This window comes from Setaria italica, chromosome V, assembly GCF_000263155.2.
Source record: "Setaria italica strain Yugu1 chromosome V, Setaria_italica_v2.0, whole genome shotgun sequence".
Lineage (NCBI taxonomy): Eukaryota > Viridiplantae > Streptophyta > Magnoliopsida > Poales > Poaceae > Setaria > Setaria italica.
Genome location: NC_028454.1, coordinates 25,858,099 through 25,926,438, shown reverse-complemented (window position 1 = coordinate 25,926,438; position 68,340 = coordinate 25,858,099). Strand labels below are relative to the sequence as shown.

Below are 68,340 nucleotides of genomic sequence, written 5' to 3'. Positions count from 1 at the left end.
GCCACACCCACACCTCAGGTATAGTTTGGCAAAGAGTCATGATGTTGTATAAACATCTACCAAACGCGCCCTGTAATTTCCTATCTGAGGTTGTACCGAGTCCAAATATTCAGTTAAGGATGACATGGACATGCCAATGCCATGTTCAAGCCAGAGCAAGTTTCTTGAATTCAGTCTGTTTCGTTCTCGTTGGCTTCCACTGCCGCGAGCAAAAGAGTGGCATGCATGAATAAACTTGCAGACTGGGGAGGCTACATACTACTCTACTTTTTATTGCATGATTGCGCTGCATGTGCGAGCCAAAGAGAAGGGGATCAAAAGCAGTAGCACTGGCACTACAGCCTGCACGGAGCTCTGGCTGGAACTGTGTGGTCGGCACTGTCTTGCTTTGCCCTGGCAATGGCCTACACGGAGCCCTGGCCGAAACCATCTCCTACCCTCCGTCCGTTTCGTAGCGCGGCCGTTGGTACTTGCAATGGAATCATCAACTAATTGCTCTTACGGTAAACAAAAACTGCAGTGGTACGGCTGCTGGATTACTCAATCGTTCTGGGTTGACAGCACAACACATTCGTACATGAAAATCGAGGTTCTGTCTGACAGACTTGCGTTGCTTTGGAGTTGACAGATGGGTTCCTTGAGGTTGCAGACATTCTGGTTGGTTCAGCAACTCTGTTGGGCAGCCTGGAAATTCCTGCCATGGAATCTCAAGACAATCGTGTCTCTGTTTAAACTTCGATGGACATTTAAGCCAGGCAGTCACACCAGAATTCAGAAACGCAAGAGGTGGTTCAGACATGTAGCAGTTACTTGGCCTAAGGGCATCGAAAATAAAATGTGGCGACTAGATCCATTGAGGTCTTCTTTGAATATATAAAACTGATGTGCAAAGATTTTACGTCTCCTGCTAAATCTCAAACATGAGAGCAGAGAGAGATTAAGTACCAATCGACATTAGAGTAAACAAGGGCACAACTTCCTGCGAGTTGTACAGTCCTACACTCCTATGCAGCAATGCTTCCCAGTCCTAGCATACTTTGCGAGGAAATGGTAACCATTTCCAGCTCAATGGTAATACTGGAATTCCCTTTCATCAATACCTCTGCAGTCTGCACATGTGCGCTACTCCGTATTTTATAAGCAGACGAGCATGAAGGCATGTTACTGAAAACAATGCAACAGAGGGATGCAAACTAATGAAACGACCCTTTGCTGAAATCACACTGGATGGCCCTGATGTCTTCATGCTTTAAGCAGGTATCACTAGGTACAAGCCTACAGCTGAAAATGTGCCCAACTTACAACAGAAGATGAATAAACAGTTCAACTCGATCTGATGAAAGATAACTCAGCAGGTATTGTTTCTTTGAACGCAAGAATTTCACAATAAATGGTCCACTTCCCTGTAAGAGTCAAGAACAAATTCCCATGCCATGGACAAAGCTTGAATTTTAGATGATGACATAAAAATAGCATCAATGCCTTCTTCATTAATGGAAGTACAAACTATACACATCTGCTAACAAGCTATAGGGAATATATGTACATCGACAAATTGTATTGCCAAATAACTTTCTGACTATGTATGTACACCGGAAATCGGGCATAACTATGGCAATATGGTACGGTGGAACAGCTGAAATAATGGCATAAGTCTGCTTCACCTATGGTTCAAGCACTAACGCCCTTGAGGACTGTTATATAATTTGGTATGATGGAGCGGTTGAAATATTCCGCGTCACCTATGGTTCAAGCACTAACACACCTGAGGATTGTAATGGAGTTTGGTATGGTGGAGCAGCTGAAATATTTCACTTCACCTGTGCATCACTTAGGCACTAAAACCCATGTGGATGGAGCTCCAGGGGTTGGAAGGAATGCTGGTGCAAGCCTGAGCAGCAACCTTTGACACTGCATCAGGAAGGATGCCAGCATTGCATATGTTTGCAAAGGACCTCATGTGCTTCATTCCATACTGAGACAACGACCCACATTGCGCCTCAAAAGCACGAACCTGAAGAAAATACAGAGGTTTGTTAGGCATGCAACTATGCAAGAAGAGGAAGAGTTGTTTCATGATGTAGCTGCAACCATAGTCAATAAGAGGCTTACCATGGACTTGAGGCAGCTCCAGTCATCAACCAAAGGTTCACCAGCTGCACGAACAGCCTTCAGAACCCTTGGACCATCCTCTGAGCCAAAGAGAAGGCTTCCAATCAGCTCAACACTGTTGTCAACATGAGATCTGTGGGCCATCACTTCAAGCAATTCCTTCCGGGCGTCGTTTTTCCCAGGTGAGCCCTCAGCCACTTTCCGATACTTCACAAGAGATAAAGAAGCCAATCAGTTGGTTTATTCATCAAAATGAATGCTTAAGTTGGGGAAAAGACATGAATGAAGTAAAGAGATCTTCTGAAAACAATAATTGCTTTCTCACGATATACAGACCTTCTGCCAGAAGTAAACAAGATCAGCATCACGCTGATTAACAGCTCTTGTGAATGATGGCAATGAATTGCCTTCCACAAACTTGTTGTCATCATTAGCAGGGTTTGTGCCAATGTACGAAAACAAATGCTGCACATTCAGGTTCAGTGAACCATATTGCATCACATGGGAACCATAGGTGAATGTGTTGTGAACCGATGTCCTATCCTTGACCTGATCAACCAATAAGTTTAATTGTTAGACATACTGAAACGAGCTTATAAGATGATTTTATCAAATCAAGTTTGAAAGTCTCACCAAATTGTATTGCTGCTTGAGAGACTCAGTTCGCAGATTGTGGAAATCACTGTCAAGATTGAGAAATTTCAAATAAGCTAAATGGAGAAAGGTTATAACTCACTTCAAAGTTTGAACATATGAACATGCATGATATTATATGCGCAGCTAATCTCCTCTGACTTGCCGAAATGTTTCAGAATGATAAAACACGAAAGAACTACAAAAGAATAAAATGAGTCTAGATCCATGGTTATCAGGTTATCAGGTTTGTAGTCTACAAAAAGGTTAGAGCTGGCCTAGTCGAATGCATAATTTTGCAGTTGAGCTGCAGCATTTGAACTTGGTCTGATATAGAGTTTGGCCAAGCTCACAAGTAGACTCAGCTGAGAATGAAAGCAGAATAGCTGGTGATGACTCATGGTACTAGTATTTGATTTCTTCTCTATCTTATTTAAGGGAATTGTGCAAATTGACATGTTCAGCCTATTCTTTCAGTAAAGAGCACATGGTCCAAACCAACTGCTGTAAGATATCATATCGTGGGGCAAATCTATAATTTTTTTGTCAAGCATATGCACCTAAAAGTAGTGCAGTGCAACATATGCATATCCTCTGCGTCTGACTGTATTTAACAAAGACAGCGAGGTGTAGTCATGTTATCAGGTACTAGTATCATTCCCAAATCGCAAATCCGTACAGTACTATGTGTCTATGTTAGCTAACCCATTGGTTTATCAAGTACCATGTTAACTACCTGATGTGAGTGAAACCAAAACAGACTCAGTTCCATGGCCCAACATGTGAATTGGTCTGACAAGATCTCACAATAGGAAAACGCAGTAAAAAAAGATATTTAAAAAATCAAGTACCTGTCTTCCATCCAAGCAACACTATACAAGTCTCCCAAGCAGGTGTCATACTCTGGCGGAGGGCTTGGGGACTCGCCGGGGCAGTACGTCCCCCAGCTGCTCTCGTCTGCATTTGAAGCAGTGGTCGCATACACATTGATGTCGTTCGGCAGGAGGCCCTCAAAGATGCTCCCAGATTCACATGCTTCAAGGTAAAAGACCTGCAAAAGGTGAGAGAATCAGAGAATCCGCATACAGATCAAGTGAATTCTTCACGCATCACAACATTACAAAAGCAGAAGTGAGCAAACAACTGATCTGTTACCAGGCTTTTGTACGTCCCGGCAGCGTGCTTCTTCTTCAGGACATTTACGAGGTCATCACCGTAGAGGTACGGATAGGTAGGCATCCCTGAAAGTTTTTGACATAGTAAACAGCTGTTCAGTTTTTGGTTCGACAAACATGTACGTACTGATACCTTATCTGATTGAAGTGAAAAACTAACTAATCTGAATGAAGTCCTAGAATGATTAGTTGTGACTTGTGAGCACTGACCAAGGACACCAGGACCCCCATGGTCACTGTAGAAAACGAAAATGTGATCATTGGGGCCACTGTCCACAACCTTGCCGCTCCCACCACTGACAGCGGTTTTGTTGCCAAGCAGAACAGCAAAGAAATTGTTGACATTGACCTCCCTCCCAGTGTAATCCTGCAGTGCAAATCAGAGTAATTTTAGCCAAATGGATGGAAAAGTAAGACTAAAGATGCGTAACCAGTAGTACTAAAGATGTTGACATTAGTATGTAGAAAATTTCAATTATAATTAAGTCGTCCTAGCTTTATCTCCACCAAATCACAGCCTTTCTTGTTCAGAACAAATTGGCCAAAGATGTCAGTATGATGGAAATTTAGGCATTCTGTCATTTTCAATGCAGTACTTGATGGTGTTCATATTTTTGGGGGTTAAATACTTAAACTATAATACTGTCACGATGTAACTTTTCTTTTTTCACAACTACTCCACTTAGTAGAAAGGTAATTCTGAACATCCCTAACTAGCGTAAACTTTACTGGAGGAATAAATATGAGTTACCTTTGGAACCCCAGCATAGACATCGCCACCCTGGGGATGGTTGATGATGACACCAGGCCTCGGATTCTCTGGGCTGTGTGCGATGTCGTCATACATGAACACGATGATGTTCTCGTCCTTGAGTCCCCCCTTCTTCAGTATCTGGTAGGCATGGCAGATGTCCGCCTGCAAGTTTGATTTCCCAGAAGAACTTGTCTTAGGTTCCAATAAAAGCTAAGTAGATAACCTTTCTTTGTCATAAAAAATACAGCACTTCTTATGGTCCATGTCTTTTTTCCATTAAGCACAAAGTTGGAAGTAATTTTGAAAAGAAAAATCATGTTAACGATAATTTGGAACACAACCGTAAGGCAGACGTATGATGCTTGTACAATCAGACATCCAGCACCTAGTAAAAACAAACATATTCAAGTCTTGTTTGTCCAATTAATATGAATATTCAAATCGTCATGTTTGTGGACTCCTAGAAATATATGGTTTTGTACAGATTTGGCCTTATTAGGATGGTTGCTGATCCCTGCAGCACTGATGGTGACATGTAGGCCCCCCTAAAGTCAGCAAAATTTCATCACCTACGGCCGAGGGGACTTGCCAATTTCTCATTCTGAGAAAACAGAAAAGCTGAACAAGAGGAACCGGAATCCAGTTCATACGGCAAATGAGCTGGACCAAAACATGAAATCTTCCTAGGATATTACTACTAACGGGTGGTGCAGACAGCAGACGGGACGGGGGAAACTCTAATTTTTTGCTTTCTTAAATTCGTGGGGCCTGCTTTCAAAGTGATACGGCAGTGCTCATCACCGAATGGGCAGCGGGGAAAAAAATCTTTCTAGCTTTAACTATGGATGATCATCTGTCAAATCAAACCGTATAAAATCAAATGGGGATGACACGAATCGGGTTCTACATGCTGCGCAAGAATGATTAAAAAGCTAAATCGTCACCAAGGAAATCAAATTACGCGCAGCCGAGCCGACGATCGGAGCTCGCGGCGCGCATCTCCTGGTAGGCGTCGGGGCGCGTACCTGGTGGCGGTAGTTGTAGTAGCCGTTGGAGCCGGCGATGAGCACGGCCCACCGGGTCCCGACGGCGTCGTCCGTCCCCTCGCCCGCCGCCGCCGCGCGCTCCGACGGGAGGCGGATGGCCGGCTCGAGGCCGGGACGCGCCCACGCGGCGCACATGAACACGTAGAGCAGCAGCGCGAGGCGGAGGCGAGCGGCGGCCATCATGGCGTCGGAGGGAAGGCGGCGAGTGGAATTGGGAGTTGGTTCGGAAGAGGGGGGGTTTTGGTTGGGTTCCGGGGGAAGGAAGCCTCCAACGTCTCCTTTTATCGTGCGCCGTAGGCTTCGTTCCTGTGGGTCCACGGACGCGCAGTGGAGCCCAGCGGTGGTCACATTTTCAGCGAAACTACACACCTCTACCCCACAGTTTAGTCACCATGACTATATGTCGCATACACGACAAATATCGCATATGCGGGATCCACCTATCAGTTCTCTCTTCCTCCTCTCCCTTCGTCCGACAGCCTCCCGCCTTTCTCCTGTCCCCTATCTTCCTCCTCTCATGTTAGAGTTTCGAGCCGCCACCGCTGGATTCGGGCTTCGGGTTTAGGACTGCCGGGGGAGCGGCACCGACCTTAGAAAGGGGGTGGGGGCCGCAGCTAGGCCTAGCGGCGGAGGCGGGTTGCGGAGCGATGCGGCACGGCGTGGCGGTGGGGACACCACCGGCCGGGGTCGGCAGCTAGACAACCAGTGGGTCAGGGACAGGCGGGGGTGGGGGTTGGAGGTGAGCTCCCCAACGGAGCCAGGTTAGGGCGGCGGAGGGTGCTGGCGGCAGCGCGGGGGCAAGCAAAGGGGAGGAAGGAGTTGGAGGAGGAAGGCGACATAGGAGTCAGTGGCGGAGCTGGGTTAGTGCGCGGGGGAGGGTCGCTGGTGACGGGAGTTGCCAAAGATGATGCAGGAGAGCGGCGCTAGGGCATACGGGGAGGAAGGTAGTGACGACGTGGGCCGGTAGTGGTCTTAGGCCGCATGCTCGCTGAGGCGGGTCGCGTCGCGTCGGGTCTACGAATTTTAGACAAAATGAATGAAGAAAAAATAAAAATAAATAAAAACATGGGAGGACATCCTGTTATTGCAACCATAATTTTTTTTTAAAACGAACCAACAGGAGAGCTACCTATTATAATTCTTACCTATTATAATTCTCGCCTCTGCTGCAAAATGTCTTCTCATCACCGATCCATTGTTATCGTGATCTACTGGAATCCAACTTTTGAGTATGGTATCCTCATTTTGTGGCTAGTAGAGGCAGAGTCAGAAGCTTGACTGACCTAGTGCTAATGCGGGTATAGCTGTATTTTGAGACGGATGTAGAACTGATATTGTCTTAATGGAAAAAAAAATCAGTTAATCTGTAAGGACCATTTAAAGGCCATTAGCTTGCAGGAATATTCCGCTTCTTCATGAAGCCAAACAAGAAAGAAATGGCGTAAGAAGAGTCGGTACGCGAAACTACCAAATTTCCTGAATGATGATGATGCTGAACAGACCTGATCGAGCTGTGCCCTCTGATTGCACAACCACTCGGTTTGTTCGTCCTAGATTTCTCGTCCCTACCACGGGCCTACCGCCTATGTCCCCTAGTCCCTACCCTGCGCGAACGGCCGGCCAATCACCAGCTGGAGGAGCTCGATATTTTCGCTCGCAACAGACCCTCCCTGAGACAGCTGTCTCTCTTCGTGGCCGCACCCGCCACACCGAGGGTTGCCTACCGTGTCTTTTTATTAATTAGATGGAAGGATTGGGAGCCTCTTGGCTTGTTATGGACGTGTTATGAAGTCGTGTACGTGGTAAAACATCTCGGTTAAGTGGAGCAAACAGCAGTGACCATCTGTGATCGGAACTTTTACTTGTTTATTAGTATGACTGTATGAGTCATCACTGTTTGGTGTTCACTAATGCAAGTGGGACGAGAAATTTAGGTAGAGTGTGAGGGACGTTTGGCATGTGCATACGTGCACGCTTTCTGGATGCTCACTGATTAAAAAGCACCGGAAAAAGTACACGGATGCAATTTGCCTTAATTAATCAAGTGTATAATTTTGTAAAGCTATACATATAATGGACTAGCTTTTGTTACAAACATTGCGAAATCCTTTTAAGAACCATCCTCAAATCAATGACTAGGCTTTTTATTGGCACCCTTCTTTGCAAATTCACTCTTTTCGGAATGGACTTCGTAATATTTTCTTTTTACCTTTGTTACTTCCTCAAAAAAATATTTTACTTCTGTCGTATCACAAACTCAAATACATAGTTAATCTTGTAAATTGCAAACGGCATGAATCCTTCAAACCATAAAACCTTGTATGTATGTAAGTGTGAAACTTTAGAAAATCTGATGGGTCTCTGTACCTCTCAAAACAGCTGCACGTACGAGTGTATCTCTCTACCTTAAATGTTGGTTGTCAGTGTGGAATGAATCTTATTTCTCCGAGGCAAATGCGGGGAAAGTGAGCCAAATACGAATCGTATGCACGTTCACCCGTGCTTGTTAGTAGTATCAAGGCATTAAATTTTATGTCACATCAGCAATTTTGCTGATTTGGTAGAAGTTTGTGAGCGGAAATGCTAAGCTCAGGTCCGGTGCTTGCTAAATAAATCGGACGCGGGTCCACCACTCAACCTGCCAACTAGTAGCTTCTCGAGTTGATTTTTGCAACCGCTATTTTTCTTCATGTTCTTTCTCTCCTTATCCGTTTGGCCCGCCGGCTCCTTCGCTAGGCGCAGCTATCCATGGCCTACCACTCTACCCCAACTCTACCCCAAGAGCAGCAAGCAGCGAGGTCATGGTGGCAGGCCAGGCGCTAGGGGCTTAGCGCCAGCTGCTACTCTTGCGACGGGGGAAGGGCGCCGGACGCGGGCCGTGGGGAAGCGGCTAGGGGCGGCGGGCTGCCGCTCTCCCGGTGCCGCTCCCTCACGCGGTGAGGAGGAGGGTTAGCGGGAGGAGGCCCGCGGCTGCTCAGGCCAAGAGCGGGTGGAGCGCGAGGAGCGGCAGGCGGCTGCTGCGCAGGGACGTCGCGAGGTGGAGCGCCGAGCGGCAGCCAAGAGGACGGCCTGGAAGGCGAAGACGGTGAGCTACCGCTGGCCCACGGCGTCGCTGCAAGCGTACGTTTCAAGTGTTTCAGATGTTTCAAAAGGATATTGCAAGTGTTTCATGTGGATGTTGCAAAATAGATCTAGATGTTGCATATGTTTTTTGATGTTGCAAACGGTGATTTTCTATGTTCCAAACGTTTATTTTCTATCTTGCAGATATTATTTTTTGATGTTGCGATGGACCAATAGAGCATCCGATGGGAAATTTTTCCATCAGATGTCCGGGCGCTAGCAACGCCCTTTTATGAGAAGAGAGAAGAGGAGTTTCATCATGTGTGAGAAGAATTTATTTCCAATAACGCTCAACAAGCACAGTTACCTAGTTTTTAGTCTTATAACAGTGCAGTAAAACTGTATACTAAGACTGGATTTCTTGAATTTTTGCATCTTTAGGCCAGTCTCGGTGCATAGTTTCCTCACACTGTTACCAAGATTGTCATGTCATCTTTTCAATGAAATGAAACTATCACTCAATGTATAGTTTCATTGCACAGTTTTATAGACAACCTGTAGCATTTAATTTTTGTGTGGAGGTATGATCAAATGTGTTTTGCGATGAAACTATAACATCCTCAATGCAATTTTTATTGGATTTCATAGGACCAGGTAATTGTGCCAGGTGGGTTTCATGAGGATGAAGCTTCCCTCTCCTCTCTCCTCATAATTAGGTTGCCATATTAGCAAAACTACTGATGTGGCTATGATTTAATGATCATAAAACCCTTAGTAACACCCCACGGCTTACAAGACGCATAAAGGGAAGGTTTATTTCTTTAGCTCCCAGCAGAAAGCAATTAATCCAATGCACTTCAACTAATTTTTGATTCTTGAACGAATAGAGTAGGCCAATGTACTTTATTACTTTTGCTTTCCTTGTACTTTTTCTTGCATTATTGATTATAATTTGCTAATTCAATTGAGCTTAGCTTTCTCTCTCCCCGTATATGGATCATGCGCTTACACACAACAACGTACGTATGCACCTACCAGCTAGAGGAGGTGAATTTAGAAGGAACCGATTTTAGAGAAATTTAACTTTAAAAAAATTAAAATGACCTAAATTTTAAAACATAATAGCAGTTTGTTTGATTTATCTTTTTCCAAAACATAGGGATCGTGATCATTCCATATTTCCATCCAGGCTGCAGGAGTAGTGAAAGGGAAGCGTCCCTGTGACCTTTTTGCGCACCGACGATCAAGCAGTCTATGGAGGTGTTTAGAGGCCACCCGCTAAAGTTTAGCACATGTCGCATCGGATGTTTGATACTAATTAGGAGTATTAAATATAAGCTAATTACAAAACTAATTGCACATATGGAGTCTAATTCGCGAGACGAATCTATTAAACCTAATTAGTTCATGATTTGACAATGTGGTGCTACAGTAATCATTTGATAATGATGGATTAATTAGGCTTAATGATGGATTAATTAGGTTTAATAGATTCGTCTCGCGAATTAGTCTAGGGTTCTGCAATTAGTTTTATAATTAGTTCATATTTAGTCCTCCTAATTAGCACCCGAATATCGACGTGATACTGCTAAAATTAATTTAATGGTAGTACACTCCATACGTAGCCGATTAAATTTATAGTGACGGTGCAGGACGGATTTGGTTCACACGCAGCCTGAAGAAGAACGGGTCCACGGAATCTCCAGGCGCCAAGGCCGCTGCCACGTGGCGCGCGGATCGCCGCTGGTTTAGCGACGGGGCGGGCGAGTCGGCGACCGTACATCCGACCCGAATCCGAGGTGTCCGACGACGGGCCAGCAGATCGCCAAGACGGCCGCTCCAGATATTTCCTCACACCTCACCGTGCGGCGGTTGACGTGTGGGCCCAGACCCGCAATGGGCCCCGCTGACGGCGCCAGCGTACTCCCGCCGCCGGCCCACGACGGGCGTCGGTATCACGGAAGGGTGCGGGTGCGGCCCAGGTTACCCCTGCTCGCCTTTTATTGCCGCGTCGCTATCCACGCCGCCGGGAGCCGGGAGCCGGGAGCTCTCTCAGTTGAAACGTCAGCCGCTGCATCGCTGCAATCCTTAGAGCACGTTCCTCAGTTTAGCCGGTTAGCAATACAGATAACTTATATAATAGGTTATCTGCAAGCTAATTAATTCTTATATAAACTCATAAATTAAGATGATTAAATATGGTTTGGGAGCACGAGCCCCCGTCATCCCTTTACGAGGAGACGGCGCACCCGTCTCTCGGCTGAGTTGAGAGATTTTTTCGTAAAAATGGTACGTGCTCTTACCAGTTTGGACGACGGCGACACGCCGAGGTCTGATGGCCAACCCCTCAGCAATCAAGAATTCCTGCTTTTGATTTGTAGTCAAGTCTAACGACTCTCGGCACCTTCTCTCTTAAAAAAAGATAATTAAAATTAAAAGAATTGTAGCATAATGTTGGTGGTTTGTGTAGTTTGTTTTTAAATTTAGGACTGTAAGATGCTCCTTCCGTTCGTTGGTGGTTTGTCTTTAGAAATTACTAGATGAGAATAACATGTTGCAAGACCACTCGTTGGTTTTGACAATAGGAAATAAATGAAGTATAAAGACACATTTTTATGGTAGATTTAATGAAACATATTTGATGTTGCAGTCTTGCAGATAATGGTGTGTTGTTTATAAAATTGGTTAAAAATTAGAGAAGTTTAACTTAGAACAAACATTTTGTAAGGGAGAAAGAGAGAGTAGCATTGCCATATGCACATGTATAGTATGTCCCAGTATTGTAATATATACTCCCTCCGTTCCAAATTGTAAGTTGTTTTAACTTTTCTAGGTTCATAGATATTATTATGTACTATCTATGTGCATAATAATATCTATGAACCTAGAAAAACTAAAACAACATGCAATTTTAAACGAAGTAGCAAATAACTCAGCTTTCATCATCATGCGTCATTGTACATCACAATGAACTTCCAGTGAGGATTATTCTCAAGAGTGAACTCATCTACGTTGGGCCCCACAAACCCGTCATCTATTCCACTTGCTACCATTTCCTTTTATTAATGGAGTTGCTTGTGAGATTGTTCCCCTCACCGCACTAAGCAGGGAGAAGACCCAATTGCAATGATAGTAGCTGATTAACGCCATTGAAGAAAGAAAGAAATGAAGGAAGGAAGAAAAAAAATAGTATCATCAGTTAGTTGTTTTGCATAGGTTGAAATTTTCTAGGACTGCAGCATGTATTGTTCGGGACTTAAGAGTAGGAACTTCTAACATCCAAAAGGAAAAAAAATTTATAAAAGAAAGAAGAGGGAACTGACAAGCTATTCACCATATAATTAGTGTTAGATGTGATTTCTGGAATTTTAATTGAGAATATAGTACGGTAAAAAGACCAAAAGTCTAAGAAACTAACAATGATTTTGTGAAATTTTAATTGAGAATATAGTACGGTAAAAAGACCAAAAGGCTAAAAAACTAACAATGATTCTCCGTCCATTTCCTCTAGTTGTATGTTGGAAATATTGCAAACAACGCACTGATTCAATAATGTATTCTCCACGGCAATCTGTTGACACACTTTCGTGAAAACTTTAAATATTTTTTTTGCATAGAAAACTATAGAAAGAATATTGACCAATTGAACGGCAAATAATTGAGAATTCCCAGTCAATTCCGTGCTTGTTGCCTCCTATTTGCCATTGGTACGGTGGAGCTCAGAGTCAGATTCGCCTATCACTGTAGACCTGCTAATGGGGCGGGTTGAAATATGTTTTATATGACGGGTTGTGACATGAGGTGTGTTTGAGTATCTAATGGGTTGGGGTAGGTTGGGTCGGATTGGAAGTGGTTCTTTTTTAGTTTGTATGGATTTAGTTCATAGGTTTAATTTCGGCTCTCGAACTGTACAAAACTAGCGGATTGTCTTTAGCAAAATTTGATCAATTTCTCTAAAATTTTAATGTGTGAAAGTGAGATTTTAGTTTTAAGGTCCGGCTCTTGACGCGGGCTCCATATATAAGCTGATTCATCTCCGGCAAATTTCAGTCGATTTCTCTAAAATTTTAAGGTGTGAACATGAAGCTTATATAAACTCATAGGTTTATATACCAAATTTATGTGTTATATTAATTAGTGGAACGGGTCGGGTTGGGTTTAGATAATAGAATTATGAAGTAGGGCGGGGTGGGTGAATAACCCCTTAGCAGGCCTACACCACTGGACGCTGCATAAGCTTGTCCGTCAGTCCGTGTAGAGCGATAGCAACAATAACTTAGCTTTCACTGCATTGCGTGTCATTGCGCTGTTGCGCACCACAATAAACCGCTAGTGAGATTCTCCCAATTGAAAGTGAACGCATCTGCACCGGGCCCACAAGTCAGTCACACAAGAAGGCGATCCCATTGGCTGGCGACCATTTCCTCCCTATGGATGGGATTGCTTGTGAGATTCCTCCACTTGACCACCGAGAATAGACCAAATGACGGCAATTGACAGTGACACGATTGAAGAAAAGAAGAAAGAAAGATGGTAACACCGGTTACTCAAGGGGGACGAAACTGAAAGTCGCCCTTCGGGGGAAAAAAATAAACACTAGAGATTAGAGAAGTGGACGAGCTGTCATGGGCCCGCGATGGATTGAGAACGAAGGCCTTGGCCTCTTCCGTCTTGTGCTGATCCTCACCTGCATACCTGCTGATTCTGTACCCCATTTTCTTTTTGGTGATTTGTACACTCTGATAAGGATGTTCTCGCGTGGTTTATCTTATCAGGGACGCAAGAGTCGCAATTGGCCGGTTAAAAACAGAGTTTTCCTTCAGTGGGTTAAGTGGACCGTGAAATAGAAAAGGTCCACAAGGAACTCAAAACATAATTTGCTCCAAAATTTTGAAGTACGGTTTTCTCAAACTAGTATCACAAAACTTTTGACTGAATGTCAGTCCTTTACCCCAAGTTTGTTGTCTCCCTCTATCTTTGTTCTTCAGATAGTGGCCTCAGCGCAAATTTATTAACTGTCCAGAGCCAAACAATAGCAAGAAAAAGGAACTGGCATGCTCCATAATATTTCAGGGAAATATTGTCAATGTTTGCTCCTGTACTTTTTGTTTGTTTGATATTCTGGTGAAACAGATCATCGTTTCAGTCAATGATAGGTGCTGCTTGATTTTTTTGAAGATAATGACTAAAGCATAGGAAATTAGATGGGAACCCAATGTGATATGCTCTGGTACCTGAAAATCTTGTTCCCTGCAACAACACAAAAAAGGATGTCCCACTCAATGAATATAGCTGAGTATGACGACTTTGTGCACTGCAATTATGTCTGGATGCAATGAACTTGTTCTTTCGGTGCTACTTGCAAGGAAGATTAAGACTGCATGTTACCAGGGATGATAAAATCATCGTTGCAAGGAGATAGAGGACAAACAAATGGGGGAAATAGTTTTGAAGCCTAGACACGCAACAAGATTCCGCAAAACTGGTCAAAACTGTACGCACAGGACAGGAATCTTATGTGCTCGAATTGTTTGGACTCGAAAACTGATTGGATGATTTTTATCCAAAAGATCCTGCAGATGGTGGTTAGTGTAAGCTCAATCATAGAGTCCCCACCATTCAGCCAACCATGAACTGAATATCTCAACTCAAGACGAAAGGGATGTGTGAATAAGAAAATATACTCTGCGGCCTCAGCCTTAGAGCAAAAATATTCACGTCACTGTTTATCAGTTCGTGCCACGGACGCATCTCTAAAAACGACATCTTATGTAACCATCAGAGAATAAATTTTGTCAAACTCAAGCACGGTTCTTTCTCCAAGTTCACCTCAACAGTGGCACCGATTCAGTGATGAGGACAAAGAACTTCGAACCTCTTGATGATGGAGATAAACCTTGCATGTCTATGCATTATTGCAATTTACCTGACCTGCAAAAGGAGAGCAGTTTAGGAGGCTATAGTTTCACATGGCAATATCCTACAAATAACAGGAAAAGATAACTAAGGATCCTCTAAGAAACTTGGTTTAGCATGACCTAGCTAGTGTCGACTTCCAGTGTGTCCACTCCATTTTTAGAAGGCATAAACTCCAGCAGGCAAATTGATTTTTTTTCCCCGTTGTGCTTGCATATGATAAAAAGCCAAATCTCAAATCAACATCTTATCTCCAATAAGCAGTTTAGTGATGGAAGGCAGCACACTGGTTACTTTCTGAAATTTGTAGTCCTTACAAAATTTTGTGGCAATACTCAACAATAATTGGCATAGATCCCATAACACGCCATATATGGAGGAACTGGTCATTGGGACAATGCGACCGCGAGTACTATTACATTTTCCTTCCCTTGGAATTTATTTGGATGTCCAATATTTTTCTTTTTCTAATGCCCTTCTCTTATATTTAAATCTACTATTCTTTTTGGGATTTTGTTTGTGCTTTTATAAAGCTTTTCATTGGGATATAATGACCCACAGAGCCAGTGCAATAACCAGATGAAATGCCATGTTCCAAATGAAGTGTCTTCAAAATCTGGATCAAAACATGCTTATCTGGTTTCATGAATCATGAGGTATTCTGATGCTCCAAATCCAATCAAAAGAAACTAAAGGATAGCGAAGTTTTTTCCCCCTGAATCTGAGTTCACGTAATACTGGTATAACAGTAGCATATGACCAAAAAATCCCATTAACTCCATTTGTATGTTTGGTTAATCCATCTTACATTCATTGCTCAGGAAACTGTCCATTCCATGTTCAGGACTGGTTACAAAATATATGTAGTTAACAAATCTAAATCTGTGCGCAGCTTTCTAGGTCCATGTACAGTGACTTCAACAAGCACAATCCGCTAAAGTCAAGCCAACATTCTCTGCTGTAGCTATAAACTGACATTCCCGATCTGCTGTGGATATAATCTGACATTCTCTGCTGTAGATATAAACCGACATTCTCTGCTGTAGCTACAAAGAAATGTTGCGGATACTTGGTAAGCTTATCAGACAATCTATAATCTAACCTACACATCATTTCAAGCATGGCCTATACTACCATCACTCCCAGGTGGATTGCTGTGGAACAAGCATGTCTCACGGGAAAGTTCCTGGCCACAGTAGACATAGCACAAGTTAAGGAGAATGAACTCAGGGTGATTCACTATGTGCAGACTTATACCACATACCATAATCTGAAATTCTAATGGAAGTCAGTTGCCGGAGCTTAGGCACATCCGCACACGACGGCGATAGCTGATACCTTGTCATCTGAACGACGACTCTGAGCACAGTAAATTGATCCTCAAACAATTGTGGCTTATTGAAGGAGGTTCTTGGGTGGATATGAACAAATTATATATACAAAATCTTTCCTTAATCATTTTTTGTGTCTTTGTCCAATGGTCCTTGATGCTGTCTGCTGCTTAGAAAGAATTTCTGCTATCAGTTGTTTTTGGCCAAAAAGCTGTGCATTCTTCAAAAGCAAGTTCCTTGATGATGAGTCTACAGAATAGCCTTGTCCAGTCATCCAGTCCAAGAGGCACAGCAGTAGATGCTTTTTATCAGGCTTCTGGATGTATCTCTGAATTGCTCTCCCAAAGATATCCTGTAAATGCAACGATTGTGTTCAGCAGCATTGAAAGGAAGACTAAATTAGCATGCTTGCTATAAATGTTCATATGTGGGGTCAGGACAGGCCTGACAAAGCACAATATTGCCCGAGGCATGTCTGAAGTATGAGAACTTGGCAGCATCAGGCCAAATTGACCAGCCAAAAACATGAATCCCAAAGCCCAAACCACAAAATTTTGCAGTGGGCAAAAAATTACAAACAACCAGCATTCTGGGAATAATCGTATTATCAAAAAATTATCACACAACAAGAGCTAAAGAAGCAATCAAATTCAAAAGAACATAGAGTAAAAGATCCATTTTATGTTCTACAGAACAGTTCATGTCAGACTTTACAGGTAATAAAAAAGTTCCCTAAAAAACTAATCAGTGCATCATCACTGTCAGGAATGCATCAGAAAAAGGAAAGAAGCATCACTAACCTCTCTTCTCCAAAAGTAAGATTGTTTAATCTATTGAAGAAAAGGAAAAAAATAAGTAGAGGACACATTTTTCTAGATTATTATACCAGAAATCAGGACAGGACAACTTTAGGCAGGAAGAAACAACTTGGGGAATGCCATTGGCCAACAAAGCGGATAGGTAATTTTGCCATCCAGAAGATGAAACGAAGATCCAATGTTGGGTATACAATGGGGAGTTGGGGAAGGTCACAAAAATATGGAAGCTTAAACTTTGGCGAGCTTTTTGCTCTACTAAAGTTAAATCATGAGCCTCACCTGAAAACTAATACATGCTATAAAACTATTCCCGACCTGGTCCTGAGGAACACACTCAGACTGGGTCCAGGAGAAGGTATAGGCTGGTCGTTGATCAGCCAATAAATGCAAGCTACCAAAAGAAACCCAGAAAAGACAAAATGTACCAAACATTGTGATGAAGTCTGAAGCAACAAACTCTTATGCATGGAATTTTAAAATCCTCGTGGTAAGAAAATGCCTACTTATCACTGTTTTCAGAAAAACCAAAAACACACCAGTTATTCCCAACCACCTAATTTCTTGAAAGTGACATGCTAATGTTTTTTATCCTGGTCCTGGGATCCTAAAACACTGATTTCTATGATCTTCATTCCCAGCAGCCATTTCAACATGTCAGTGCTAGAGCAACAATGGTATTGCTAAGCCCCATTAAGTTCAGGATGTAGGGAACCTTGTAATTACTAGTATCAGGTAGCAGAAGCTTGTAAAAGCCACACCATTTCATCATTAGTAAGAATACTAGGCGTGTATTCACTTACAAGGACGCAAATACAAGTTACTTTTTAAAAAAATAAATTGAAATTCAATGCGAATTGTCCAATACTCTAAACATTATGGTAGCATTCTTGTCCCAACCACTTCCTCAAAAAAAAAAAATCTTCAACCAAAAAGTTTCCTAGAAGTCTGATAAATAAATATTAAAAGAAGACATACTGTAAACAAGAATTCCAATTTCAGACATGAATTATAAATAAATATTGGAGCCCAAACCCAGGAGTCAAGAGTGGAAATCTGCAAGGTTTAACCAGATTGATGGACATTGGAACATATAATACCATGAGAATTGTGCCCTTGACATGTAATTGTACTTTCAGAGTATCCGATAGCATAAGCCTTTGGTTAACTAAAACATTTAGTTTTTGGGTATACTTGGACTCTCAGAGCCTCAAAACAAACCATCTAGTATAATTATACTGTTTTGAAATCTGTATTAAATTCCAAACAGGTACCAAAGGACATACTACAGGTACAGAAGCATCACCTGGCTGATACGCCACCCAGAGCGATTTAGGGCTTTCATGACATCGTTAATTAGATTTATATTTCCTGATACCATGAAAGCCCTAGCAAACTTCTCCAAGGAGGAAGGAGAAATCAGCTCAGCATTGTCCTGCTCAATTTGATATGCTTAGTGGGGACACAAGAATAAACAAAGCAGATTGCAGTAGCAAATGCCAAAAGACCGAAAAGAGTAATATTTTATTACCTTAACAACAATGTATGCATCCTTGAGAAGTTCTGATGAAACCAAGATGCCTAAAGCCTTCTCATGAAGAGATTTACGTACTGTTCTCTTACTGTACCTCAACATGTTATACACAGAAAATGCTTCAGAAGGAAAACCTGCTTTTCCTAGCTGTACCATTACATGAGAACAAAGCTCCTGGAGAAGATTTATAATTTTTTTTATCAGCTACATATAGGTTTTCTGCAATAAAAAGCTGACTTGAAGCGTGCTCTAGGAAATTGTGCAATTACTATCCCTCACTCTCTTCTGCAAGTGTGTTCACTCAAAATGATAGGTGTACTCATTTTGGTTCAACAGTTCAGTCAGCAATGGAAAATATTCAGACATACTATAATGTAGAACTATTTGACTGTGCTCCAAATACTGAGATGATAACAAGATTAACCGATCAAATAACAAAAACTTAAGCCTATCGTTGTGTATTCCCACTTGATCTCTGTAAATAAAAGAGGTAACTATATCCCCATGCAGAATACAAAACAAGCAAATGGAAATGATACAAGGAAAATAAATAAAGTTTTGATTCCAATCAAGAATGAACAGAATATCAAGGATGTGATCATGGAGCTTCAATTTGGATACAACTCAGGAATGATGCATTAAATAGATCAACAGTATGATAACAAAAATACCTCATTTAATTGATGACCCTTTGTATGCATATCTTCAACCGTCTTGTATGCTAGGTGATAAACCTTTGCATTGCAGAAGTACCTTATCAAGGTATTAAATGTAATATTATCAGGAGATATGTTCAATTCATCCATTTTCTTCAGCATCCTCATTACACTCTCCATATCATTTGTGCTGCAGTAAGTGCGCAGTGATGTATTAAGCATAACCAGATCATATGATGCATTCTCAGCCTCAAATTCTTTTGCAAGTTGTTTTGATTCTTGATGATGACCACCTCTGTGTAATGCTGAAATCATGATACTAAATGCATAACCATCTGCAGTGGCCAGAAGATAAGCAGATCAGAAAATGTCAACAAGAAACAAATAGTTGATGCTAGGACCAGTAAGATATTTGCATGCGAGTGCATGTACAAAGGTCAAGAAAATTATTATATTACCACATACTATGCCACCTAAGACTCCTCAACACAACACGAAGTGCAAAAGCTAGATTGCACTAAACAGGACTACAGGAGCATGCAATTAACACAACCATGAAGCATAACTTTCTTAGAGGAAGCTTAAAATAAAATTTGATGTGCTTATTTGCAACTAGTCAGCATATACACAGTGAACCATCTAATTCTATTGGTAGGAACAAGGCACTGGAATGAAATATTTATAGCCCAGAAAAGTATATTACGAAGAATCATATATGTACAGTTACAACGAGAAACTAGAAAAAGGAGAGAATTTAATGTGTTATCCAGCTATATACCATACCAGATTTGACCCCTTTTTCTTTCATTTCATTAAATAACATATTTGCTTCCTCTATCTTCCCACCTTTGACAAGGCCATCAATCAATATACAGTATGGCATCTGGACACAGTATAAGGATTAATGAATTAATGAATTATGATAACATGAATTGAAGCATTAACTAAAGCTGATCAATTTAAGGGACCATGCAATCATGCACGTTAAGTATTCCTGTGTGAGACCCCATGTTTTACCTCATCCTGTGCAAAACCTGAGGCTTCCAGTTCAGCTAGCAGGTCCTTAGCCTTCTCAAAGATACCACCTTTAGAATACACCTTTAACAAAGTGGTCAACATAACCTGCGAGTGTAATATAATTTAGATGGTACTAGAATGACAATATTAGCACAAACTTTTTGTTGAACGAATGATGAAAATTCCAAAATATTCAAGGTGAACTCCTCGAGTACAGGTATAGCTGTATAGGAGTTCAAAAAAGAAGCAGGTGATGATTGCAATGTGAAGAGGCTATTTAGAAACAATTGGGAGCACCAGTGCTCTCCATGCAACTTTAATGCGGGTCAGCCAAGTCCCACTCAACTGATGATGTAGCAAACAGTAAATCATGGTAGAAACTAGATGGGTTTGCAGACACTTCCCCCACTTGATGTAAGAATATCCTTCGGCATATCAGGAAGCATATACATTCTAGCTTATTAATAAAGGACCACTGAACAAGAATAAGAAAAATGACCTTATTTGGTGTTAATCCAGAGGACCTCAGATCTTTCATCAACAGCTCAGCTTTTCCATAATCAGCATTTTCTGAATATGCATTCAACAGGGAGCTGTAATGGAACAGATTAGGACTATGGCCTTCATCTTTCATTTTCTGAAAATATACTTCAGCCTCCTCACAGTAGTTATGAGATGCACATATTGCCAGAAGAGTGCCATATATTACACTATCCATCTGAAGATCTCGGGATTTCATCTCATTGATCAATCCCATTGCCTTCGTGTAACCCTGCTTCAACTTCACGCACCCTGATAGCAGCTGGACGATACAAGAGAGCTATTTCAAAAGCTATGTCCTACATATCACAATGTTGACAGATAAAGAAAAGGGTCATAGTCCCGTACAGTACTGTAGGTGAATGGATCAGGTGATAGCCCTTCGCGTATCATCTCGTCATAGAGCTTGAAGCTGCTGTCAAACCTCCCATTCTTCACCAAGCACCCGAGAACCGAATTACAGACAGAGACGTGAACCCTCATCGTGCAGTCTTGGATGGCACCATACACTTGCAGCGCCCTCGCGGGATCACGGCTCAGTCCAAGGTATTTGAAGTAACTGCTGTAAGATGCAGCGTTGGTCATCTCGCGCTCCTGCATCCACTCGAAGACCTGAAACACACAAAGTTCAGCGGCTTGCTGTTTAGCTATGGGCAACTCTCCTCGCTAGACCGAGAGCATACATTAAAAAGAGGATGTGAAGTCCCTGAACACTACCTTAGAGAGGTCATCCCAGCGCCTAGTGTCTCCGCAGTGGCGCAGGATTATGTTGCAGTCCTGTGTCTGCAGCACATCCTCGAACCTGCAAACGAGGGCGTAATATTCATGGTTCAATTACAATTAAAATCAAGCAGGAACTAGTGACTGAACCCATCCTAACATCCCATTTATCTTCTCTCTACCAATGGAAGCAGAGCCTGCGAATTTTAGTACCCACATTTAGTAGGAAAAACCAATCGCGTAGTCCACAACTGATACGGACAATTCTTGGGAGTTGAAAGTTTACAGCAACGAACGGTGCTTGGGGGTACCTGTTGAGCGCGGCTACGGGGTCGGAGGAGGCCTTGACCTCGGCGACGGCGCTGCGCCTGGGGGACGGCCGCTGGGGCTTGGGCGCCTCCGGCGCTTCTAGTGTCCGCGCGGCCGCGCGGACGAAGGGGACGGCCTGCCGGGGGCATGTCGGCGTCAGCAGCGGCGGCGGCGGAGGCGGAGGCAGGAAGCGGGAGGCGGTGAGCATCGGCAAGGACGAGGCTTCCATCGCGGCGCCGCGGCGTGCTATCTGTTCCCGTCTCGCATTCGACTCGGCCGTTGCAAGCAGAGTGGCAGGCCTGAGGGGGAGTCGGGGAGACAAAAGGGAAGACGCGTGGGCCGGATCCACGTCTCAGTGAGTACAACTACATCTACTACTGAGGAGTCTCATCGGACAAAAGATAGCCCGGCTCCAGGCTCAAATGGGCCGTCTTTTTTTTATTTTAGCCTTTTTCGCGAAATTTTTTCACAAATAGACTCATGGTGAAACTAATTTCAAAAAATGGACCCTTAGCTTGGTGCCAGGATGGCCGGTACCAAGCTACAACGTCTTGGTGCCAAGGTCGAGCCGTCACCGCTGACCGGACAGCTGACGTGGCGTAGGCTTGACGCTTGGCGCGACTGAGGCTCGGCGCTAGGCTGGCGTCAAGCCTTGGCGCCATAGACCTCGGCGGCAAGCCTCCTACATAAGCCCCGCACTCCTTCCTGGTCGAACTTTCCTCCTCCTCTTTTTCCTCCCTCTCAGGTTTTTACTCTTCCCACTTCGCCCTAGACTACGAATCGATATTTTAACCTAGGAAACTTTCATTTGATCCGTGGATCTTGAAGAGCAAGGTATCCTCTCTCCCTCGTAGCTTTTTTTTCACATCGATTCGCTATATATTAATTGTATTTTTTAACTTAGGGTTTCATGCAACTGTAGGATGCCGAGGCGTGGAAAAGAACTAGGAAACCAAGGTAACTCCAGCGCACGTAGTTATGTTATGTGCTCATTGTTGTGGATCAAATGAAAAACCTTAATTGTAGGTTTATTGTTAAGTGCGTTCGATTCTTACAACGATATAAACTAAATTGTAGTTATGGTGCCAAGCTGACCGAAAATGCCTTCGATACATTACCTCTGACTAGTGGTGTTCCAGTGCCTATGTGCTTGCGGCGATCCTTGCAAGGTAGCCAAATCCGATGAACATGACACGTATAGGCAGAGGTATTGGATGTGTTCCAACTTTACGTTTGAACCTACACTTCGTCAGCGCCGTATTAACAAGTTGGTAAGGAATTGTTGTTGTCTTATAATTATTGTTCATATTTTTTTTGTTTTCTAACAATTGCATTTGTTGTAGACCCCTCCACCGCTATGTGATTTTGAGCAATGGATCGACACTGAGATCAATCCTGAAGACAAGGAGGAGATGGAGTATATGTTGCGCTGGGATGCAGAGAGGAAGGAGATGATGGAGAAGAGGCTTAGAGAGGAGGCTCCAGAAAAGGAGCACAAGGAAGAGGAGGAAAGGAGGCGTGTTGCTGCGAATAGGGAGGAGAGGGAGAAGAAGCTTGAGCGTGCATGCCGAGCGAAAGTAGTGATTGAGGAGAATACTGATGCCTTAAGGAAGAGAAAGTGGCCTCGTTGCACTCAGTAGTCATAATTAGTTTTTAGTTCTATGGTTTATTTATGAACAATATTGTCTACTGTGAGATTTTTATTATATTGTCATGTAATGATGCACTTTAAGTATGGGCATGCAAGTCACGTCGACGACCTATGTTTATTTTGCGATGTAATGCACTTCGAAGTTGTACTCTATAGTGAAATTTCCGCAGAAAATGAAAAGGGTACTTCTTAGTGAAATTTCGGCAGAATTTCCCCTATTTTTCGATGCAATCCATACAAAATTATGAGATGAATAGTTAACATAAATACAAACATACAAGCATATGGCACATTCATAATAAAAATCCATAATAGTTTACAACGAAAGTACAGAATAGTTAACAATGAACGTCCGTTGATAATGAACATCCACAAAGTTTATAATAAAAATCCCTAATAGTTCATACACACAATAGTCAAATAATGAAAGTCCACATACACAATAGTCAAATAATGAAAGTTCATGTACACAGTAGTCCATATACACACTAGCATGTACCACAAAGTCCGCAATAAGTACCCTTACTGCCTCCTAGTCTTACCCTTACCCTTGTGACCAAGGACGTCGGTGCTTGGAGTGTAAGGAGAACGTAGGCGACGTAGTCTAGTGCCTACAATCTGTGTAGGCTGAGCCAAGGGAGTGTCGTGGAGCTGAGACGGGCCAAGCTCGTCGGGCCTCTGGTCATCGTCGTCATCGTCCTCATCCTCGGATGCAATTACTTTGGACCCTGACGGGCCTTGCCCGGACGAACCAACGCCTCCTTCGCGTGGGGATGGAACGTGCATGTCTAGCGTCGTGGCAGTCCTGCAACCACAACAAGCAGCCGCACGGCGAAGCCAACTTGACAGTCACTGTTGTGAAAAAACTAGTTAAATGAAAGAATGTAACGTATTAATAAAGTATTTGAAAGAATAATTTGATTCTTACGTCTAGAAAACTTCGTGTCTGGGGGTCCGTAACTCTAGGACGGAAATGCTCAATATCTCTAACCGAGATTTGGACTCGATTTTGGCGCACTATTGTTATTCACTATTGTCGTACATGTGTGTAACTTGATCCTGACGTACATGTATTTAATGCACTCGATTTTGTCCTCAAAATCGGGTGTGACAAAAGTGGTACCAGAGCCGTGTTGACTGTAGGACGTTAGCCTAGTTAGAAAATGGTCGTATTTAAGGATTATAATAATCTAGTAGCCATTCCTACCTTTTCTTAATTTAAATCTACTTAATTATTCCTAAACTTGATTTGTCTCATCCTTGTTGCTATTTTGATCTTTTATTATTATCTTGGTTCGTTCAAAATTTTATTCTAAAAATTTTCTTCTTTCTTTCTGTTAGATGGCTCGCACCCGGTTGACAGCACGCAAGAGCACCCGTCCCCCGCGTCATGGCATCGCATCATATCAACCCATGGAGCCTAGGGACGAGGAGGAAGAGGAAGAATACTACTTCCAGCACCCGGGGATGACACTGACGAGGACGCCGTGCCCGTGGAGCAGGAGACCGCATCGTCACCAGCACCGGCACCAGCACCGGCGCCAGCACCTGCACCAGCCCCGGCGCCCGTACCGGTCATCGACTTATCGGATGAAGAGCCCGAAGCAGATTCCGAGCTCGAGAGATGGATCAAGTGGGTGAAGGAAGACTATAGCCAAGGAGTGCACATGGCCAACATACTCAGGTGGACTTGTCATCACTTGGGGTATAGCATGAGGCCTATCTACAAGTGTGCTCGGTTCACCCACCCTCGCTATCCCACTTTTTGGGAGGTGAAGGTTGTCCTTCGTGAAGAGCACGAAAGAGGATGGGAGGTGATGGTTGTTCATCATGATGTGGCGACGAGGAGGACCATGGAGTCCGGCATCGCCGAGGCAGCTAGGAGGGTACTTGAGGTCCTTTCCCACAAGGAACGGCCACGGCTACAGTACACATATCGCCGGTTCCTTCTGTTCAGAGCTAGTGGAGAAGCAAGAACCTTCATAGCGACTCATGATGGAGTTGACATGGCCATGGATTTTCTTCGCAAGTACTTGTCGGCAACTCTCACCGCTTTGAATGAAGCAAACAACCACATCTTTGAGCTTCAACGGGAGCTTCATGAAGTTTGGTGGGAGAGAGATGTGCTAGTGGCTTCCGCAACGGGGGCACCGCCGCCACAAGAGGATGCTGATTTTCCCGCTTCGTCGCCGTCACCTAAGCGTCCCCGCTACGACTCGCCCGGCGCCGCCGCAGAAGATCTCTAGGAGTTAGGAGTGTTTAGCTTAAAATTCTTGTAATTGTTAGACGTCGCTCGAGTGTGTTAGTTAAAGTGTACTTAGATGCTTGGTTTTGTGTTACATGTTTGAGTTGGATCTTTGTAATGAGTGCGGTATGTTGGGTAATTGCCACACGATACCGGTCTTAGTAATAAAAGTGCTTAGTTGGGTTTTAACTCTGTTCTAAATCAGCTTCTAATCTTTCTTAATCATGATCTACCATCTGTCTAAATCTATCTATCATGCAAGCTAAGCGATGTTCATTCTGTTCTCGACATTAATTGACACGTCAGTACTTTTTTATTTATATCTCGATCTACAGAAGTCCAAATGACATGAAATCAGTGGGGTTAGTTCCAGAATTTTGTGGGTCAATTTCTGTAAATGTTTCAGAATTTTTGGAGGATCTTTCTGGGAGATGTATGCGAATTAGTAGAGCAATCAGAATCTGAAACTGTCGACCGACACTATCAGCTTGTTAATTTTGAAACCCGAGATATAGAAGTCCGATTGAGGTGATTCCAGTTGGGTTGGTTTACGAATTTAATAAGTTACGACTTGGTAATTTTTCAGTAATTTTGGACACTTCTTCTAACGGCCACATCTAATTTAACGGAGCTAATAGAATCTGTTTTATTTTTATATCTTGTCGCTTTATCTTTCTCAGTTATTCCTTCACACACATATCTAAATCCATTGTCTCTAACGCTCAGATGGTAAACACCAGGTCCGGATCAGGAGTTGACCGTCCCGCAGTGCCTCGTCACAGGGACAACAGCAGCAATCCCAACCCCGCTCCGCAACAGAATCAGCAAGCACCTGCAGGGATGGAGCAGTTTCTAGCAGCCCAGACTCAGCTTCTCGCCGGACTGACCAACACCGTGGCAGCCTTACAAGCTCAGCTGAACAATAACAACAACAACAACAACAACCAGCAACAGCCGCCGCCAAGGGATAGGCACAGGGAGTTCATAAGCCACAAGCCCCCAACGTTTTCACATTCTCCAGACCCGTTAGATGCTGATGACTGGTTGAAAACCGTGGAGAAGATGCTGAATATCACCCAGTGTTCTGACAGGGAGAAGGTCCTGTATGCTTCAGGACGCCTGGAAGGGCCAGCTGCAGATTGGTGGGATGCTTACACCACCACCCATGCCAACGCTAATGGCATTACCTGGGAGGAATTCAGGACTAACTTTAGAAGTCACCACATTCCTTCCGGATTAATGAAGCTCAAAAAGAAGGAGTTCCTTGCTCTTAAGCATGTACCTTAAGTTAGTGGTAGTTGCAGATAAAAAGTAACTTAATAATCCACTAATCATTAATAATCCACTAATCAACCACTCTTATAATTCTCTTATCTTGTTAATTACAGTAATAATCCACTAATTAGCCACCCTTATCTTGTTAATTATAAAAAGAATTAAATGATAATCAATCCGAATGTGCCTGCAATGCTTTGTATTTGAAGATAAATTTTGAACGTTTGAATTTCTTGTATTACAGAACGAAGGAAGTATTTCTAGATACGTAGCAAAAGTTATGTATTTAGAAAAATTAAAATAAATAATATTCCTAGTATTTTAGGAATAGGATATTAAGGAGGGAGTATATATTTCGGCCGGCTGAGAAGCAAAACGTCAGCTCGAAACGAACCGATCAATGCACCAACAATTGACCTTGTTCTGTTCATGCTCCGTCCTACCACGCGTGTCGAATTTGACAAGCATTCTGCTTACCTTTATCGCTTACTACATCCCGACAAAATCATGATGGTGATAATCCCTCCATACTGAGATACAAAGTCATCCTCTCTCACAAAGCAAATAAAAAAAGGAGAAAAAGGAGAAAAAAAAAGGAAATTCATCACAAACATTGGAAGAACTTTAAGTAAAGGCCTATGGTGTCAGCGCCTCTTCAAAATCATCAAACTTTAAGTAAGCATCACTAGAAGCACAGGGGGTTTTCTGAAAACAGTTTGGTGCCAATGGGCACCACAGCTTGTACATACATCCACCACGTAGCAAAAATGATGCGCAAGTAGTCACTGACGGGTCGAAAATTCAGGTAAACACACCATGTAACAAGGTACCTCCACAACTCTGGCAGCAAGGGGGTTGTGAAACTGAAGGAGAAATTACATGGACCTACTCCGCAGATGTAGCTACATTGGAGAGAGGGAAACTATAGTCAACATTACAAGGCCTTAAAGTTATACATGTAACTCCTCAATGTGCTGATATCTTGCATCGATTCCAGCAGCACATGGTCCACATACAGGCTCAATGCACCAGCTCTGCACAGCAACCAGATATACAAGGCAGCAGTATGTCAGTTATTACTATTCATCAGTAGTCGCTGAAGGAAGCTGAAAAGAGATTCAAGTCCATACATTAGGGGGCCAAGTGGGAGCCATGCCACATCCCATCGGATTCTTGGCAACCTACAACAATACCAACAGTCAGAAATGACTAGACATGATTGTTGTGTGTTAGTGTAGCTGCAACAGCTAGAACTGCACTGCCATGATATGAATTGTTTGAGATGCTAGCGTATTAGCAAACCATTTGTCCGACGCAGGAAGGACAAAAAAAAAAGAATAGTTATAGATGATATACCTCAAGATGTAGTATGTCCAAAAGATGGCTACCAAAATGCCAATATAGCATGAATACCACATCCACTTCTTTGACGGGCCTGAATTCTGTAGTAATCCTTTAACAGCAAAGAGACATGCTAGGGCAGATATCCAATCTGTAATTTCACATTTATGTATATTCAGATCAAAGATTGTTTTGAATAGCTGATATGTATACCTTTGTGCCTATCAGGCTATGAGCAATGTATTCTTCTTTTATTTTGGATCCTAGGATAAAATGGAAATCCTAATGGAACGAGTTAATAACAATCAGGTACTGGTAAGATACTAATATCATTTTTTTTCACCTAGCCTCTTTTAAAAAGCTTAAGTTATGACTGCCTACTGGCAGGATATTAAAAATAATGATATACAATCATTTGCTGATACTTAACCGTCTTCTGATTGAAATGATCAGGGAAGTCCCAGCAGAACAAGATAAGACATACAAGTATACAAAGTAGATCCCTATATGAGCATCAACAAATTGTACAACATAAGGTTTTGTGATCTATAAATATATATTTTTGCAACAAGGACAAGCTCACAATTGTTTTGAGTGGCCAATCAAATCGTAAGCAAGCACCCTAGTCAACATTAGCAAAAGAACAACCTGATCCACAAAAAAATTCAGTTCCAAGCATCAACGCATGGTTAGTTTAGAAGTTCCCAAGATAAAACAAGAAGGTTGAATAAGATACCGAACCTGCAATTATGACCATTGGTGCAGGCAAATCTTCCATGAAGTAAGCATGGTACCGCTGTTAATTGGAGAAGCATAGTTTCAGGCAAATAGATTACCACACCAATAAGAAAAACTTGATTCTAACAATAGTAGTGATATGTCAAAAGTGCGAAGTATACAGCAGTGACCGATTATTTCCAATTGCAAGCATTTTCAGTTATCAGGACCCCAAGAAATTGTAAAAAGTATACATCAGTTTTGCATCTATCAACTAGTGACTAGTAATAACAAAACAAAATAACATGATTTCGATCCTTATGATCCTAATCCAACATAGAAGGAATTTGTGGTGCAGTGACCCCCAATTGATGGTAGGTATTATGTATACATCAATGGTTGGGCACGAATGATCACAAACGCCATGAAAAGAAGAATCAAGCGAATAGTAGATAGGAGTAAGCAACCTACCAGCTCCCAGGGAGACCAGGCGTGGTGGAAGCTGGAGTAGACCAGGAAGGCCGCGTAAGCCAGGACGAACCCCGCGAAGACGCGCTGCACAAAACAGTAGGCGATGTGAGCACGAAATCGCCAAATCAAGGTACGAACCAGCGCCCTGCGCTCACGGCAAGATCTCTGTTCCTCCTCAACGCCAGGCCAAACCAATCGGGAATCGGAAACGCACCCTCCAACGGCGGCTCTGCTGCGCCTGCTTCTGCTCCAGCAACCGGACCAGCTCCTCTTGCTCTGCGAACGCATCACGACAGCAACAAATATTCGAGATCGTGGAGTTAGAAGCGCCTAAAACCCCAAGGGCACGGGGGGCGGCGGGGGATGCGCGCCCGAAATTGAATCGTACCTTGGGTGTCCATGGGAACGAGGTCCTCGGCTTCATCGTCCCCGCCGTCGCGCCGCCTCCACCACCGCCTAGTCGCCATCGTCAGATCGTCTCCGCAGCCGGCTCCGTGCGGACGAGACGACGATTCAACCCTTCGAGAGCTCGCTGTTCCGTTGGGTACGGGTTTTACTCAAAACGGACTAATAATGTTTTAATCAATTTCACTCAAAACAGCTTAAATTTGTATAATACGAGTAAAAGTTTTCGACGCTAAATTTATTACGAAGAAATTTGGGAAATTGGTATCAAGATCTGAAATCGGCGGTAATTTATAAAACAGTAAACTGTCAAGGGGCAACGCTGAAGCGAGATTCTAAAAGATTTGCCAACATTTTGGTTACAAAATCTGTTTAACACAAGCTTTTCATAGCTGTGTTTTACCCTAGAAGGAAGCCAAAGCCAACACTAAACACCACGACGATAAGTGCAAAGCCACATCATTCTTCCTTCCTCAATATCCCCTACCAGTGATGGTGAAAAAAATATGATGAATACACATTTATACACCAATACTTGCATAACATCATTTTCCATTGAACGTTGAATTCAGGCCGATCATTGGTTCTAATTGGCGTAACAAAACTCTCATCCGTCACACACATCACTGCATGTTCACGGTTTATGTTTAGGGGGAAAATTGCTACACTGCAACGATGGCTCACTAGTTCATACATAATCCTCTTTGCCATTATGTGCCGTTCCTTTGGGGCTTGCATTTCATGTCGAGGCAAATCTTTCAAATGCTTCCATTTTGTGGTTCTCCTTCGTGTATCTCTCCCTCTTCAAATAGATCATCATAAGCAACAGGAACACGAATTCTGTCCGCTAGTGGTTTGCGTTGAGCTTTATTGTCTGATGGAGGTGCCTTCTCCGCATCATCCAACTGCTCAGGATCATCCAACACTTCATTTTGCTCTTGCGCTTCGATATCATCATCAATTAACGCACTGCCCTGTGAACTTGCATCTTCGTTTCTGCTCATCTGTGGTCGTTTCGTATACCTAAACTGCTTCTGCAAGGAGGAAATAGGTATAAAGTTAATACCATACAACAGAGGCCAAAAAGGATCACTTAACTAAAAAGACCACGTAATAAACATGTAATGTTACAGGTGTCAATAGAGAAATAAAATCTCAAAATATTGTCTTGGAAAGAAAATAAAACACATGAAAAGGAACAGCAATTTGGTCTCACTGTGAACAGAGTAAAATTGTTTTTGCATCATCGCCAAATTTTCAGTGAAGCTTCCTACTTCTAACTTCAGCAATTTATGGGGGGAGAATCAAACCCAGAATGATTCTTCCAATGTTTACATACTCCTTTTCATTAATGAGGCAGCAATCTAATCCCGAACTGAATCCTAGTTCACTCAGGCAGTACCATGTTCGCAAATGTTGGTTCATTTGAAAGAAGAAATCAATGCCCACACAGTATTTATGATAATGATTGCCAGTCACAGTGACTCCACAAGTTATTTTGGAAAGGTAGAAAGTTGTGCACACCACAAGTCACCTGACTTTGAGACCTATATTATTTGGTAAGGTGATCTCTTGTAAATAATTGCTAAAGCAGCAAACATCTATATCTTGGTTACTTCTTTATCCTCTTTTGTGTCTCTTGTTGGGTATCGTATGTAGCCTGCCATAGTTTGCTTGCGATTAAAAGGTTTAGTAGCTGTTTTTGTTGTTATTGCAGTAAGCAACTAATCCATTCATAATACAAAAGAGTACCTCAAGTTCCTTCCCCTTTGCCATTATTTCTTTATAAGCCTTGGGTTCCCGCGACTTTAAGATGTTCCAGAGAATTCCACCACCAGTGCGGAAACGGCTTCCATCAGCAATAGTCTGGCCACCACACTTCTCAATAGCCTCCACCTGAAATCAAATATACTCAGTATAACAAGTATGGATCAATAAACATCCGAGTGTCACAATTTGGATATTCATCTATAAACCAAACACCAGTTTTAACACGACAATAGATATACTAACTCCTAGAATTGATCATTCATGAACTTTGGCTTACGGAGTATGGTATATCTGTATATGCTAATGCTAGCTATGAAATAGAAACTTAACTGCAATTGATTTGTCATCAAATCAAGTATGTAGATGGTAATATTTTTCAGAGATTCTTCTGAAACAACTCCAAACCTCTCAAGTACACAAAACATACAAATCCAGGAACTGCAAAAAGAACCGAGGCAGTGATGCTTGTAAGAGCAGTGGGCAACAGATCTCCAATGAAGGGTAAGATGACTTACTATACCGGACTACCACTGAAGTAACAGGCAAAACAAAAGGATTGACAATAGCTTAAAATACAAATATTCTATGGCATTTGTACTGCTTTAGCAAAAAAGAAAGACGCCACTTGGTAGTTAAATTAATTCTTTTGATAAAGTTCATCACTGATCAGATAAACTGTCAGCAGTATTTTTCCACATACGCATTGCATACCTCTCTGACAAGATCACTGACAGCAGTGACACCAAGGCAGCCAACAGCGTTCCAGACAAGGTACGACTTCTTCTCCTTCAAGCGCTTGCAAGTGTTAAGAACAAATCTGCATCAGGGATAAAGGAGTTGTGTAATTAGCCAACGAAACATATACTGGATGCAAAAGGAAAACAGCCTTTCCTTGACCATAATCAATTAATCAGTGGTAATAGAAGCCAAACAATGAATACCAATGAGATGACAAACAAATCATGAGTCAAATAACCTCAAGTTGTTTGTCAAACAAAACAGTCTGCCAAAAAGCTAGTTCAGAAGCGGAATTCTACATAAGCCTTTTTCAGATCAAAGAAGTTCGGCATATAAGGCACACCAACCTATGCATATTCTTAACAGTAAACATTCCACCAAAGCTAGAGTTACTTCAAATTCATTTGATATAAGATAATACAAATGCTCATTACAAACCTAATTCTATCAGCATGGAAAAGCATCTGTTAACAACAAGAGCAGTGTTATTTGTAACTACCATTACGGAAAATGGGGAAAATGAAACTATTTCCCCCATACAGAAATTTCACCTAAATTGCATTAACAGTTCTGGGCTCTAAATGTGCAAGTCCTTGAATGCACTGGAGCAAATTCATCCAGCGCTATATGGTCCAAATTTACTGCTGCCGAATGGGGCAAAAGTAAGCACAATTTCAATCGGTATCCACTGCATCTCGACTCGTGCCTATAGCAAAACATAAAACCCTAGGTAACCATGGCGAGGGTTTTTACCGATTAATGTCCGCGATGTTGGTGGGCGGCCCGTCCTGCCTCCCCTTGTTCTTCTTCTTCCCCTTGTTCCTCTTCTTCTTCCTCTTATTCCTATCCTGTTGTCCGCTCTTCTCCGCCTGCGCGCCGCCTCCTCCTCCTCCGGCGGCGGCGGCGGCGGAAACCTCAGCTGCAGGGGCTTCCTCGTCCGCGTCGGCCATCTCGACGTCATCGCCGTCGTAGTTTAGGGTTTCCTCGCCTATCGCGGCGGCGCCCAGGGCGCACTCGCCTTCCTCCATGCCCAGCCGCGCCACTGGATGCGGTGGAGCCTCTCTCTCTCTCTCCCCACTTTCTCCCCGAAGGACGCAGGAAAGCAGCGCAAGAGGCGGCGAGCAGAGAGGGGAGAGAGGTCGGCTCTCTCACGAGGTCTCGGGCCTCATGGGCCTACTTTATGGTCGCTTTGAGTGTGCCTGATTTGGGCCCAAGCCTGCGCCGTAAAGGTTCCGCTGGCATTTGGCCTTGTGGCGGCTTTTTTTATTTTAATAAAATCTTAATAGCACTAGCAGTGTGCACGTGGCATGTATTTGTGAATTGACAATAATCACCTGCTGATCTAGCACCTATAACATGAAACTCAATTACTAACACACATGGGTACAATCCGTTGCAATTAACATAACAGTTGATAAAAAATAATAATGCATGCAAACAAGGACCAGTTACGATCGGAGGTAACCAATATGAACTCACCGGAGTCTTGTTGATGGTCTTTACTTCGGTAGCCAAGAGAACACCTTGGACGGTAGCAGCAATCAGGACACCAGGGTAGTGCACACGGACATGGCATGGAAATAGGATCTGTTCGTTGCACGGCAGCTTCTTGGAAATGGCGACGGGCGCTGAGGACAGCACAAGGGAAGGGTGCACGTACGCCGTGGTGCCCCATCGCAGCTCGCGCTCGCATCGCCTCGCTTGCAAGCACGTTCAGTGCTCACCGACGTCGCCAGTCTGCTGTCGTGCGTCGAGCGTCGCCCGTCGGCCGGCGCGTCATCTCTTCGAGGGACAAACGGGGAAGGAAGGATGACATGGAAATGTAAAGAAGGAACGTAATTGACTTGCATGATGTGATTTGCGATTGGATTGCACGAAAGGAAACATGCATGACGTGATCCGTGATTAACGTGTATGGGCGTTGATTGGAAAGTTACATGATTACGGGAGGCACTAATTGCAAATAATGTTTTAACGTGATTAGGGGAGGCGCTTTAAAACTATCACGTACTAAAGGGCACTACTGGGCCCACGACCTCAAATCTCGCGTGAGACTGTCTTGTCATCCCACCTATGCAATACATGTGATGGAGGTAGATATGCTTTCCTTTCGAAATAACTCATGGAGGGCCTTTAGTACCAGGTCATAACACCACCCGGTACTTAAAAGTGCCACTTTAGTGCCGGGTGGTGTTACGACCCGGTACTGAAAGACCTCGGGGGTCCCAAATTTAGATCCGATACTGATGATAATATTAGTACCGGATCAAAATATGACCGGTACTAAGGGAGTGGACGAAAAGTTATTTTTCCGGTAGATTTTGGGAGTGAACGAAATGTGACCGGTACTAATTAATTGAAAATAATGTTGTTACCTGATTAGGGGATGGAAATTAGAGGAGCCGTGATTAGGGAAAGAAAATTAGAGGAGGGTGTGGAGGGGATAAGAGCGGGTACACATGGTGGGTAAAGATGGTGATGGTGTGAAAAGAAAGCCGGAGAGGGTGGAAACATTTTAGAAAACACGATTTTGGGTGTTTCTCCATCCTCCTCATCCTTCCTTGAATTGCGGAGTGGGTCCAACGTGAGGGGTATGGTTGTATTAATCTAGGTGAGAAGTGTTTTCAATTGTTTTCGATCATAGATAGATTACAACTTTCCCTTGAAAAAATTAGCACCTACTAATTTCCCTATAAAAAAATAGCACTTGCTACTTCTCTATAGTCTTCTAAAAACATTAGGCCCTGTTTAGATCCTTGGAATTGAATTCCATTCTAATAATCATAATTTAGATATAAATTAATTAAACTAATATAGTTGTATGTCGAATATATTTGTATATTATTGTTGGCCATATGGGAGAGATACTTATGTGCTGCACTTCTACTATAGGGAAGCGAGTTGAAGAGCGTGCTATAAGTTGCACATTAAAAACATAGCATGAGGATCTATATAATCAATTTCCATCTCCCACCTCCATACCTCCATGAATTTATATCGGTATTTTCTAGATCCGGATGAAGCAGTTAGTTAGCGAAGCACATTTTATGAGCCATAGCTTTTTTTTTTGGGGTATTTTATTATGGGCTTATGCTCTATGCATTTGGAAATGATCGGCGCGAGATCGAGCTATAGGATGATCCAACGGTGAAGGAGACGAGAGAGCCTACGGTGCAGGTTTCGTTGTTTGAGATGGTTGACCACCGTGTGGTAGAACCACAGGACCCCAAGCAACACCCTCCCCTCCCTATTTTTACATGCAAATTAAACTTGCCCCTTTAATAATTCACCATCAATTTAGCATGGTATTAAAACCAGTGTCTTTTTACAAAATCAGAGAGGGGATCGAGCAAAACATTCAACTGATCCGGGTCACGGGTTACAATCACATGTGCTATGGCTAGTTTCGAGTGTAATTTTTGCGCATCAAATAGGATGTCGCAAACATCGGTCACATGTTAGGCTAGTTTAGATGAACGTCCATGCACAAGCAAAATATTGGCACTGCATGGTTGTTCAGTCAAATTATGTAATGACTCGTCTCCTCCCAAGTTAGCGCTGGAATTTGCATTTTAATAGGCATACAACAAATTGTTAGATGGGTGAGATTAGTCCAACAACATGTAAAATGCTCAATCAATGTAACTTGATAGATGAGTGCGTATTGATCCAACAACTTGTAAAATGTTAAATTTAATGCAATAACTTGATAACTTGGTGCATCCGCAGTCCAAATGTTAAAACGAGTAAATTTAATTTTGATTAGGAATATTTAATTCCATATTCAGTATTAATAAGTTCACATCTTTGATTCTATGCATTGTTCAGCTAAAAAACTAATATATTAATATGTACTAACATTACCTTTTAAAAGTTTAGAATTTATATTGTACTAAATTAAGCATTTTGTAAGTTGTTGGACCAACACGTACCCAGTTGTTGTATGGAGAGTGCAATTTAGCGTGTGTTTGGTTGGGTGTACGGCAGCGTACGTGTATGAGCGCATCCAGGATGGAACCTTATCCTAGCGTTTGGTTGATTGAATTGCACCACACCGTCTTGGACAGAGTTGTACCAGCTCAGAGAACATTCCACAAATATCCTGAACCATCCCGTGCGCTCAAAATAACCGGACCACGGCATCCAGAACGTGGAGCGCTCCCCCCTGCGACCCGTGGGACGCCGCTCGCGACTCGCCGCTCCTCTGCCTCTCGTGACTCTGCCGCCAGCTCTTCTTCCCCGACGCCGCCGCTCGCAGGTCCGCCGCCGGCTCCCCGATGCCAGCGCTCATCCCGCGCCCATCGGCCCACTCCTCCCACACCTCCTCGCTGCCCACGACTGTTCTTCTCCGACCCCAACCAGATCCTCACCGGTCCCGACCAGATCCTCGCGACCACGACCAGATTCTTGCCAGCAGCCACCAGGCAAGGTATGACCTGTGGTTCCCCCTTCTTCCTTGTGTTGCGCGAATCCTAATCTTGTCCATCGATGGGTTTGCATGGGTCAGGCACCAAGATTGGACCAGGGTTTGCAGCGGCGGAGGTAGAGGGATTGTTCTTGGCCGACTACTCTCTGATTCAAGGTACGGGGACCAAAATCCTAGGATCTGTCAGTTTAGATGACTTTCCTCTTTTCTGTCAGTTGGATTAAACTTGATCCGTCAGTTTAGATGACTTTTCTCTTTTCTGTCAGTTGGATTAAACTCGATTTGTCAGTTTAGATGCCTTTCCTCTTTTCTGTCAGTTGGATTAAACTTGATCTGTCAGTTTAGATGCCTTTCCTCTTTTCAGGAAGCGACATGTTTAAGGCCAACATGCTCCATATTTTTTTAATTACTAGAAATTGGCATTCTTGTATAAAGGTCGCCTGAATATTTGTGATGCTCCATGTGCTGCCTTATTCTGACAGTAGCCTGGCCAGAACTTGACTTTCCGTTTAGCACACATACTTTCTTTGTGCTGAGAAGTTGATAAGCAAAGTTCAGAGAAGAGAAGATTGTTAAAAAACGGCAGTTACTTTAGGTTTGCCTATCTCTGGGGTTCTGTATGAAACTTTTATAGTTCTAGAGCTATCCTTTTGCTGCGGACATTCCTGGTTTGTTGAAGCTTTTAATGCCTATTGGACGTATGATTTCTCATGACTGCTTACAAATAAAAATTTCTTAAAACAGCAGGGGGTTTGGAGAAGCTTTTAATGTCTTTCCCTTACTAAGCACCAAGTTCTCTTTTTTGTATTCCTGTTATTTGCGGCTCCTTTACTTATGAAAACTATGTATCCTTTGCATCATGTGTAATAAAATGTGCAATCTTTTTCTTTTTCTTCAATGACAACACAATTATCAGTAACTCAAATGCAAGTAATTCATCAATATTTTGTTACAATATTTTTTCATTGCTTTAGTCATGTAGATGGACAAGAGGCAAGTTAAAAGGAGAAAATTGCTTATCAATGTTGCATATATTGCCGCTTCTATGGTTGTTCTGTATGTCCGGTTCAGATTAAGGAATAGGAGAGAGCCTATTATATATGGCCCATTAGTGGAAAGGGATGCGGCTAGAATATCCTACCTGAATGATAAAATTTTGCGGGATGACACAACCTGCACAAATATGATTAGGCTTAAGAGAGCATCTTTCTTTCGGTTGTATCAAGTTTCAAGGGAACGACAGTTGCTTTATGACACAATACATGTATCTGTTGAAGAGCAAGTTGTCATGTTCCTCTATACGATTGGACACAATGAAAGGAATATGGTAGTTACTACAAACTTTGGGAGATCAAGTGAAGCAGTGAGTAGATACTTTAGAATCATCCTCAATGCCATAGGTGAGCTGAGAAATGATCTTATCCAACCACCTTCTTTGGAGACCCCAACCAAAATCGCAGGCAACCCTAGGTGGGATCCATACTTTAAGGTATGATACTTGACAATCGTACAAATATGAACAAATATGACTGTATTGGAGCCATTGATGGAAAACATATACGGACCTCGGTTAGTAAGTTAATGGAGCCAGCTTTTCGTGGTAGAAAGTCAATGGAGCCAGACTGTATTTGAACTTTTGGATATATTATAGACATATTACTTGAACTTTTGGATTATATGGATTATACACATTGGAACCTGTACACATGCTTCAGTTCAGCTATGTATTTGAAACAGTTCAGTTCAACTATGTATTTATGTGGTTGTATTTATTTGAAACCGCATTACATACTATGAACCTGTACATCCATCCAACCTGTATGTCTTATATGCAAACAAGTGGGTGTACCATCCTGTGCTGGATGATCCCATCCAAAATGCACCATTTTATCCATAAACTATTTAATTCAACAAACCAAACACAAGTGGGTGTAGAACCAAACACAAATGGTGTACCATCCTGTGCTGGATGATCCCATCCAAAATGCACCATTTTGTCCATGAACTATTTAATTCCACAAACCAAACACACCCTCACTCTTTTAATAGCTCCCACAAGTTGCATGATCATACTGGAAAATTATCTACCACACCTCACCCAAAATGGAATACCGAATACATGTTGCAGAAAATTAGTACATTAAGACAATGTTGCAGAAAATTAGTACATTAAGGCAAGGCATGCGAGGGTGGTAAAGAACCCTTTAGGATCGATTCAATAAGAATAGACAATAATAATATACTCCCTCCGCTTCAAATTATAGGTCGTTTTGACTTTTCTAGATACATAGATATTATTATGCATCTAGACATAAGGTATATCTAAGTGCATAACAAAGTCTATGAATCTAATAAAGTCAAAACGACCTATAATTTGGGACGGAGGGAGTATAATTTTAATGATTTTAAGTTAAAAATAGATAAGATTTAGTTGGATTGTGAATAAGGCATGAGTACCATGATAAGCGAGCGACCAATTCTTATGATAGCATCAGCAACAAGTTACAGCGTTCACACGTACAGAATTCTCCCGAAAATAACAGACTAACAGCATCCACAGGTACAGGGTTCAGTACTAAAAAAAGTCAAGCTACAAGACTAGCAGCTGGGATTATCTTATTCGTGGAAGAGAAGTGCACATTTGCCTCCAGAAGACGCAGTGCTCAGCTTCTCCCAAGCTCTGCCAAGGAAGAACACCAAACAATTAGGGGAAAAAAAGTTAAAAGGAGGGTAAATTGGTATCGGCCCAACAGGAACTGTAGATATGCCTCACCTGGCAATGATGCCTACTCAACATGCGAGAAACCTCCTCCAGTCTCAGATTTTGTTCTGCACGGGAAAGAGAAACAGTATCATCAAGAATGACCCTCGGTTAAGACATGCTAAAGCATTATCACGAGCCAAGAATGAGTAAAACCTAGTCATTTTTAGTGAAAATAACTTTGCGATAATGCTTGCACTTGGTAGTTAGATGGGTCGAAGATGTTATTTTTTCCCCTTTGTAAACTCCCAGTGTAACCATCAGTGTAGTTAAATAATGCAGCTTGACCAAGCAATATGCAACTTTGGATTATAAAGGAACCACCAGGACTACCTATCATGCTAGAGTATGTACTGCAAGTAGCATATGATTCTCTGCAAGCTGGAAGGCTAAATAATCTTAGGTTGTATAAACCTTCCCTTTTCTCCCTATTTAGAGGCACCTTAGTAAAATCAGTATCTTCCACATTTAGTAAAGGTTAAGGAGGAAAAGGGAGCAAAGATATGGTGGCCACCAGGACTCTAATGAAACTGTTGAACTGATACAACATATAACGTAGCAAATCAACACTTGTATACTTGATGTGAAACATGAAGCAGCAGTAGCTCAAATATGAACAAAACTTACTTGTGGTCCGAAGGATTGGGCATGACTTCATAAACGATTGTCGCCACGACGTCCCTTTTGTTCTGATAGGCAGAACACAGCAGTCAAGCATCAGTGTGACATTCAACTATCTTTTTTTTACTAAATATGTAGGGAAACAAGTAACTTCAGTACCTGAGTGGCTTCACCGCGTAGTCCAATGTAATAAATCTTAGTTGTATCGCCACCAAAGTTGTCAGAAAAATGCAGAGTTAGGTTAGCCACACCTTGGAACCTTGAATATCTGAGAAACAAAAGGTTACAGGGGGTAAAGGTAAGAAAATCTCTGATGAGACATATGCTGCTTCTACATACAACGTGCAAAGAGGACTTAAAAGCATAGTAGTTACAAGCCATTCAGTAGACAGAGATAAAACAAAAGCAGCCCAGTGTTTTAACTCCAGTAACTAAATGCAAAAGTCCTAGACTGATTTGCACAGCATCAGTGCATGAATCTAATGAACTCCAGTCTATCAGAAGCTTTATGAGCGTTTACTAAATCAAATATATCTTGAGGGCACTGAAGCTCTAAGAAAATAATTCAACTGACAATTTACATCTGTTAGGAACACCAAGGGGCACAAGGAGAACAAAAAATTACAGAACATACCTTGTTTGGTACTCAAGTGTTCCTTGCAGGTTCTCTGCTAACTCCCATTCCTAGCAGAAAATGTATCTCACTGAAACTGGAGTTTCACTAATGACATGGATACAGAAAAAGGAAGAAATTGAATACATACCTGCACGGGCTGCATGTTTTGAGCATCAGAAAAGTCAATGCCTTCTCTGTTGATAAACCTGTAACATCAAGGTAATCTTATAAATTTCATGCCATGATAAAGAGAAGGAAAGGAAAAGCTAGAGCTCTAAAACTAACGCTCTCATTCTTGAAGGGCTTGTTCCATCAGCACCACCAACAACAGAAATGCTCTTGATCTTAACATCTGATGTGAACCTGCAACCAACGGAATACATGATTACACAGGTTCAACAATTTTTAGATGAACATAAGAAACGAATATGAGGGGAACTATTTCTTAACCTGAAAACAAATAAAGAAAGATATGTTCCACTTAAAAGGTAAAATTAACAAATATAAATGCATTTAGGTTTGAATTCAGTGCGATTATGTGAATTGAAGAAATAACTTTTACAAGAGTAAATTCATTTAACATATTGCCGACTACTTTAAGGAGGTTCATATGGAATCAGCATCTGCGCACAAAAAACAAAACATTCTCATTTTCTCAGGCTATTTCGCATAATTGATGACAGGATGTTATAGACGGGACATGATTCAAAGACTATAAAGTGAAGACTGACATGTGTTTCACAAACATCACCTCAATGAATTACTGCTGAGTAAGTAGGTATAAAGCCACTGAAAGATTGCAAGGGGGAGAAAGCAGAATATATCTACAAGAACAATAGCTACAAGAACTAGCTGAAGTAAACTGTGGAGAGAACAATCACAACACAGAAGGGGAAAAACAAAAACAAATCCATCTAATACATAGGAATATTCTTGTTCCTGAAAATTCACATATTCCGTAGCCTGAACACTACCTCAAGGCAACTGTAAGTTTGAGGAAATTATAAGAAACATCACATATTTGATAGAATAAAATGACCAAACACTATCTCAAGCACTTATAAGTTCGAGGAAATTATTAAAGGAAAAACACTTTGTAATGGGCACAGCAGGCTTGGGCTGAGCACCCATGGGTTGGCTTGGCCCGGCCAGACCAGTCATCGCAGAAGGGCACACCAGGGCCATAGCTGCCCTGGCCACACCGACTCCACGGGCACGCGCACCCTAGGGGTGGCCCTGCCCCTTCCTTCTGCCATCCATGCTGGGTCCACCGATGTATCATCTTTAGGAGTTTCAGTTAGGAAAATAAGAGTTTGGTTTGGTTTAGGAATAGTTAAGATAGAATCAGGAGACTGAAAAGAGTTTCAGTTAGGAAAATAAGAGTTAGGTTTGGTTTAGGATAAGTTAAGATAGAATCAGGAGATAGAAAAGAGTTTGAGTTGTAAGGTGGATCCAATCTATAAGGATCTGATCCTTAGTTGCCTTACGGGTCAAGTAAAAAAACCCGAGGGATGAAATCGTTTTGACCACTGAAGGAATAGAGGTTCTCCTCACCCCTGTGCCCTCTGCCTCCCCACGCCGGCCCCCTCCCCTCCTCCCTGCGTCACGCCACGTGCCCCCTCCTATTGCGCAGCAGCTAGCCACCACCTCCATGCTAGCGATAACAGGTCACAACACCTCCCAAAACCTCAACCCACCCCCCATTTCGGCTACAGCCTCTGCTACCCACCTCTAATCAACTAGTCCGCCTGACACTTGATCATGTTGCTATACCTCAACTTGAAGAACCAATAGAATTAGTCTTTTATAAACAAAGAAAGTAAAGGAAAACAAGTAACATTAGGGTAGCACACACATATGTATTGAACGAGCAAGCGACTTCTACTACTTACGGGATGAAAATAAGTAGCTCAGGGTCACCATCATTACTCTCCAGAAAACCCTGGTGCAGCAAGGATGCTAATGAGAATGCAGCTTATCTATATGAGGAGTTCAAGAAATGGTATCTGTGCTGAAAAATCACTAATAAATAAAAAATGCAGATCACGTCATAAAATTTCCGTCATGCCGCTGTGTAGCTTGCATGAGTGAATCAAGGTCACTAAACCAGCGTCCTTAATATGTACTCAACCAGAAGAATGGTGACTTATACCATTTAATGAAGAGCATTCATTTGAAAAAGTTTCAATAGCCACCTTGCTGGCCTGCTATTTTGCCTAACATTTCAAATAGACAAACCTTCTCCTATCAGGTTTCATGTTAGAGCTTACACCATTTCATTTTTTCTTTGTAAAAAAAGGTAACTGTTGTATACTAATAGAATCATAAATAGTTACCAAACCATGACTCTATTTATAAGTCAAAAGATGTGCATACTGAACAAAAGTATTTAAAGGAAAGCTAAAACTAAATTCCTTGAAATGGAATATCAAAAGCAAAGAGGAAAAAAAAACTTGTGGTAGTGACAGCTAATCTGTAGAATCCTTAAATCCAAGCGATATTTCACAGATGATAAGAATTCACAAGACATCTCTTCTTTCTGGATATTTTCAATCATAACAAGATGCATTCTCGACAAATGACCATGGCAGGTTTACTCTTAAGTCCTAACGACAGTAGGCCAGTAGCTGACAGGCTACCAAGCAAAATTCAATCAGTTACATTCAGCTATGATCTTAAGAGAAGGGCAATTGTTCTTCGTTAGTGGTTACTGAACTCTTACAAATTTGTGCACATTCTGCATATCCTGATTCCTAAAATCCTAACAGAACTGTTGAACCCTAAGCTCATTTAAAATAAGGCAACAAGGAACAGGGAGCGGCATCAGCACATACCCCCGAGGTGTCGAGGCGCTGCTCCCAGGGCTTGAAGACCGACTTGACGCTCCCAGGCACAGATTCGTTCAGAGCCACCACCTGCGCGCACGGAGAGGGGTTAGCCGCCGACCCTAAATCCTGATTCACCTTCTACTGTACCGTTGCGCAATCCGATACTCCGCGTGGCGGCTACGGAAGATTTCGAACTCGTCGAAAACAAAGGCGCAAGGAGGCGGGGGCAGCGAACCAATCTGGCAACTGACGAGAGAGAGAGGCGGCGGGGGGAAGGAGAAGGAAGGGGGAAGGGGATCGCAGGACCTTGGGGGTGTCGACGTGGTTGTAGAGCGACCAGTCGGCGGCGCAGTTGTGATCCTCGCAGCTGTGATCGTGCAGGCACGCCATCCCTCCTCTCCCGCTCCCGCTCCCGCTCGCGCTCCTCCTCTCCGAATGCGGCGGCCAGCAGCCGTGTCCTGCTTCGATTTGCTCTCGTTTTGTCCCCTTGCGGAGTCTGGACTCCTTCCGACTTCCTCCTGGTGGGCGGGTATATAGGAGGGGCTGCGAATCGCTTGCCTGCCCTGAATGCCTTTTGGCGTCGTGGGGTCTGGACTCTGCAGTCTGGAGAGGAGTCTAGAGGGATTCTATTTCTTCGACAACCTCTCGCCCTCTCTCCGTACTCCCGTCGTGCCGTGGGGCCTGGGAATGCCAGATCACCAGCTTGGTCGGTGCAGATCGTGGCCGTGGGCCAGGCACGCCCGCTTTTGTCAATTCCACTCCTGCTCCTTTATCCGAAACTTGTACGCCAGGGCTCCTGCTGTTCCCCACGTGTCACTAGGTGTGTTCATCCGTGCACAAAATCAAGATGAATCATTCCTTGCACAAAATCAAGATGAATCATTCTGGGTGCGTGGATATTTAGGTGCAGTGTCACATCGGATATTCGGATACTAATTAAAAATACTAAACATGATTGCAGAACCTTGTGCTAATTCACGAGACGAATCTATTACACCTAATTAATTCATCATTAGCAAATGGTTACTGTAGCACCACATTATCAAATCATGAACTAATTAGGTTTAATAGATTCTTCTCGCAAATCTATGCAATTAATTTTGTAATTAGCCTGATTTAATACTCTTAATTAGCATCCAAATATCCGATGTAACAGGTGCTAATTTTGCAGAACTTTGTGCTAATTCACGAGACGAATCTATTACACCTAATTAATCCATCATTAGCAAATGGTTACTGTAGCACTACATTATCAAATCATGAACTAATTAGGTTTAATAGATTCTTCTCGCAAATCTATGCAATTAATTTTGTAATTAGCCTGATTTAATACTCTTAATTAGCATCCAAATATCCGATGTAACAGGTGCTAATTTTGCAGAACTTTGTGCTAATTCACGAGACGAATCTATTACACCTAATTAATCCATCATTAGCAAATGGTTACTGTAGCACCACATTATCAAATCATGAACTAATTAGGTTTAATAGATTCTTCTCGCAAATCTATGCAATTAATTTTGTAATTAGCCTGATTTAATACTCTTAATTAGCATCCAAATATCCGATGTAACATGTGCTAAACTTTATCCAAACACCCCCACTTGCATTATCGCGTTTCGGATCAAGTAATGAAACCAAGACACGTGTTTGCCATGCCAACATCACAGCTGCGGTCTGCGGAGACAAACCAGGGCGTAAAAGAAAGACCCCATTTTATTTCCAGTTCATCCTATCTTCCTCATTCTGAGTCGTCAGAAAGACGTATAGGTACACAAAGCTGTCAACAAAAATGAGACCAGTATGAATCTACACCGTTGGCCCGTTGGGTTTCCACCACTCTAGCATTGCTGACTGCTACTTCAGTCCTGTCTATGGAAATCAAATGGGGGAGCCAATATCATACACCAAGGGCTATTACAGAGCACACATGTGGCGGTATGACGAATGTGGTTACATGCTTACTACACGCACACATGTGGCAACGAATCTGTTAGCTAACAATTTTGTCCTAGTATGGATCTTCTATAGCCCAATCTCCACAAACCCAGCAGGTGCTCAGGTAGAAACAAAGATCGTGTTGACAGGCTCGTATATCAGTTCCTAACCTGATTGTCAATCCATTTTCGGATCTGACAGGATGACTCAAAAAACGGTCAGTTGTATCAGGCACTATGATTTTAGCGTGCTGCGAGAGTATCTCCACAAACTAACTGCCAAGACCAGTGCACCAGCGATGCCAGCAAGAATCTGCAAGGAAGTGGGCCTCAGGCTCAGGATGCTTGATTTCTTCACCACAGGTGAAAAGAGAATAAGATGTTGTAAATAAATGAAATGTTTGATACGAACCTTAGCATCTCTGCTAACCCCATTAGAGCTCCAGCTAAGCATTGACTTCACTGACGCCCAACAGGATGACTTTGGCATAAGAATAACCACGGTGTATTGATTTCTGCAAGGGAAAGGTAGAACTCGCTGCAAGGCTGATTGCATCGTCTGCGGTGTCAAAGCCTCTCTAACCTTCATACGCCCCTCCTCTTGGAACTGCACAAAGAAAGAAACCAATGAGCAACATTTCAAATATGAAACTCACAGTAAAACAAAAAAGTAGACTGCCAAGCATGTATAACAGTTCAATAGCATTGCTTGCAATGCAGCTAAAAAGCGAAGCATATATATGGTTCTGCTGATCAACATTTTGATGCCTCACATTGTGTCAGGAAAGAAACTGAATGAAACTCATGCTAGGGCACTGAACCATAAAAAGGAAAATCAGTATTACCGCAAAGGTGGATCCGATATCTCCAGAAAAGAGCCTTGACTGATAGCTCCGCAGAATTCGATCCAACCAGAAGTAATTCTCCTGCGATTTATAAAAGATACGAGAGCTATAACTACAGTAATAATTACCTATGTGCATCAGCATTTCATTTGAGTGTTACAGATTAAACTAAACCTGTAATCCATTTTCATGAGCTCTTTGTTCAATTTCGAGGATGGTCAACACATCTTCTTCAGAAGGACCTTCAGCCTGTAGGTATGATATCTCCTCCAGAACGAAATCAACCTGGAGAAATTCTGAGTTGGTGAAATCAAGCTGCATATAAGAAGCTGCTGGATATATGCTATTCAGAAAGATGATGATTTGGTGTTGCATACCAGTTTAGATGATATGTCTGGATCACATGAGAAATTTACGCTTATGTCTCCACGAACATCTCCAGTTCTTGAAGGTTTGTTGCCACCCAAGAAGACAGCTACATTAACTGAGTAGACCTGCAGAATATGAAGACATGTTTAAGGAAACCCAGATTCTAGACTCCAGTTTAAGGAATGCCCTATCTAGATTTGCATATAAAAAAGATTCCTAACCTGCCCATATTTGAAGCGAAGTACTTGCATGATTTTTGTTTCCAGAAGTTTACTTAGAAATCCAACATAGTGAATATCTTCTGTCTACACACACAGAAGAATACATGTTAAGATGGAGATACAGCACTTAATCATTAACATGAACAATGACACTGTTTCAGTTGCTACTCAGTACTCACCATCATTGTATTCTTTAGAACAACAGGAAATGCTAGTTGCACGAAGCACTGCGCTTCAACCATAGGGCTGCGCACAACTTCTCTGAAATAAGGTGTACAGTCAGAGTAAGATTATCAGTAATCAAAAGGTATTCAGGGAAGACAAAGAGATTGCTTGCTGTGGACGTCTGACACAAACACATACAGGTAAATCTTCCAAAGTATAGCAATGTAAAACAGAACATCGGGGTACCTAATGATTGTTGCTGGAAACTTAAATGGCAATCCTCTGAGATCATCACGACTAAGTGGTTGAGCAGCATCCTGTACCCTAGGTATCCCACCCTACAAAAAGTGAAGTTAATGAGCATATTAAAAGAGTCGCTTCATTGTTTCAGAACAATAAGAAAAAGACCAGGACATACCAAGTACTGCAAAATCAGTGGAAGTGAGATAGCTGGGTCTATTTTTCCAACTATTACAACTGTAAAAGCTGATGGATCCTTGAAACAATTGTTGAAATATTCACATGCTCTAATTGGATCCACCTTCTTCAGGTCACTTATTCTAATTGGCTGCATTATAGAACTTGAGTAAACTTCTAGGATATAAAGCATTGAAACTGATTAATGCTCACCCAGTTAGGATATAAAGCATTGAAACTGATTACTCTTCACTCAGTTAAGTACCTTAAAAAAGTATGAGTTCCCGTAATTTATTTCCCGAACACGATTCGCAAATGCAGTGTATGGATCCCGCTCTTGAGCATAGATTGCTTCCTCTGCCATTTGCATCACTATTTTTACTTCTTCCTCCCTTGGCTCAACATTTGTTATAAATAGTTGATAAACCAGCTGTATCCAATAAAAAACAAAGAAACAAGTGATGTTATTGCTATAGTTGAAACCGCATTTCAGTGTTGAATTGTGCATGTATCTAACAATGCTTGAAGCAGAAGCAAACCTGCAAAGCTGTCTCAAGGTCAGAAGGTGAGCAATCGCCTGAAAATGTTCTCATGTAAGCCCCCACTTTTGTACCAACTTCAGCTCTCTTGCCAGCAAGCATGTCCATCAAGACAGAAGGCCTGTAGCCAAAAGTGCCAATTTCTCCTGCTATGGTCGAACCCATTGAGCATGAAGTATACTCAGCTTCAGATAATTCTGATAGACCACCATAGGCAAAGCCAGTAAAAACAACCTGAAAATAGATAAGCATATAAAGACTTGAAACATAGCACTAAACAACACAGCAGAAGCAAAATGGTAAATGCACCTCTAAAGCAAACAATAATGCACCATGGAAAAATTAGACTGGGAATTTAGTATAACAATAACATAACTTGGGAGGACAAATGAAATGTTCAAGGTTGTGGGGTTCTATTGCTGCCTTGAATAACATGTGATTTCCCTATAGAAAGGAATAAATAAGAGAAAAAAGGAATTCTGTTTCGGGACCAAGCAAAACTGGATTGCTATGCCATAGGAAGGATAACTATACTAATTCGGTATACTCAAAATACGCCTTTGGTACAAAATTGACAATGTCAGAAGGATGAAATATCAGTAATTTTCTATTTACTGGTCGATCCCATCTTTAACTAATCAATTCCTTTTCTGAATGTACAAAAATTTGGGGAGCTCAGCATGTCTGGAAGAACGGGGGAAGCACTGGCATTAATTTCCTAAATCAAAGATGCCCTTTCACAAATACATCAGATGATACAGAACAAAAGAGTTAAAATGACAGTATCAGATGCAGTTTTCTTTAACTATAGGACAGAGAACTAGGTCAAGAAAATTTATAAAGGAAGGGTCCTACAACAAATGTATAAATTATGCATTCTATAGTGCATGAGTTCACATGGTAATTAGATAACTATTTACTAAACAATTTCCTTCCAGTCTATATTGAATATTGCATATGTTTTTTTATTTCACCTACATCTCACTTATTTGCTATTTTCTTCCACTGGCACAATGATGAAAAGAAGTGCCTCTGGAGCTTCAAGGAATTAAGGAAACATTCTAGTAATAACTTCCAAAAAACTGCTGCAGCTTGCTTTTGTTGGTATGCATAAATTTAGTTCTTATGAAGCAATTATTCAATGTGCAAATACAATAGATTCATGTGATTATGCTAACCAGAAGTACAAACAAACATGCAAAACGTTTTTAGTGCAGATAAAATTACTTCCCTTCACACATCAGAAAAAAACATGGGAAACTACATATTTCATGGCACTATCAAGGGAATCATGTTAATCATTTAAAATGTAGAAACATCCCAAGACCAACTTATGCTGTATTCTGAAGAATCCCAGAATATCCGGAATTAATCCCCATCAGATCAATTACTTTCATGTGGCAAATTATGTGTGTATGCAGTAAAATAAAAACTAACATAGATATAGAGTGTGGCATGCAGTTGACACTTGTGGTATATGTTGGAGAGAATGTATTCTATATGTCCATATCAGAGACTAAGTGATTCCATAGAATAAAAGATGGGAGTGCCTGCCTGCCTGGAACTAGCAGACTGCACGATGACATAAAGTTGATAGAAACCACAAACCTGATCATCAAGAAAATCAGTATACTTGTAACAAATCCGCATGCCATTTGAAAGTATCATCTCAGTGGCAACAATCCCAGGGTGCTCCACCTTATCAATTATACTCCTGCAATTAATTTGTACAATAGCAGGCATCATTCACATACTGAAATGAGAGAGGATGAATTCAACACAACTAATTAAGATTTAAGAACAAGAAGATGGTTGATATAGATAATGAAATAGATGGCTGACATGGAAAAGCTAAGAATACCCTGGCTCTGGAGCTTCAGCAACTATTTCTTCTGGAATTTGCTCTTCATCCCATGGAGGAATAGACTTTTCTTCTTCTAGACTGTTGACTTTCAATACAACTGCTTTAAGATCCTCCAAAGAAGCATGAGCTCGAGGTTCAACTATCTTGATAACACAGCTGCTGGCTGTTGAAAAATTTTCTGCAAATTTTGCCACTTCCGCAGAAGAAATATCTGGTTGAAAGTAATATACAGACAATTAAATAACTGCAGTGATACAAGTGATGATATGTAGATTAATAAGCAATTAAATGGTTATAAAGGATTATGAGGCCATGAGTGAGCAGGTAAGTGAGATCAGAAATTTACCGCCTAAGCTCTGACACTAAGTAACAAAGAGGTGTACTTACGGGGAAGAAGAGTCTTCTGTAACTGTGCTTCATATTCAATCCCAACAACAGGCTCCTCACGAAGAAAATGCTGCAAGAAAAATATAAATGATATTAATATGCTTAGAAGCTGTAGATGAAGATCATGAAATTTCATTTAAATAGTAGGCAAACATGTGGACTTAGTACTAGTCCAATATTATTGAAGTAAAGTCATATGAAAATAGAAGTACGGACTGGATTGCAATTGGCATGCAAATGAATAAGTCTTTGTGGTGTCAAATAGCTATAAGATTTCAAGAACCTGCAAAAATTCATCCCGTAAGCTGGTCGATTGCATTTGATCACGCTCCAAATATGCAGACTCCATCTCTGACATCATTAAGGCGCGTACAATGGATATCTCACGATCAGAAAATCCATGGAGTCGTACCCTAGCAACCTAAAGAAACATCCTGTCAGAAAGATGTTCTTGAAACAAAATGTCATCTCGAAATTGGAGAAAGTGGTAGTCAGATAACAACCTCAAATTCAGATATCAACATTTACATATGATTGTTAGTGTGCCAATGATAAAACATCTGCCGTACTAAGCAGATGCCACTAAGAGAAGAATAGTTGCAGAACATCTAATCAGTCGATGGCATATTGGCATAGCACACTAGATTATTTGTTATTATACTACAAGACATGAAGGCTTTTACCAGGATTGAACACTGCCCGAAGGAACATGACCTGTTTTCACTTGGTATTTGCATTTCCCATATCTCAAAAAAGTGATCAATATATGATGTTATGATTTTGCATGGCTATCATAAATACCATGCCCTATAGATGGTCCTTCTTTAGGAAACTTCTAAAGCTTTGCAAACCAATTTTCACACGTTTTTTCACTTTTGGGGGCATTTACACTGAATATTCACACATAAGCTTGAACAGTGCACTGCAATAAAACACTATATGTATCTTATTCTTTCAGAGATCAAAGTTCAAAAGTACCTCAAGAAGCATGGACTCAAGAGCTTCAACTGTTCCCCTTTCACGGCAACTGGATGTCATAATATAAGCCTTTACAGGGCGGACGAGAGCATCTGCAGCTGAGGAGCAAGAGAAGTATGGAGGGTCCTTTCCACGAGATATTTTGAAGAGCCTCTGGTTTAGTGCACAATGAAACATGGACTCTGCCAGTGAATCCTTGTAGTCCTTTACTGTTTTAATTTCACCAGCAGGCATTTTGCAGCTAATAACAACAGCTGACTGTTTTTTGTACAAGGAAAATAAAACAGTAAATTATTATTGATTGCTGCCCTAAAAGATATCGAATCTGTTTAAAAGGCTATAAAATACCAACCCCTGCAGCTTCGGATTCCACAAAGCATGAAAAGCGAGGTTCCTCATGCGATGGAACTCGAAATTCAGGTATAGCTGGCGGAGGGAGGGGAGCTGGGGCTTTCTGCCCAAAATGCTCCTTTATCAACTCAACGACTGCCTGGAATTAAGTCATGGAATATAAAGGAGGGTAAACATCATTGCAGATAAATTCTTGTAGTTGTACTGAGTGTGACAAGATATGCAAAATCCAAACCTGTGTATCTGGGAAATCTCCCACTGCAAATACAGCCATATTGCTTAAATGGTACCACTTCTGATAAAATCGCTTCACAGTTTCATGCGGAACGGTTCGTATGACCTTCTCAGTACCAATTGGCAGGCGTTCTGCATACTGGTACAGAGAAAATTAACAAGAAATACCATTCAGGAACTTGCAGCTCCAAACACAGCAACACAAAACGCATAAAAAGGTAATCCAAATTTAAATGCAATGAGACCAAACCCACAACAGCAAAGTGAATGCCTTCAATAATACATGTTTACCCTACCTATTGTGCACAAAAAGTATGCAATGTAACAAGTGATGTCATCGCAGCCCACAGAATTTTCAGTTTAGTGAAGACAGAGACTAGTACCTTGGAACCTTCAAACAACAGCGCCCAGTGGGAGTCCTGCATCCGCCCTGTGGCATTGCGTCCACCCCTGTACTCCTCCAGCACAGCACCTCTCTCTTTCTCCAGATCCTCTGCCGACACCCGGACCTTGTAACCACCATTAATTTCCAGGCATCAATCAGTCATCAAGCTCTCAATAATCAGCCAACATTGCATTTGCAAGCCAAACATAACCCAATACTGACCTCGGAGCTGAATTCTGCGAGGACAGAGATGGCCTGGGAGAGCAGGCCTGGCTTGTCGACGGGCACAAGCAGCTCATAGATGGTCTCGTCGGATGAGGTGAGCGCGTTCTGGCAGGCGCCGAACTCGGCCCCGATGCTCTCGAGGAACTTGACGATATCGTGGTTGGTGTACCTCGAAGTGGCGCTGAAGGCGAGGTGCTCCACGATGTGCGCCACCCCGCGCTCATCCTCCTCCTCCACCACCGACCTACGAGGCAACCGCCGAGCACAGCATCGCCGTCAGCAAACGCGCGAAGGGGATAAGCGAAGCAACGACTAGTGGGGATGACGAAACCACGGAGGTGAGTAGCACTGACCCGACCTTGACGGCGAGCGAGAGCGCGGCGCGCATGCGCGGCTTGGGATTGGAGCGGACGTAGTAGGTCAGGCCGTTGGGGAGGCGGCCGTAGGTGGCGCCGACGGGGTCGACGGGCAGGGGCTCGTCCATGGCGACGCTGACCAGCTTCAGCGACCGGAACCCGACCCCGCGCCGCAGCCCCCGGCCGGAGCCCCCCGCGCCGGGGCCGCCGGCGGCCGGCGCGTCCGTCGGCGGCGGGAGCAGATCCATGGCAGCTGCTGCCGCGCTGCGGGGGAGAAGAGTGGGGAGGGGGATCCGACGGCGGGTGGTGCGGTGCCCCCGGCACGTGACAGACTGGCAGGGCGGTGACGTCGGACGGGGGGTGGCGCACCGTCACGACGGAGCCACGGAGGTGGGGAGGCGAGCGAGATTTGGTCGCCTTTTCCGGGCTGGGATAAAGAGGAGGGAGGGTCGCGCTGGATTCGGTGGGCCGGACCGCGTGGCCTGTGTTGGGCCAAAAGTAGGAAAGGGTTAAAGCCGACGACGACCGCGGGTCGCGTCGACGTGGCGATCCGTGCATGTGCGAATGGGAGGCAGAGAACACCGGGAGCTAATGGAAGAGATGGAAGAAGCGGTTAATGTCCTGTACGCACACCATGCAGGTATGATGGAAGCAATCTGATGTTCTGTACCGAGACGTGTGCCCTTTTGTCTCTAGTCAATGTATTTTAGTATTTTGATTTTTTCCGACGCATATATGTGACACGCGTGTATTCATAAAGCGTCTCGAGAACCGCTAAAGTTGTAACTAAGGCAACCCTCCCACGACTCCCTCTGCCACATGTGCTGCAGCTTTTCTAGCACCATTAATTTTGGGTGACATCCACCCCTCCAAGAACTTTATCTCCCATGCAACTTTTTCTCTCCCTATTAATTTTTTGTGATATTTGTTACAACAATCACGTGTAACGAGATCATACACTACCGGACTCCCATACGATCTCACACTGATCACTGGTACATCACCATTGCAACATATGCACATCCTTGCACACCCTATGTATTGTCACAGATACATCACCATTGCACCATATGCACAATTTTGTACACCCCTATGATTGCTGCTCGAGTATCAATGTGCAGTCAAGGTATAACCCCGTTTCATCAAATGTACTTCATACACACCCTATGTACTCTAACTTCTATATTATCACTTTGGCCTCAGCTAGTACCTCGCAAATCTGAATTACAAAAAATTAAATTATTGCAGATAAGAAATAAGAAAACATTTACTTCACAGAAGAAAATAACCTGCTAACACGGAGGAAAAAAACACAAGCAAATAAGAGAACCAAACCAACAACCATGAACCTTTCTTATGTGTTCCACCAAACCAATAATTACGAACATATTTCGTAAAACAATTTCCCAAGAACTTTGTACAAATATGCTAGAATCTATTGTATACTATTGGCATTCACCTTCAAAACAAATAAGAAGATGGAAGGAAGGAAAATAAATAGTTTGCAACAAGCATAACCATCTAAGCATAACTTCGGGGCGCAATCCAAAAATAGATGGAGGAGCTGGGGCAAAAAAAACAAGAAAGGTTAATTGGTAACGAAAAAAATAAGAAAGAAATAAGAAACCCATGAACGAGCAGGAATCAGGAAGAAAACACACGTACACGGATAACGCATGTGAAGGAACTCAGAGCTGGAGGATGAGTGCTGGCCACATGGGTGCGCCGAGCTGGTAGGCAACAACCTTGCCGATGCATTGCCCATGGGAGACCCCAGGCTCTGCTCCGTCGGACCCACCACCGACCCCGAGCCCAGCATGCGTTGCTCCTCATCCGGTCCTCGCGCTCGTCATCGTAGCTACCAGGAGCCATGGACCCCGCACCACGTTGGGCCACCGCTCCCCGCTCGCGCATGGTGGTCCTTGCAGCCACTCCCACCGCAGCCACGCCATGCGCCGCCACTCCGATAGCAGCCCAGCACTAGCGCTCGGGGAGACGGAGTGCGAGGAGCACCTCTGGTCGCCCACCGGCCCCACACCGTGCGAGACCACCGCCACCGAGCCGCTAGCCGCCCGACCGCCTGCCGGGGCACGGCGAGGGGCGCGGATCCTCAAGCCGCGCCGGGAGCTAGGACGCCGGCTAACCCTGCTCGACCTCGCATCCCACCGCTATCGGCAGCGCATCCACGCTTGTGCCGAGATGAGCGCCGAAGGCCCTGTGCTCGCGCCGAGATGCCGTGCCGCTGCCGCTGCCGCCGTTCCGCCCTTGCCCTTGCCGTCATGCTCGTGGAGCCAGCGGCCAACGGGAAGGGGATGCCTGCCGTCGCTCGGAGGAGGAGTTGGAGCTGATCGGATTTGGCGCAAGAGCTCGGGACCTAGCCGGGCCGCAAGACGCTGACGTCCCCCGCGGCTAGGACGAAGTGGTTGCGTCGTAGCTGGATCCGGTGACCGCATCAGGCATCAACCCCGCAGCCCCTCCTATCGCTGTTCGGGGGCCGACGCCCACTGCCTCCATCGCTGTTCGGGGCCGCGCCGGCTAGTCGGGCCTACCCTGACCTTCGCAGACGCCGTCTGCGCTCCGACACCGGTACTCAAGCCTCGGCCGTTGCACCCTCCGCGCCGGATCTATCTGCCGTCGGGCGCGCATCGGCCCGCGACTGTGCGGATCTAGATGCTGGCGAGCATCCCGGGCCTGCGTCGTGCCGAATCCAACCACCGGTGGCCGCGCCGCCGTCTTGCCCGCGTCGGCCCACACCTCGCGCTCGCCGCCGGTTTCCCGCAGAGAGGAGACAGGATGGGAGGAGAGAGAGGGAGAAAGAGGTTTGAATGATTTTGAAATCTTGGGAGAGTTGTACCAGCCTACTCATTATGTATACCAAACGTATGGATCATGTACACATACTTAATACGTACCGTATAGCATACGTGACGGGACATAATGCCATACTACTAAACCCCACCTGCACCCTTTCACGGATCTCGAAACAGGACTGAATCCAAAATGAATGTACAGGATAACACCTATTGGTACTGCAGGGTACATAGAATCTTAGTTCTGGAAGAAGCCGGAGCACTGGTAAGCACCTCATCGGTCGGAGGTGGCCGGCACCGGCACAGAACCGAGCTCCTACGCCGCGGGCGAGCGCGCACGCACTCCCCAGTTGCCGACATGGCTTCCCGGCCTTCACACGCGCCAGAGCGCCTAGTTGGCAACGGAGATGACCGATGGTCTCTTGCCAGCCTTTCTGCTGTCCGACGATCGGACCCGGCGGCACGGCCGCAGCCCGCAATGCCTCAGCCTCGGTGCCTTCTGTCCTTGATAAAGACATGCTCTTTGATAGATACCGGGCCTGTTTGCTTCAGCTTATAAGCTGGAAGAAAAGCTGAAACGGCTGATTTGTTGTGAAAGGAAAATACTATTTGGTGGCTGATAAGCCAGCTGAATAAGCTGAAGTGAACAGACCCGATGTGTTAATAGAATCGAGATGATAGTTGACCCGGCCAGCGGCAGCCCTGAGTACTTATCTGCTTCACTACCCGCCCGCCCCCGAAGAAGCTTGGTGGGATGGTGGTTCTGCAGTTGGATATGCAAACCTTTATTACGGTACTTTTGTTTGAGCATGTAGATTTTGGAGTTTCCTGAAAAGCCGTAGCTGACTTTTTATGTTTTGAGAAACCAACAATAATTTTTAGAAGATGTTTTTAATTATTTGCACTAAAAGCTATGAAAATTTAAGGCTTTTCAACTTTTCATACAAACTTAATTTTTTTTTACTTCTAACTTTTCGATAACTACGTAGGAAGTTTATGTTTGTTTGAACTTTTGGCTTTTCATAATAAGAAGCTGTCCAGAAGCTCGAAGCCTTGGACCCTGTTTGTTTGAGCTTTTGGGTAGATTCTCGGTATGAAAAGTCAGAAGTTCAAACAAACAGTAAACTTCTCGTGCAGTCTTAGAAAAGTTAAGTTTATATGGGAAGTTGAAAAACTCAATTTTTTTCTCACATTTTTGTAACTTTTAAGTTCAGAAAGTTAAACATATATTTTAAAAATTAGTGTTGGTTTTCAGACAAAAAGTCAGCAGATTTTCAGAAAAATTTAAAAGCTGCAACTCCAATTCCAGCCGCGTAGAAACTAGAAGAAAGTTTAGCGGAGGTAGGTGTCCTCGGTAATTGTAAAGCCCAGTAGGCCGACGATGGGCCCGTTGTTCGTTCTAAAAAAAAGATGGACCCGTTGTTCTTGCCTACACCACCGGCCCATCACGCACTGTCCAGCTGCTCCATCACCCCCTCTCCCCTCCTCTGTTTGCTACCCCCATCCACAGCAGTTACTGCTACACTGCTGTCTGGTGCTAGCCAGCCGCGACGCCGACTACTCGCCGGTGCGCCCCAGCGGCAAGCAAGCAGCACAAAGCGCACGCGCACGCGGCATAATTCCGAGCGACAGCAGGAACATCTTAGCGCAGCGGGCACCAGCCATGCTCCCTGCGCTCCTCGGCGGCTACCTGGCCGCCTACCCGCCGCCGCTCCTCCCACCCTCAACAGCAGCAGCCCCGAGCTCAAGCGCGCGCCTCGCTGCTGCCTTCCACGCTCGCCTCAGGCACGCGTCCCGCCTCGTCGCCCGACGGCACGCTGCGGGGGCGGGGGAGGCGGTGAGCGCGTCAGCCGCCGCGGAGGGCGACGACGAGGACGAAGCCGAGCTCCAGGACGAAGGTTTCCCGCGTTGGGAGGGCGGCGGCGGCGAGGAGGAGGACTACGACCATGACCCCGAGATAGGGGACATCATGGGGGACTACTTCGACGACCCCAAGAAGGCCCAGAACCGCGTCGGTGTCCCCTGCCTTCTCTTCCCCCTTCTTCCTCTCATCCTCTGATGACTGAATTGCTTTTCCCGTCTGATTCTCTCGGTTGAATAATTTGGTGTTTGTTTGGTGCCTTGTGCCGTTGCGCAGATGGAGGAGAGGATAAGGAAGAAGCGCCACAAGATCGTGCAGGCCAAGACCGGCTCGCCCAACACCATGAAGGTCGTCTTCAACAAGTAATGTGCTTCTCTCATGCTGCCAGATGTGTGTGCAAAATCCAATTAGCTAGCTTGCTCGTTTATACTGTGCAGTTTGACCTGATCACTCTCCAAATTTTCGTTTACAAAATTGGTCTCCTAAATCGAACTTCTAATGTTAATTTTTTGACAATGTATTATATTATTATTGTCTATAAATCCAAGTGCAAACCCAACATTGTCACTCTTGTGTCACAAAACCTATGTGTTGTTGGATCAACTATTTGTTAGATGTCACAAATTTAATCTCAAGTGCCTTATAATGATCAATGTAGGAGTAAAACTTGACAATCAACAATCATTTGGAGGTATTCCTTAATTGCTTACTGAATTTGGATTTGTGGTTGTTTCCTGTTCTAGATTTGACTTCTCCAATTCATATATATGGTTCGAATTCAACAATGCTTTGTTGCCAAAAGATGCTACCTTAATTTCTGATGTAAGTTCTTGCTCTCTATTTCTTTTTTTCCAAAGGAAAGTATTGATCACGCTATAAATAAAAAGCATAGTGTGTATCAGATCTATACACATGTTTATTCAGAATGTTTTGCAACTTCCCTTTTTATCATGCTTGCAGGCTCTACGTTCTTGGCATATAGTTGGGCGCCTTGGTGGCTGCAATTCTATGAATATGCAGGTAAATTTGCTGCTCCAGATTTACTCTGTCACTTTTCCAATGTTATTGTGGGCAGCATTCTTTTTTCTTGTCATGTCCTTCAAATATAGTAAGGAAACAGAGTGGATCATACTAGTCAGGATAACATAATCCTGCCATTAGTAAGAATGTAAAAAAAATGACCTCTGTTCTTTCCTTCAAAATTTCGGTAGCTTAAAAATGCTTTGATCGAACTTCTATGCTTTGCAATAAGTGGCTTAAAAAATACTTGTTTATTTTACAGCTATCGCAGTTGCCTTTAGATTGCAAAAGGCCGACTTATGATGCTCTTGAAGGAGCTAACGTCACTCCAACATCATTTTATAACATTGGTAATCTTGAGATTCAAGATAATCTAGCACGTGTATGGTATGTACTATTTTTCTTCTAAGCAGCCTTTACAACTGTAGACTGTAACCTTTTTATGTTGCCATGTGAAATATCATAACGTTTTGAACAAGGGTGTTGTTTTGGTTTCCCCGTCCTCTGATTCTTTTATTAGTTCCATCTGTTCTCACATCATTCTGGATTGCAGACATTAACTGTTTATATCAGCAAGCTTATGAAAAATACCATAACTTGCAAACAGAGCACTCACGGCATAAATTTTGTTGATGTGAATCATGACAAACCATTTTTACATGATTTATGAATTTTGTGGTGCAATAAGCTTGCTGGACCACTTTGGCTGAAAAAAATAATAACTACCATTTAAGCCTAGTACATTGGAGTTGTATGACTTCCTAGAAAGCCATAAGTCTTTCCGTGCAATTGTACCTTTTTGCACCATGTATTGAAACAATGCCATACCATATTTGCTCAGTTATGTTTGGTTCATGTGCCATATTTCCTCTTTAACCTCTTTCAGACAAATATTTATTCTAGACCGAAATATCGCAAATGTATACTTTTTCAAGTTGTAATCACATTGATATTTCCCATGACTGTTTACCTTCATCTTATTGACTTGCACAGGGTAGACATTGGTATTCATGAGCCATTGCTTTTGGACATCCTACTTAATGCCTTAACGACCATAAGTTCAGAGTAAGAACCAGACTTTTGAATTGTCAATATTTTGGTTATTTACTGTGTACAATGTGATTTCTGCTCATCACGATCTGGTTTCTAACATATGGTGCACTTGCATATTTATATTTCCCTCTGGTTTTTGTTTGGCAACCCTAAAAGTTGAATCCATGTTTTGCCCACCTGCCATGTTTGTGTGCATTGTGCTCCACAGCATTCACTTTTCTTCTCTTTGGAGAAGCAAACTGAACCTTCTTTTTTAAGGAGAAGAAAACAGAACTTTTCATTTTATCTTAAGGGAAGTAGTAACTATTGATTTGGAAACTGATGTCAATGGAGTGTGAAATGTAATCCTTTCTCGAAAGCCGCTCCTGTAGTTGGGCAAGTTCAGCTTTTGGGGCTACCTGAAAGCATTTGGCACGCCAATAGGAATTAACACACTTTTTTTATTACTCATCATGACTTAACAAACTGTTGTTACTCTTGAAAAACAATATATCAGCTGCCTCTTAACAACTTTTATAAAATTAATTAGAGGGGCTGTCTTCCAAGATGACACTGCTCTGTATTCGATCATGTTATAAACAATTTTGTTATCATATTCCTGTGTAGAACAATACAATCTCATCCATTTTCTGTTTGATTTCTGCAGTCATGTTGGTATTAAGCAAGTACAGTTTGGAGGGTTAGAGTTTGTGAACTGGAATGAGGACTTGAAAACAGAAGAAGTTGGATACAGTGTCCGCAAAATCTAAAATATTACAATCATGAGATTTGCAGAACCAGCTACTATTTTAGCTACAGTGCAAATACAGCATTTGGTCCCAGAACAAAAGGCCTCAAAAGGGCTTCAGCCACCTTGATCCTGCAAATGAGAAGAAAAATGGTGACAGCGCCATGCATGTGAAGTTGATGCCCAAACTTATTAACTTCCGCTTGAAAAGGGGTTGCCATCCTTACAGGACTCTGCTAGCTGCTGAGCTGCACACATGGGTAATCCTTTTGGAAACATGTAGTATCATAGGTTCTCAGATGTCCAATATGCGGATGGTTGGTTACTCCACGCTCTAACACTAGCTGGGTAGGAGAAAACTTGTAAAATAATGTTTTCTTTGTGCTAGTGATCATTACGAACCATGATTGAACAAATGCAAGTATGCTTGCTTAGTGTCAGTGGCATGCTGATGTTTTATACCAAGTTTGGCTAGTGACCTGTTGCTTCAGTCTTTTATTGTAGGCACAAATTTTTTGTTGCAAAAATTGTAATAGCTACATTAATCTAAACATGTAAAATGGCCTGTCAAGAATTTCCTTGCTTATATAATGTCACGATTTTTTATACTTTATTAAGTTTTCGAAATTTTGCAGGATTTTTCAGTTTGGGGGTTCTCTAAATTGTCTGCCACATGCATGTGTTTCTCTGCCTGGATCTTTCCATTTCCACCTCGCTGAGCTAGTGCACATGCGTGTTTGCGCTGATCATATTCCCTCCTCTCGTCTTTCTCAGATGGTGAAATTTGGCTCTGTTGGGTAGGCATTATACCACTCAACTACTTGGATGACACCTCACGGTACCATGCCGAACGACAAATGACATACCTGATGTCGCTACGGTAGCAAGAAGGTAGTGTTTTTTGAAAGAACGACGCTATTGATATAGTGGAAAATTACAAGATTATAACCCTAGGATACACGCATTGATATAGTAGAAAATTACAAGATTATAACCATGGGAGGGCATAGGCAGGAAAAGAAAAAAAAGAAAAACAACAGAGGACTCACCCGGTTGGATTGGGACATCCACTCAACTGAAATATGACCTCCCCACTCCACTCGTCCTGGCAGCACCCACCAACAATTACCCTCATCTAAACACCGAAACCTCCGTAAGTGACCCTGCGTCGACAAGGGACCTGACAGGAGCATACTGCACCCCACCGAGGAGACCCCCGCCATGCGGGACCCTCCGTCGAAGTGCTGCTGCAGACACCACACTCCACCTGACAAAGTGATATCACTAGATCCGGATCTCTCAGAAGCTGCCTCGCAGCCGCCACCACGGTACACAACGCGCGAGGGTCTTGCCACATCCGCCGTTAGACTCCATCTCGCTCTCGCGCGGGGGCCTCGCCACGCTCATCCCAGAACTCCACGTCCTATATCCGTTTCTCGTGTTGCTTCCCTAGATCTCCATCGAACAGACGGGCCACCGTCACAGGTTGGCCTCTTGTCGTTGCTTCACCCACGCGCATAGCCTTTGCCGCCACTTCATCCACTTCATCGAGCCAAGTCTGTCGCTTGCGCCGTCTTCCGATGATGTACCCTTGCGCCGTCTTCTGATGATGTACCGCACCGGATGACCCAGCCGAGCTGAGAAACCCGCCGCGGTCCGCTGCAAGCCAAGTCGTCCCACGATGCCGCTGCCGCAAGCGCCGTCCCAAGATGCAATCCCACGCTGCACTGGCCGTTGCCAAGCAACGCCAACCGCCGTAATCCACTGCAAGCAGCCAACCGACAACTGTACAACAATCCCTGGTCGCCACCATGACTGTGATTGCCACCACGTGAGCTCAGCAGCCCCCTTGAAGCTTGCCACATAGCGAGGTTGCCGCCACCAGCTGCTGCCGCCTATGACCAGTGGACCCGCGATGCCGAGCTGAGTCGGGTCTCCAGAGACGACGCCTCCAAGGAGGCCACGACGCCAGTGGTGCCGCCGTCGCTCGTCCAGGAGCTGGACTGGATTTTCACCCGGAGGACCCCTGTGCAGGAGGTTGTAGCTCCAACATGACGCCCTCAACAGGGAAAACGACGCCCTAGGACGCCGTCGTCATGTGCACCGGCCCAAAAGCCAGCAAGGGCTTTCACCTGAAGCATCTCAACCGTCGCTGCACGCTCTCAGCTTGGCAGTCACAGACCACAGCCACAGCCACTAAGCCAGGGCGGTGCCGCCGCCACGCCTCCACACTTCCCGCCGCCGTACCTCCACCTCCGCACTCCACGCCACCGCAAGCCACAGCGCCTCTCCCCGAGTCCTCCTCCAGCACCTCCTCCGCATCTCCTCCTCTAGCGGCTCCACCGCCTGCACCTCCCTGCCGTCGGTGGCGCTCCTCCCTGTCGTGCGCTCCACCCGGCGGCGCACCTCCTGGCATCTCACTACCGCTGGGCATCGACTGCAGCAGCTTCTCGTTCCCCGTCACCTCCGTGAATGGTAGCCCGGCACGTCACGCATCACCACCATGGTGCCACGAACGTACAAGCACCCTCCGGCCCCACCACCGCGACGGCGCCGCGCCGCCCGTCGCTTTGCTGGAGAGGGGGCCGGCCACTGCCGCGCACTAGCTCGTCACCCGCGCCGTCCGCCACCCCGCCGCTGCTCCGCGCCTACCCCCGCTCCTCGGTGTGCCTCCGTCGGCGCCCGCACCACGCACCACCTCGCCGCTCCCACCGGCGCTGCAGCCCAGGCGCTGCCCCGCAGCAGCCCGACGCCACTCCGCGTCCCTTCGCGTCTGCTTGCCTGGGACCGTCGTCCCGGCTCCGCGCGGGGCCGCCATCGCCAGATCCGGCCCGGATCCAGCCTCCCGGGCCACCGCTGTCACCTTGGTCGGCGCGCCGCACCACTTCTCCGTCCTAGCACCCTTCTCGCCTGCTCGCCCGACCGCCGCCGTCTCGGCTCCGCACGGGCCCGCCGTCATCGGATTCGGACTCCACGGCGCCGGATCCAGCTTTCTGAGCTGCCGCCGTCGCCCTGGACGCGGGTCCGCCGTGGCCGCCTGTTCCCTGTCCATGGCCGGAACAGGGCCGTAAGGCCCCGCCGCCGCCGTCCTGAGGCCGGCGTGGGCTTCCGGTCGAGCCCTCCAGCGGCGGCGAGGGGAGGGAAGGGGAGGGAGGGGTGGTGGCGGCGGGGCGGACGGTCGCCGCCCGAGTCACCCAAGCGGGGCGACGTGGGGGCCTATTGCGAATTAGCAAGAAGGTAGTGATCAAGTCCTAATCTACGATGTACATGCATACCAAATCAACCCATGCTGACCCCTCCTGTCAAGCCCTTGAGGGGCAACCATCTAATCTTTATATCACCGAGCAATACACAGCCTGGACCTCAGAGAGACAGGACCAAACTCTTACATAATTAAACCCTCATGCTCTCGTCCCCGTGCTTAATTCACCCCTCTCGGAGGCTCTCGCTGTGCTCATTATCATGACCAAATCTTGAACCAACGATATATAACACCGGTCCCAAAGGCATTATTCCACCTGGATTTGGACCATGCGATTATTTTCCTATAATGCTATTCAGTATATTTTCCCCCAATTTCTCCAGGAGTCACAAATAGAAAATAATAAATACTTCGGTCTTTATTTCTTAATTCTGATTCATGCACTTGGTCAACTCCGTCTACTATGCTCTCCCCTCCTTGTCGACACGGCCGCACGGAACCCTAAAGTTTCGTGCTGCGGAGCTTGTGTACTCCGCCAAGTCGTGCTACCTACGACGCCTCATGCATTGGTCCATTCGAAGTACTTTTTTTATTTATGAGAAGGGGATTGGCAGCCTGTTCGCTTCAGATTATTCAGCTGGTTTATCAGCCACTAAACAGTGTTTTCCTCTCACAACAAATCAGCCGTTTCAGCTTTTCAGCCGGCTTATAAGCTGAAGCGAACAGGCCATGGATCATTGGAGAGACGACGTCTTGTCTTGCTCCTTCTTGCATGCCTCACCCCTGCTTCTCCTTTCCGTTCCTTCTGCCTAGATGTCTGCCTGCTAGCTCTACAAGTTCGATAGATGAATCCATTCCTTAGCATTTATTTCCTTATTCATGAGGTTCCTTGCTCAATGTGGCCTGATTTAGTACGTTACTCTACTTGGTAGACGAAGAGATGCTTGATACCAAGCTAGCTAGCTTTTATCTGCTGGTAGTTTTTATCTATCTAGATGTGGCTAACTATATCAGGTTATGGTCTCCATTTCTCCATGTTAATTACATACCTAGGGATGCCATTCCTTGCTTGCTGTTAATTGCTGCTTACTATCTTTCTCTGCCTACATATTTAGAAACCTAGCTAGTTGTTTGTTCACTAATGGTATCTTCAACCTCATGACCTCCTGCAATAGTCTTCCTATATATTATCTATATGTAGAATTTGGCAAAGAAATGGCATGTTAGGATTGACAAGCGACCTTTGTTTTTTTTTACGTACTCGTGTTAATATGGTAATTCCCTGTTTTTTTCCAACCCCCAATATTATTCAATTTTCGCTCGTTGTACCACTAGGCATATGACTCAGAAATAAATTTTGTTCTCGAACAGGTAAATTTTTTCCATAACTGTACTGAAAATTAGCTTGGGTCTTAGTGGATTCTTGGTTCTGCCCCTATATTTGCTAATGCGGCAATAGCTAGCTCGATACATTCTTGGGATTGTTGTATTATTATCATTTCGTGAATTCATGTGTAACATTAGCTTGCGCTAAATTGTTGCTGCCTTGTACCATTTTATTTGTACCGCATGCAATAATTTTTCTTATCGTTTACTATTCTATATATGGCCTCATGACTGTACCAACACAGACTTGGTGGAAACTGTATGTAGCACTGGCTGGTGGCTTCCAGCTCCCTTGCTGCTGGTGATATTGCTTCTACCCCCTCTATTGCTGCGTACTTCAGATTCTTTTATTGCCATATTGTAGAATTTATTTGAACAATTGTTTAGATTGTGTATAGATATAGTACAATCACCTATAAGTATAGCTATATGTCTATAAATTAGCTATAGGGAATAGATTAAGCTTTTGTATCCTAAGTTTGGGTTGGAGGCAAGCACTTTATGTTAGGCTATTTGGTGAAGTATAAATGATTTTGTTTTTTATAAGGCAATAATAACACATTCATATATGCATGTCATCTTTAGGGGTGGTTTTAGTTTTTATGAAGCTTTTGCTATTTGTTGACATGATGGAGGCAATGGCTGAAAACTTTGTAATAAAGGATGGTTGAGTGGATGCCAACATTCCTAAGTCTAAAATATTTTGATTAAAAGAGAAGCTTGTTTCGATCGAAAGAAACCATATTAAATCCAATGTGCACACATGAGGTGAAATTTGGTAGTAGCAACTAGAAAAACTTTTTATTGCTTGTTCTAGTGCACCAGGCTCAGCTAATGTGGCTCGCCTTTGCATCCCCACATCATTCTTCCAACCTATAAAGGTTGAAGATAATGTCATTCACTATGTGGTGCAGTGATGCACACGAACTCTTAACTGTTCATGTAAGTGTCTCAATGGGTATTATGCTAGAACATAAATAATTACATGGCGAAGATTGGTTGATGAGCGGTGGGGCTCAAATTTATTTTATGAATTTCTAATATATAATATATTTTTCAATTGTGAGCCAGCAAAAAGATTTCCCTTGGAGCAACTAAAACATCTACAGGATGTGCAGGAGCACATGTTTATGACCTAATTTGGAAGGATTAATGAATCTCACCATCACTCTTGGATGTAGAGGAAGGTCGAGGCCGTGCCATTGGTAAGTTAGAGGACTATACGCAGGTAGGTGTGTAGCGCTTGAAAAATGACAAGTGGGGAATGGGCTACCCTACTAGTCAAGATAGGAGCCACAATGAGTTTTCCGCTAGCCGGTAATGGTAGAAACACAAGGTAACTACGAGATAGTCGGTTGGTGGTGTCGTCATGCGGTCAGAGATGGAGTATCGAGGGATGAAGTGGAGGAAGAAGAATATAAACAAGGGCAATTCACTGCATCCTATTTTGGTGAACATTCACCATACGGACATCTGTCAACATGACAAATGTCAACATAGTTAGCCTTCACTAGATAGATCTTGATCCGTTACCACTCTACAGTCCCTTTTATAATCCATCCGCTCCATTGCTCTGTCTTCCCTAAATCTGTTCGTCCTGCAGCGACGACGCATCTTCCTAAACTCCGACGACCTCCACCAATCTAGTTAGCCCCGAGCACATCGGTGCCGCATGCGGTCGCCTGCACCACCAGCTGCACCATAAATCAAACCTCATCTCCGACACCAACTCCAACCATCACCATCTTGTTTGCCTACGGTAGTAGGCGGTGCCCACCACCACCTCATCGCCGCACTCCGCTACCCACCACCAAGCCGGTCACCGCCGCCGACTTCATCCATCTCTAGCAGCACTGACGATCCTCGCCCCCTCAACTCAAATCCCCCTTGCTCAAATTGAGCCCCTTCCAAATCTTGAAAAAAAATCCCCAATTTGGCAAGTTGATCCAGTAAGCAAAATTCCCCCAATTCGACTACTAGTAACCCTAGAAATACACTACTTGGGGAAACCTGATATCAAGTCAAATTCCAGCCACTGGGCCTAACGGGTGGAGCAATTCAGCAACAAGAAGGAAGCAACACCCCACAAGGTTAGACCCCACACTCTGCTCTAGCCCTCCTACCGTTGTGCCCATGCCTCTCTCCAAGTGTCCGCCTCCATCGCGAGCGGAAGGCAGCTTGTTGGCCCCGAAGCGTCGTCCTGAGGACGATGCACCGGCACCGAGTGTTCCCTCAGCCAAAAGGTCAAAACCAGCTGCGTCATCGACTACCGCACCAGGCGCTACAACGAACGTGCTCGACAACATCCCGATAGGCAGAGTCGATTCGTACAAGATACTCGACAAGATCGGCGCGGGGGCCTTCGGCGACGTGTGGAAGGCGCGCCACCGCAGCACTGGCCAGAAGGTGGCCATCAAGTCCGTGCGCGCCGGCGGGAAGGCGGCGCTCCTGCGCGAGGCCGCGCTGCTCACGGCGTGCGCGGGGAACCCCGGTGTGGTGGAGCTCCACGAGGTGGTGCGCGGCGGCGGCGGCACGGAGATGGATGATAAGCTCTACCTCGTCATGGAGTACGCCGGTCCCAGCCTGCATTCCGTCGTCGGCGCGCGCCGCCACGCCGGCCGGCCGCTCGTGGAGGACGAGGCGCGCCGCGTGATGAGGTGGCTGCTGCGCGGCGTGAGGATGATGCACGAGCGCGGCGTCGTGCACTGCGACCTGAAGCCGGGGAACGTCCTCGTCGGCAAGGAGGATGGCCGGGGCCGTGGCCGGGCCGTGAAGATCTGCGACCTCGGCCTCGCCAGCTCGGCGACCGTGCCGCCCCCGGACACCTCGGGGCCCGTCCAGGGCACGCTCTGGTACATGGCACCGGAGCAGCTCACGGGTGACACGGAATGCAGCGCGCCCGTGGACCTGTGGTCACTCGGGTGCGTCATGGCGGAACTCGTCGCCGGGAAGCCGATCTTCCAGGGGAGTGATGTGTTCGAGCAGCTGGGCGAGATCGTCCATCTCCTCGGGATCCCGGACGAGGTGTCGTTGATGTCGCTAGGTGTGTCGCCCTCGACGCCGAGCCACCTACGGGACGCGGTGCCGGAGGAACGGCTCTCGCCGGCTGGCTTCGACGTCCTGCGCGGCCTGCTGGAGTTCGACCCCAGGGACAGGCTCACCTCCGCGGCCGCGCTTCAGATGCCGTGGTTCACGGGGAAGGATGATGACGACGCTCCATCACCTGCAGGTGCGTGAAGAGTGAGAAGCTAGCTAGAGTGGTGGACTGGTTCTGCTGTACAAGGTGACCGATGTACTTATATTAAGTTTGCCCGTGTCAGCCTGTGTATATACTCCATCCGTCCCAAATTACAAACCATCCTAAATTACTATTCGTTTTAGCTTTTCTAGACACATGACTTTTGATATGCATCTTGACATAGTATTTATTTAGGTGCATATAAAAAACTATATATTAAGAAAAGTCAAAACGAATAATAATTTGGGAGGGAGGAAGTAATATAGCGAGCGTGGTGTAGGATT

The 68,340-nt window shown here is 44.1% G+C and overlaps 8 protein-coding genes across 11 annotated transcripts; 2 read left to right on the top strand and 6 right to left on the bottom strand.

Moving 5' to 3' along the window:
* Positions 1-1,449: 1,449 nt before the first annotated feature.
* On the bottom strand, positions 1,450-5,984 carry LOC101758135 (vacuolar-processing enzyme). Its single transcript, XM_004968923.3, has 9 exons — positions 5,700-5,984; positions 4,672-4,836; positions 4,131-4,287; positions 3,901-3,986; positions 3,597-3,796; positions 2,746-2,794; positions 2,449-2,661; positions 2,113-2,319; positions 1,450-2,014 (listed from the first exon to the last, which is right to left on the bottom strand). Exons 1-9 carry the CDS (start codon positions 5,901-5,903, stop codon positions 1,832-1,834), a joined length of 1,464 nt encoding a protein of 487 aa, XP_004968980.1. The 5' UTR covers positions 5,904-5,984; the 3' UTR covers positions 1,450-1,831.
* A 9,464-nt stretch (positions 5,985-15,448) lies between these two features.
* LOC101758548 (pentatricopeptide repeat-containing protein At1g10910, chloroplastic) lies at positions 15,449-21,922 on the bottom strand. Of its 3 annotated transcripts, none has more exons than XM_022827026.1 (11): positions 21,624-21,922; positions 21,310-21,394; positions 20,941-21,204; positions 20,552-20,854; positions 20,053-20,157; positions 19,819-19,918; positions 19,051-19,370; positions 18,377-18,553; positions 18,152-18,280; positions 15,964-16,382; positions 15,449-15,885 (listed from the first exon to the last, which is right to left on the bottom strand). In XM_022827026.1, the coding sequence occupies exons 1-10, from the start codon at positions 21,848-21,850 to the stop codon at positions 16,155-16,157; spliced, it is 1,938 nt and encodes a 645-aa protein (XP_022682761.1). In that variant the 5' UTR covers positions 21,851-21,922; the 3' UTR covers positions 15,449-15,885; positions 15,964-16,154. The 3 variants fall into 3 exon arrangements, with proteins under 3 accessions (XP_022682761.1, XP_022682763.1, XP_022682762.1); XM_022827028.1 differs by having other exon boundaries at positions 21,310-21,509; positions 21,624-21,763; XM_022827027.1 differs by having other exon boundaries at positions 15,449-16,382; positions 21,624-21,850.
* A 5,499-nt stretch (positions 21,923-27,421) lies between these two features.
* LOC101759350 lies at positions 27,422-29,869 on the bottom strand. The gene is made up of 7 exons (XM_004968925.3): positions 29,710-29,869; positions 29,536-29,597; positions 29,322-29,405; positions 28,875-28,929; positions 28,149-28,284; positions 27,923-27,973; positions 27,422-27,826 (listed from the first exon to the last, which is right to left on the bottom strand). The coding sequence occupies exons 1-7, from the start codon at positions 29,786-29,788 to the stop codon at positions 27,727-27,729; spliced, it is 567 nt and encodes a 188-aa protein (XP_004968982.1). The 5' UTR covers positions 29,789-29,869; the 3' UTR covers positions 27,422-27,726.
* Positions 29,870-30,056: 187 nt separating this feature from the next.
* LOC101759753 lies at positions 30,057-33,380 on the bottom strand. Its single transcript, XM_004968926.2, has 4 exons — positions 32,988-33,380; positions 32,208-32,313; positions 31,479-31,622; positions 30,057-30,760 (listed from the first exon to the last, which is right to left on the bottom strand). The coding sequence occupies exons 1-4, from the start codon at positions 33,260-33,262 to the stop codon at positions 30,485-30,487; spliced, it is 801 nt and encodes a 266-aa protein (XP_004968983.1). The 5' UTR covers positions 33,263-33,380; the 3' UTR covers positions 30,057-30,484.
* Positions 33,381-39,099: 5,719 nt separating this feature from the next.
* On the bottom strand, positions 39,100-44,090 carry LOC101760164 (PITH domain-containing protein 1). Its single transcript, XM_004968927.3, has 10 exons — positions 43,793-44,090; positions 43,493-43,573; positions 42,551-42,600; positions 40,944-41,021; positions 40,807-40,864; positions 40,677-40,726; positions 40,202-40,310; positions 40,049-40,110; positions 39,434-39,489; positions 39,100-39,340 (listed from the first exon to the last, which is right to left on the bottom strand). Exons 1-9 carry the CDS (start codon positions 43,874-43,876, stop codon positions 39,447-39,449), a joined length of 615 nt encoding a protein of 204 aa, XP_004968984.1. The 5' UTR covers positions 43,877-44,090; the 3' UTR covers positions 39,100-39,340; positions 39,434-39,446.
* A 1,094-nt stretch (positions 44,091-45,184) lies between these two features.
* Positions 45,185-53,133, bottom strand: LOC101760569 (zinc protease PQQL-like). Of its 2 annotated transcripts, none has more exons than XM_004968928.3 (21): positions 52,757-53,133; positions 52,401-52,647; positions 52,177-52,302; positions 51,795-51,932; positions 51,561-51,698; positions 51,209-51,466; positions 50,514-50,651; positions 50,231-50,300; positions 49,841-50,054; positions 49,588-49,693; positions 47,980-48,213; positions 47,706-47,870; positions 47,442-47,591; positions 47,270-47,361; positions 47,038-47,119; positions 46,859-46,942; positions 46,646-46,762; positions 46,443-46,553; positions 46,269-46,349; positions 45,836-46,030; positions 45,185-45,736 (listed from the first exon to the last, which is right to left on the bottom strand). In XM_004968928.3, exons 1-21 carry the CDS (start codon positions 53,005-53,007, stop codon positions 45,659-45,661), a joined length of 3,075 nt encoding a protein of 1,024 aa, XP_004968985.1. In that variant the 5' UTR covers positions 53,008-53,133; the 3' UTR covers positions 45,185-45,658. The 2 variants fall into 2 exon arrangements, with proteins under 2 accessions (XP_004968985.1, XP_022682697.1); XM_022826962.1 differs by having other exon boundaries at positions 52,762-52,893.
* A 3,949-nt stretch (positions 53,134-57,082) lies between these two features.
* On the top strand, positions 57,083-60,843 carry LOC101761245. The gene is made up of 7 exons (XM_004968930.2): positions 57,083-57,580; positions 57,707-57,792; positions 58,174-58,252; positions 58,391-58,450; positions 58,713-58,837; positions 59,444-59,515; positions 60,150-60,843. Exons 1-7 carry the CDS (start codon positions 57,233-57,235, stop codon positions 60,250-60,252), a joined length of 873 nt encoding a protein of 290 aa, XP_004968987.1. The 5' UTR covers positions 57,083-57,232; the 3' UTR covers positions 60,253-60,843.
* Positions 60,844-67,500: 6,657 nt separating this feature from the next.
* LOC101767891 (putative cyclin-dependent kinase F-2) lies at positions 67,501-68,055 on the top strand. The gene has a single exon (XM_004971876.2). It carries the CDS (start codon positions 67,501-67,503, stop codon positions 68,053-68,055), a length of 555 nt encoding a protein of 184 aa, XP_004971933.2.
* Positions 68,056-68,340: the final 285 nt, after the last annotated feature.

Excerpts from the sequence above, each read along its gene's own strand:
- LOC101760164 (XM_004968927.3), bottom strand. The coding sequence starts at position 43,876 with ATGGCGTGCCTGCACGATCACAGCTGCGAGGATCACAACTGCGCCGCC. Across the intron at positions 41,022-42,550 it reads GAGCTACTTATTTTCATCCC|GTTCACATCAGATGTTAAGA; the intron begins GTAAGTAGTAGA and ends CGTTGGTTGCAG. Across the intron at positions 40,311-40,676 it reads ACACTTGAGTACCAAACAAG|ATATTCAAGGTTCCAAGGTG; the intron begins GTATGTTCTGTA and ends TTTGTTTCTCAG.
- LOC101758135 (XM_004968923.3), bottom strand. The coding sequence starts at position 5,903 with ATGATGGCCGCCGCTCGCCTCCGCCTCGCGCTGCTGCTCTACGTGTTC. Across the intron at positions 3,987-4,130 it reads TGGGGGTCCTGGTGTCCTTG|GGATGCCTACCTATCCGTAC; the intron begins GTCAGTGCTCAC and ends AAAAACTTTCAG. Across the intron at positions 2,662-2,745 it reads TCAAGCAGCAATACAATTTG|GTCAAGGATAGGACATCGGT; the intron begins GTGAGACTTTCA and ends TTGGTTGATCAG.
- LOC101760569 (XM_004968928.3), bottom strand. The coding sequence starts at position 53,007 with ATGGATCTGCTCCCGCCGCCGACGGACGCGCCGGCCGCCGGCGGCCCC. Across the intron at positions 49,694-49,840 it reads GCTGAAGCTCCAGAGCCAGG|GAGTATAATTGATAAGGTGG; the intron begins GTATTCTTAGCT and ends AATTAATTGCAG. Across the intron at positions 47,362-47,441 it reads CACTGATTTTGCAGTACTTG|GGTGGGATACCTAGGGTACA; the intron begins GTATGTCCTGGT and ends CACTTTTTGTAG.
- LOC101761245 (XM_004968930.2), top strand. The coding sequence starts at position 57,233 with ATGCTCCCTGCGCTCCTCGGCGGCTACCTGGCCGCCTACCCGCCGCCG. Across the intron at positions 58,253-58,390 it reads ATGCTACCTTAATTTCTGAT|GCTCTACGTTCTTGGCATAT; the intron begins GTAAGTTCTTGC and ends TCATGCTTGCAG. Across the intron at positions 59,516-60,149 it reads TTAACGACCATAAGTTCAGA|TCATGTTGGTATTAAGCAAG; the intron begins GTAAGAACCAGA and ends TGATTTCTGCAG.
- LOC101758548 (XM_022827026.1), bottom strand. The coding sequence starts at position 21,850 with ATGGAAGCCTCGTCCTTGCCGATGCTCACCGCCTCCCGCTTCCTGCCT. Across the intron at positions 20,158-20,551 it reads CTGGATTAACACCAAATAAG|GTTATGTTGACCACTTTGTT; the intron begins GTCATTTTTCTT and ends TTACACTCGCAG. Across the intron at positions 16,383-18,151 it reads CTGGGTGGCGTATCAGCCAG|GATATCTTTGGGAGAGCAAT; the intron begins GTGATGCTTCTG and ends TTGCATTTACAG.
- LOC101759350 (XM_004968925.3), bottom strand. The coding sequence starts at position 29,788 with ATGGCGACTAGGCGGTGGTGGAGGCGGCGCGACGGCGGGGACGATGAA. Across the intron at positions 29,406-29,535 it reads AGCAGAGCCGCCGTTGGAGG|CGCGTCTTCGCGGGGTTCGT; the intron begins GTGCGTTTCCGA and ends TGTTTTGTGCAG. Across the intron at positions 27,827-27,922 it reads CTCCCACTTGGCCCCCTAAT|AGCTGGTGCATTGAGCCTGT; the intron begins GTATGGACTTGA and ends GTTGCTGTGCAG.
- LOC101759753 (XM_004968926.2), bottom strand. The coding sequence starts at position 33,262 with ATGGAGGAAGGCGAGTGCGCCCTGGGCGCCGCCGCGATAGGCGAGGAA. Across the intron at positions 32,314-32,987 it reads AACATCGCGGACATTAATCG|ATTTGTTCTTAACACTTGCA; the intron begins GTAAAAACCCTC and ends TCCCTGATGCAG. Across the intron at positions 30,761-31,478 it reads CAAAGGGGAAGGAACTTGAG|AAGCAGTTTAGGTATACGAA; the intron begins GTACTCTTTTGT and ends TCCTCCTTGCAG.
- LOC101767891 (XM_004971876.2), top strand. The coding sequence starts at position 67,501 with ATGCACGAGCGCGGCGTCGTGCACTGCGACCTGAAGCCGGGGAACGTC.